We start from the raw sequence: 72,089 nt of genomic DNA on the forward strand, positions 1-72,089 counted from the left end.
TTAAGAGCAACGTTCTAACGCTGAAGTGTAGCTTGCTATAGATGAAGTGCTTCGAGCTATGCGGCGATAGGACTAAGTTGGGCTTAGATGAACTCTTTGAGGTCATCCATGTTAGAACTGGCGACAAACCGTATTGGAAGATTGGCGTAGGGCTCAAGCGTCTACTGCTAGTGTTCCCACATCTCACTAATAGACTTTGTGAATTTTGGGCATTATTGGTTCTAAGCCCAATTGGTTTATAGATGGTCGAAAGGGGTTAAATTTGGTTAGCAGAGAGTGGTTGGGTGAATGTGGCGAGCTTACAGTCTCACTAATCAAGTCTCAATTCCAAATTGGTTATCATATTTGGTTGGTAGAGAGTGGTTCATAGATGTTCAACTTCTTCAGGGAATGGTGGAAGACTTAAGTCCACAAACTCAGACTCTTCGTTCATCAATGTAAGCTCAATCCCAAATTCTTCGTTACGGGAGGCTTCATCACTTTGCTCTTCTTCAGATGTCTCAACGCGTCTTTTTTTCGTTTCACATTTTGAAGGCTGAGACTTGGAGGTTTTAGATTTTGGTGGAAGGTCTGGCTGACGTGGCGATCCTCTCATCAAACACCGAATTAGAACTGAGTTCATTTGGCCTTCCACTTCTTCAAATTCATCCTCCATGGGAATGCCAACTCGTTCACATAAAACGTAGATCAACTGTAGAAAATATAGTTGGCCACGTGGTTTTCCTTTGACGTTTTCTATTTGCTCAGCTATGATCTGTCCTACATCAAACGGGATGTGTTGCATGATGTAGTAAGTGGTTAACAACCTTCACCTCGATACTATCATGTCATTCAAGGTAGGCACGATTCTATTCTTGACAACATATAACCATAAGTGTACGTTGAGGAGAACGTCTCTGTTAGCCAAAGTTATTATGCCTGTTCTTGAGATTTGTCAACTATTTCCAGGCTTTTCTATGACTCAAATCGTATCCTCTAAGTGTTGTGGAATTGATTTCTCGATAATGTGATTACCTTTTACATCGGGGTTATTTGTTGCCTTGAAAACTTCATTAGTAACTCTTTGAGAGAAACAAACTATTGTATCTTCCACTAATGTCGCATCCTTTTGCTCGTTGAACTCACTATTGTAAAAGGTTCAGACAAGATTTTTCTAGATTCCCTTGAGATTAACACAGAGTTGACGCCAAGCCATTGCATCAACTATTTCAGATATAAACTCGAGCAGTAGATGACGTTCGACGAAGAACCCTTCTCCACTAAGATGTCTGAAAATTGTCGCTTCCTTCGTTGGTTTTCATTCCTACCTCGTAGGCAACGACTTCTTGGGTCAATCCCTTCAAATTAATAAGAGAGAATTTAATTATATATGATATAATTAAATTAATTCAATTATATATGAAACTAATATTTGAATATGATTCAAATATATTTTCTATAAATAAGATTCATAGTTATTAAATTTAATATAAATATGATTTATATTAAATGCCATAAAATAGAGAAAAAGAACTATTGTTTATATATTGTATGTGATGTAATATTAAAACTATAGGTTATAAATATAATATGATAAGTTAGTTATCATATTTATTTATATTTATTAATTATTTGATAATTAAATTCTTTTTCTAAATAACCACCCTTAGTGGATAGTTATTTAGTTTTTATGGCAAATTTGGGATAAAATGAAATTTGATTTCAAAATCTCAAACGACTGACGAATTTAGCAATTGAATAAGAGAGTCTTACAAAACGATCTTTTAAGAGCCTAAACAATCGAGTAGGAAGTCTATGCGATAGACTAGTTTTACTACACGATAATGTTATTGCCTATACAATCGTCTTCCTCCTAAACTCCAATCTTCCCCTCTAACCAAAATAAGCCAAAGCCCATTACTTCTGGATTCTCACACCGAGAATACCAAGATAATCTAGTGGCAGTGTTCGGTTAGTTCGAGGATCGAGTTGCTACTTGTTCGAGGGAGATCGAGTTGTTCGCTGTGTTCGTGAGTGAGTTTGATCGAGGGATATACTTGAAGAAAGATTCTTCAAAGGTATAGTCACTTAATCCTTTGTTTTTATTCGAAAGCATGCTGTAATTTAAGATTTGTGCATAATCTGTTCTATATGACTGTGAATGTATGAGTTCATTCATAATGGGATTTAGACGATCCGCTTTTGCTCAAAGGTCCTCTATAATCAGAGTTCCTTCAGTGGTCAATCAGAATTGGGGAAGATTGAATGAAGAAGAGAAGATAGGAGAGAGAAAAAGTGATAATGCATGTCATTCACACGTGCCCCCACGTCGGCGCATTAAATGTGTAGCTGAAGAGACTTACATGAGACAGTGCACCACTTGAGTGGTGTATTCCCTCAATGTAACAGTTAGTTCTACTTCAACGTATAGTTATGTGTTGGCTCTTAGAATTTAAGTGTTAGGCGTGTTTTATATTCTCTTTTTGTAAACAAACAAAGTAATTTAATCTTAAAAATCACAAGATCATTCTCCCAATCAAGTAAGTTAAAAAACTAAAGAAGTAAAGAAAGCAATATAAAGAAAGTAGAAATAAAGTAGAGTCAAAGAAATGTCCCTGAAATATAATTTTTCGTTTCTTATGCAGGGACGGCTCCGATGCGAGCATCAAGCATGTTCATGTAAATCGATGGAAGTTTTACTTTGCTCGCCTTCTCCTTTAAAGTAGGGTTTTACTCTTTGCCCATTGATTTTGAAGGGGTTTGATCCATCTTCTCTAGTCAGCTCGACTTCCCCATGAGGAAAGATTTCTTTTATGATGAAAGGAATAGACCAACAAGATTTCAATTTTCCTAGAAATAAGCATAGATGCGAACTAAATAGCAAGACTTTTTGTCCAACAAATAGAATTTTCTTATCGATGCGTTGATCATGCCAACACTTAGTCTTCTCTTTATAGATCTTCACGTTTTCATACGCGTTGAGTCTTCATTCATTTGACTTATTCAATTGCAGTTTCCTAGTGCCCCCCACTGCGTCCAAATCCAAGTTGAGCTTGAGTGCCCAAAAAGCTTTATGTTCTAGCTCTAGCGGTAGGTTACAGGCCTTCCCAAACATGAGGGCATATGAGGACATTCCAATAGGCATTTTATATGCAATACGATATGCCCACAGTGCTTTATCTAATCTCAATGCCCAATCTTTCCTTGACACATTGAAAACTTTCTCTAGGATGGGCTTTATGTCCGTGTTGGAGACTTCTGCTTGGCCATTTGTCTAGGGGTGATAAGTAGTGACTACTTTGTGCCTGACATTGTACTTAGCAAGCAATTTAGAAATGATGCGATTAATAAAGTGTATATCTTCATTGCTGATCAACACCCTATGTGTTTAAAATCATGTGAAAATATGCTTGGTTAAAAATTTTGAGACAATCGCCACATCATTCTTGGCACAGGCTACCACTTCAACCCATTTGGACACGTAATCAACTACTACTAAGACATATTGTTGCCCACAGGAAGGGAGAAATTGTCTCATAAAGTCAATCCCAAAACGTTAAAGGGTTCTACCTCTAGTATATTACTTAAGGCATTTCATTTCTGGTTGAGATATTACCAGTGTATTAGCACCAATCGCATTTAAGCACATAGTCTCTTGCATCTTTGAACAAGGTAGGTCAGAAGTACTCGCTTTGAAAAACTTTGGCAGCAATCTTTGGACCTCTAAAGTGGCCACCAAATGGAAATCGTGACACACTAAAAGTATGCATTGCACTTCTACCTCTGGAATACATCGACACATGATGAGATCAGGACCTTGTTTGTAGAGAAATGGCTGATCCAAGAAATAAAATTTGCTATCATGTATGAACCTTTTTCTTTTTTCGACAGTGAAATCTTCAGGAAATTCCTTAGTTGATAAGTAATTGACAATATCTGCGTACCAAAGCTCCTGATCCCAATTTTCAACAAACGTTCATCAGGTAATTTCTCTTCGAATTTTGTCACACCGAACTGAAAGTCTTTGTTCTTCAGGTAGGAGAGGTGATCAACCATCTGATTTTTTGTTCTCTTTGTATCCTTAATTTCTAAATCAAATTCTTGTAGCAACAACACCAATCAGATTAATCTTGGCTTTGCGTCCTTTTTTCCATCAAATATTTTATGGCAGAATGATCAGTGTAAATCATTGTAGATGAACCAAACAAGTAGGCTCAGAATTTGTCAATTGTAAACACTATTGCCAACATTTCTTGTTTGATTGTAGTATAATTCTCTTGAGACTCGTTCAGTGTTTTTTATGCATATGAGATAGAATGAATAATAGTTCCCTTCTTCTTTTTTCCCTAACATTGCAAGAACTGCCACATCGCTAGCGTCACACATCAGAATGAAAATCTGCATCCAGTCAAGAGCCGCCAATACTAGTGTTGTGGTTAATGCATGCCTCAAAATTTCAAATGCTAGTTGACAGTTAACGTCAAAATCATAGGTCATATTTTACTAAGGTACACACTCATAGGTCGCGCAATTTGGAAAAATCTTCTAACGAAACTCCTATAAAAGCCTGTGTGTCCTAAAAAACTTCTCAATGCCTTCACATTTGTAGGTGCTGGTAATTTGGCAATCACGTCTACTTTAGTATTGTCAATTTCTAGCCCTGCCTTGGAAACTTTGTGAACAAGAACTATCCCTTTGGTCACCATGAAGTTACATTTCTTCCAATTAAGCACTAAATTGGTCTCCTTGCATCGAGCGAGGAAAACTTCCAAGTTATTAAGACAAGTAGAGTAAGAATCACGAAAAATAGAGACATCATCCATAAAAACTTCAATATAATGTTTAAGAAAATCAAAGAAATGGCCATTCTATACCCTTGGAACGTTCCCGACACATTATAAAACCCAGAGGGCATGCATCAAAATGCAAATGTTCCAAAAGGACAAGTAAAAGTTATCTTGTCTTGGTCTTCTAGGCAAGAATTGGACTTTTTTCCAGTAAGCCTATCAAGCATTTGATGAATGAAAGGAAATGGGAAATGGTCATTCTTTTTCATCGTATTCAACTTCCTGTAGTCCATGTAAATGCATCGCCGAGTGACTATCCTAGATGGAATCAACTCGTTATTGATGTTCACAACTATAGTGGTGCCTTCTTTCTTTAGCACGCATTGCACTGGCCTTACCCAGCTGTTGTCAGAGATGGGAATAATCTATTTTTTCACTACTTTTTCCTTCCGATCCAGTTTTTCCTTCCTCCAATCTTATCTTATGCATATAGTAGAAATTCTCCCAGAGTCTCGTAGTTTGTAAACTGTACACATTGTTATGAATAAAATAAGAGTTATTTTATTTTGCATTTACTCATATCCCATAAACAAGACTCCATGATTATTGTATGTAAACTTAAGCATTCATATGAGATATACAATTGGATCATGTTTTAAGTGATAACCTAAAAAGGTCTGTAGTATAAGGATTAAGGAGGGATACTTAATCCTGGTGACACTACGGATACGACCTGCTTTGTAGAGGTTTACAAGTGCTGTAAACTACTACAGATGGTTGATCCTGACTATTCATCTGGAGACATGCGAGTGAGGTTGTCCTATATAAAGAGTTTGTATAACACTGGACCACGAGATGAATAGTCTTTTTATATAACGTCGTTGATACTTGAGACTTACATCTCACTTAAACGACCATAGGTGACATGACTTTAATCCTGAGTGTTTTAGGAACTCCTGCCTTTGAGGGCGATCCTTTGATTAGTATGGGTGAGAGTACCAGATTTTCAACTCAACAAGCCTACCTTTTTGGGAATTTGTCTAATTTGGGAGCTGGGAACTCAGTTACACAAGATGGAATTCACTCCTTCCCCAAAGCAGGGGTAAGTAGATAGATTGCTCGCTTAAGGGCTAATTATGGGTCTTGAACATAATGGCCACAGCTTCTCTTTGGAAGAGATGACCCAGTCATAGTAGGACTATGACTTATGTTCATCAGACAGATCAGTGGTGCTTAAGGAGTTAAATGTAACTACAGGAGCATAACGATAAATTGGCCTAGCTGTACTTACGAACGATCTGTGAAGGGTTATCACACTGTTGATTGGTTGATATGGACACAAAATATATCTAGAGCAAGGAGAGTGTAGTTGTCGGTCTTTAATAGAGTGTCCGAAAGTTAATGGATGGTGGATCCTGTGACTAAAGAGTTTAGTTAGTTATTCACGTACTTGGAGTTTCAAGCTACAGGTACATAAGGTCCCCTTGGTAGCTCAATGGATTCAAGTTGAGAATCAGTTCTTGGTATTTATTTGAAATGTTCAAATTGACAAGAGAATATTCGATTATATATGATATAATCGGTGTGATGTATGAGATACATCAAATGGAGGATTGATATAAATATGATTTACATTAAGTACAATAAAATAGAAAAAGAATTATGATTTATATGTTTCATGAGATGAAATATTAAAACTATAAGTTATTATGGTAGTGTCCTCACTCAACTTGATTTATATCGAGGTTCTGGAGGTCGTTCATTGGGTTCGTGTTATTCGTATGGTGTTTGTTGTGGATCATGTTGTTGCATCAGTCGTTGTGTTCGCGCGTTCGTGTATTGCTGTCTTGGACGCTTGGAGAGTGATGGAGGGAGATTGAAGAATGGTTCTTCAAAGGTACGTATACTCTTTCCCTTGATCTTATCTTAAAGTATGCTATAATTTCTAGTTGTTGTATGACCTGTTAGTTTCCGTTTTGTGACTGTAATTGTCTTCGTTCAATTTCAAATGGAATTTGGAACGATCTTTTCGTTGCTCATGAAAATTTTCATGTCTGATTTCCTTCAGATCCTCGATCACCAATGAGTGAAACTCGATCCTCGAACAGAACAAGACACCACCACAATGTTACCTTGGTATTGTCCGTGTGAGAATCCAGAAGTGGTGGACTCTGTATGATTTCGGATAGAGGGGAGGAGGAAGTAAACGATCGAGCATGCGATCAAACGATTATGTAGAAGAAGAAGCCTATTGTATAGACTTGATACTCGATCATGTAGTAACGAGTACTATCGTATAGTAAACTCGATGCTTGATTGCTTAGGCCCTAAGGCTATCATTTAGTAAAACTAGTTTTTACTCGATAGTGTTCCTGTGAGATGTATCCGATCAAATGAATTTGAAAATTATTTTTTCCTTTTATCTCATAGTTACCATAAAACCGTGAATAACCTCCCACTCAAGTCGATTATTGAGGAAAATAAATATTAATTATCATATAATTAATAAATTATAAATAAATATAATAACTAACTTATCATATTATATTTATAACATATAGTTTTAATATTGCATAATATGCAACATATAAATAATAGTTCTTTTTCTATTTTATGGCATTTAATATAAATCATATTTATTTAATCCTCCAATCTAATAATATATCAAATACATCAAATTAATTATATCGCATATAATTGAATTAATGGAATTATATTATATATATTCAAATTTTCTCCTGTTAATTTGCACACTTCAAACTAACCCAAAATCTGATTCTCAACTTGAACCCATTGAGCTACCAAGGGGACCTTATGGACCTGTAGCTTGAAGCTCCAACGGTACATGAATAACTGACTAAACTCTTCAATCACGATATCCACCATTCGTTAACTACTGAGCACTCCACTAAAAGATCGACAGTCGCACTCTTCGCACTACAGATATATTTCAGTGTCCATTGGATATAACCAATCAATAGTGTGATAACCCTTCACAAATTGCTTATAAGTACAGCTTGACCAATTTACCGTTTTTCCTTTGTAGTTACATCTAACTCCTTAGGTACCATTGATTCCTCTAATGAACAATAAGTCATAGTCCCACTATGACTGAGTCCACTCTTTTCGAGAGAGGGTGTGGCCACTATATTCAAGACCCGAAATCAGATCTTAAGGGAGCAATTTCTCTACTTACCCCTACTTCGAGGAAGGAGAGAATTCCAACTTGTGTAGCTGAGTTCTCACTCCTCAATCAGACGAATCCTCAAAATGGTAGGCTTGTTGAGTTGACAATCTAGCCACTCCCGCCCATACAAATCAAAAGATCGTCTTCATGAGCAGAAGTTCCCAACTCACTCAAGATTCAGGTCATGTCACCTATGGTTATCCTAGTGAAATGTAAGTATCTATTATCAACAGTGTTATATAAATAGACTAATTATTTCGTGGTCAAGTCTTATACAAACTCTTTGTGAGGATAAACAGAATAATCATGGAAAGAGTAAGGAGCTCCTTATCAGATGCTATCCAACCTGAGAAGTTTTAGGCTAAAGAAGCCGCCTATACAGTCTATACTTTCAACAGATGCCCTCATGCCTCACTAGATCTGTTTACTCCAGAAGAAAGGTGGACCAAACATCCTCTAACCTAACCAACCTAAGGGTGTTTGGATGCACAGGCTTTGTACATAAAAACAAGGGGAAGTTAGCTACCCGTGTAGTAAAATTATGTTTTTAGGATTTACTAAACAGGTAAAAGGCTTTAGATTGTGGCATCTTATTGAGAAGAAGTGTATACAAGCAGGCATTTCATTTTTAGAGAGACATAAATGTTTATGCAAAGGCCTAATTCAAATGATTCAGCACCACAAGGAAAGACTGATACAATTGAGATGGAGCACTCTCTAATTCCTACATTTGATCGCTCAAGCTCAAATTCTCATACTAATCAATTGCCTCATCATGAAGAAGATGTAGAAGAGGTAGCTTCTGATCCTGAGCAAGAGGAACCAGATCTAAGGGATTATAACATAGTAAGAGATAGGTAAAGGAGAACTATAGTGCCACCCTCAAGATATGATGATTGCATCAACCTAGCTCAAATGCTTCAGATCTGAATAATGAGCTAGAACCTTCAACTTTTGACGAGGCAGTGAGTTGTGCTAAAGCTAGAATATGGATAGAGGCTATGAATGAAGAGGTTGAGTCTCTATCAAAGAATGACACCTGGGAGTTGGTTCCCTTAACTAAAGGGTGCAAACCAATTGCATCTAGATGGGTTTATAAATTTAAAGAAGGTGTCCCTAATGGACAAAGACCTAGATATAAAGCTAGGCTGGTTGTAGGGATCCACTCAAAGATAAAGTGTTGACTACAATGAGATATTTTCCCCTATAGTTAAGCAAACATCTATCAGCTTCTGCTATGCATTGTGGCTCAACAAGAACTAGAGCTAAAGCAACTTGATGTTAAAACAGCATTCTTACATGGCTTTCTAGATGGAACCATTTATATGTGCCAACCTAAGGGCTATGAAGTCGATGGGAAAGAAGACCATTATTGTCTACTTCAAAGGTCTATTTATGGCCTTAAACAATCACCTAGGTGTTGGAACAGAAGATTCAATGATTTTATTCAGAAGAATGGGTTTGTTAAGAGTTCTTATGATAGTTTTGTTTATATAAACACTAAAACCTATGCTCATCCTATCTATCTACTTCTATATGTAGATGATACGTTACTATCAGGAACTATTATGAAGGACTTAAAACAAGTCAAATACCTACTAAAATCGAAATTTGAACTAAAGGATATGACAGTGCAAACAGAATATTAGGCATTGATATCAAAAGAGACAGAAAATCATGTAAATTATGTATTGATCAGACTCACTATTGTGAAAAACTAATCAAAAGATATCGCATGACAGAAGCTAAAGCAGTCAGTACTCCAATTGCACATCATTTCAATCTTTCAGCAGAGAACTCACCCGAAGAGACAGATATTGAACACCTAAAGCTAATGTCAACCATTCCATATTCCCTAGTCATGGGAAGTCTCATGTACCTAATGATTTCTACAAGGCCATATATTGCCTATGCTACAAGTTTGGTGAGTAGGTACATGGCTAATCCGGGTAAGAGACATTGGGAGGCAACAAAGTGGATCACGAGGTACTTAAAAGGCATTACAAGTGCCAGACTACTGTATCAACAAACACTTAACCAGAATTGATAGGCTATATGGACTCTAACTACACAGGGACTTAGATAAAAGGAGGTCTTTATCTGGTTATATCTTCCTATATGAAAGTTGTGTATTAAGTTGGAAGGCAACATTACAATCATAGGTAGCCCTTTTTACCACTGAGGCTGAATTTATAGCATTATCAGAGGCTATTAAGGAAGGATTATGGCTAAAAGGGCTCCTATTTGATTTCCGTATTAAACATAATATAGTAAAGCTATTTTGTGACAATCAAAGTACCATATATTTATCAAAGCATCCATAATATCATAACCGAACTAAACACATTGATGATAAGTATCATTTCATACGAGAACAGATAAAGAACAAGAAGATTGAAGTTCTTAAAGTTCATACCTCTGAGAATGCCTTCGACATGTTAACCAATGCAGTCACCCAACTCAAACTTCAAAAGTGACTCGACATCGTTGGTTTTGAGCTAAGAGACAAAGGTTGAAGAAGAAAGGGTTAGCAAAAGAGGAGCAAGAAGAAACTTGTTGAAGTTAATTTCAAGGTGAAATTTTTTTAAAATAAATATGATGAAATAAACTTAAACCATGTTTGTTGTAACTGTTTTTACTTGAACAAATTTCTGTATAAATACATATGTAGCTAGATCTTAGATGATGTACGGAAAAAGGAAAAATGAAAACTAGCTAAGACTCATCTGTAAAGTTCTCCAAGAACATTTCAAGACTTGAATTCAACTCTTCCGTAGATGTAGGCAGTTTTGAGACCGAACAACATTAAAACTTGTGTCTTCCTTCTTCCCTTTTCTCTTTATTCTTCATGTATAGCCTTTGATCTCCATCTTCATCAACTCTTTCAAGCAAATCCGAAAAAATTTCCCCATCGTTTCTCTTCTTCTCTCTCGAGCACTCTAAAACAGAAAGAGTAAGAAAATCGAGTAGTCATCCAAGTCTTCAGATTAGTGAGTGCAAGACTCTAATCTTGGCCATCAACATGTAGGGCATGAGATTGTCTTCACACGGATTGTGCTTTCAGCACATAGTTTTTTGAATCAACTGGTAATTCAAAAGGATTAGATTGGTTTTCTTTTCACTTGGGCCTCGAGTATCCTCTAAAGCCCATACTGATTAAAGAACAGCCCAATATAGGTGAATTGGCTAGTCTTAGACAAGAAATCAAAATTGATCTCTCATGTTCAATGATCAAATAGACTAATTAGGAAAAACTCCAAAACAAACCCAAGTTAGACCTTTCATGTCCAAAACAAACCCAAGTTAGACTTTCATGCATATTATTTTTCTCTTATTTTTTTACTTTTGTGCATATTTACTTTTATGCAAATTTACCTTTCTTGCATTCAAACCAAACCAAACTTCCCCTCGGTTACCATGGGCTGTGAACATTTTGATAGAGAAACACGATGGTTCCCTATGGATTCAACCCATACTATCACTATTGTTGTATTAAGGTAAGAACAAAATTTTATTTGAACAAGAGTGCGCGACAAACTCTTCTGATCAGCAATAGAGTCTTTCACCGATAGATTTTGCTACTTTAAAATTTTCGTTGTACACTTAACTATTAGCCCTAAAAGTGTTATCAATTATCTAATTTTTTTATTATATTAGTAATAGTACCTTAAATTTCATATTTGGTCAGTCGCATAAATTAACCAAACTTATTTTTTAATTTGTGTATAGTTTAACTAATTAACGCATATTTCTATTATCAAGAGATAAAAAAGTTTAGGACATTCAAACTTATATAATTAATAAAATTGGACTCGAAACTTGCAAATTTATAGACTTTTTTCCCTTAAAATTTTAATTAGCTAGTTAAATAATTGTTAAAACGTGTCGTATTTTATTAAAATTTTATTTGCATCAAAATTTATTTTCTTCTTCCCAAAAGCCACGTTAAAAAAATGTGAAAAATAATAATTTCTCTACATTATTTATTTATTATCTTCTACAATCCATACACTAATTTTGAGACTCGGTTCTAATAATTATCGTCTATAAGTTTGAGGATTTATTTAATTTCAATAATTTTGTTTTTTAAAGAACAAACTAGAAAAAATTGAAAAATAGTATGCAAACAATGAAAAAATATCTTTTTGTCCATAAGTTTTGGGCTTAATTTCTATTTGGTCTCTATATTTTAAAATATTAAACAAGTTGGTCTTAAAAGTATTTTTTATACACAAATTTGTTAGATTTTCTATTTTTATTAATGTTAAATTACTATAAAAGAAGATTATTAAACACTATGAATTGGTCGTCGAAGGTGATCGTTAGAGCTGACTGTTGAAAGGAGTCGTCAAAACTAGTCGCCCAAGGTAGTTCTCACCAAAATTGGGGGGAGGGGGAGGAGGGGTCTGAGGTGGTCTTCACTGGAGTTGGCCATGGATTTGGTCATATAGGTGGTCGCCAGAGGTGGTCGTTGGAATAGGCCATTGAAGGTAGTTGTCAGAGCTAGTCGCCAAATGTGGCGGTCGTCAAAATTGGACGTTCGAGGTGGTCTTCGTTGGATTTGGCCATTAGAGTGATCATTGGAGTTGGTCGTATTGGTGGTCACCAAACGTGATCGTTAGAGTTGGCTGCTAGATGTGGTCTTCGCCAAAATTGGGCGTCAAATGTTGTCTTTGTTAGAGTGATTGTTGGAGTTAGTCGTACATGAGTGAGCTATTATAATCCCCACTTAAGCCATTTCAAGTTGGATTCCCAAATATCCACTATATATTTACGTAACTACTGGAAACATTAACTAAATTAGGATTTTAAGAAGTAAAACAAGTTTTTTTTGGGTCTCTTCTCTCTTTAGATTAAAAACAAAAAAAGAAAAAAGAAAAAAAAAAAGGGTTTTCTAAGAACTCAAAACAAATTAAGGGGAAGTTAAATGACATCATTTAATTTTAATTCATTCATGTTCTTTTAAACTTTCGTTTACTATATTGATTGTATTGTGTAACAATATTTTGTTATTGTGTTAAATTTTAGGGAATTTAACAAATATCTTATTTGGAGCATCAAATTATATATTCAAACTACATTAAGTATTGGGTTGAGTTTGGAAACATATGATTATGTTTGTGAAGCTTCTATAGCTTAACTACTTTATCTTAATGTTCCTTGACCCTTATGAATAGAAATACTAAAGAAATAGATTTGAAGATTAGAAAATGTAAGTATAAGAGAACAGTCGATATAATCATTGTAATATTTTTCAAACATGGATTGAGAAGATATAATTAATAACAAAGATAGTGTTAGGAAAGAAGAGTAATAATTGCCATTACCCAACATGTCATGGGTGCATGAATAGTAATCAAGTACTTAAGGATACAAGTCTTATTTAATTGATAATTTGACATCGAGTGTCTCTAAAATTTTCCAACATCCTTGACTTTGGAGTTTATATGATTGAGCCAACAAAAGCGAATGTACACCTTATTGGTATAGGTAGTACTTTTCAATTCTTTTAAGTCTTTTAAAATTCCTCTCATTTGCATATGACCTCAGTTCATTCATGTATTCATCCTAAATTATGGTACTACCATAAGAATAATAAGATAAAATCTTTTGCACACATTTTCATTGAATTGTAATATCTTTCTTACATATTCTATTCTAGGCGTTCTAGTGACATCTTTAATGAATCTTGTAATATTTTAGTTTGATTAAAAAAACAAAATTTTATAGCATATTAAATATGTCACATAGTTCAAATATTGAATGACATAAAATTTAGAATTTTTTGAATGATGTACATAGGGGCAAGTCTCAAAATTGAACTCTAGGCCTCATCCTCACCAACAATTTCAACAAAAATATTGATTGATGTATGAAAAATGAAAAGAGTTTAAAACAAATCCCTCGCTTTGAGGGTATGAGAAAAGATGGAAATTACAAATTTTTTAATTGGGAAAGTATTTATTTAAAAAAGAGAAAAACTAAATAACACAACCCAAAAAACAAGGAAAAAGCAAGTACTTGGGATGGGAAGTTCGACAAGTCGTTTAATTTAGACAATTCAAAGGCAGCTTTTTTTATATATATATATATATATTTTTCTTTTTCTTTTCAAGTTGAGTTGATGACTGTTGGAGACAAACATGTGGCCAATTAATTAATGTAAATGGAGGAAAACAAGTAGAGTTTATAATTAATTATAAGTCAAAAAGTTTTTGGGGCATACTCCCCTAGATTAGTACTTAGAGCCACAAAAATGCAGAATATATATTAATTAATTAACATATCTAAGTCAAATAAGCACATTGCCCTAGATCCATTACTTGGACCCTTACCATATTGTTGTTTAAATTTAATTTTACTATCATATTATATAGTGTATTGCTAATAGCATGGTTAGGATTAAGTTTTTAAGTGTTTAAAAAAAAATAGTGTCATGCATTTAAAGTCAATCCAAACAAGTCTTAAATCATTGTATTACGATTCTAATGTTTATTATATTTATAGACTATCATTAAATATTGATGTTGAAATGTGATCAAAGTTCAATATTGATTAGATAAGTGAAAGATTCATGGAATATAAGTAAGGACATCTAACTCTATTGACATGAGGTTTATTTGGTGGTTTCAAAAACAAAGTCATTAGGGTTAAATGTCAAAAGTAAACAATATCAAACTATTGTGGAAGGTTGTTCCCAAACCTCCTTATTTAGTTTTGTTAATGTGCTTTGATGAAATAGTCCTTGTGATTCGGTGTTGGAACTTCAAATAGGAAATGGAACTTCAGTGAAGAGGAGTTGACATTGTTAGTAGTGATTACTCAAAAATAAATATGGATGAACAATTATTTGAATGGAGGCTTTTGTGGTTCTTTATTTAAGAGGGATAATAGTTGGGGTGTGACCAAATTAGTCCCACATTGCATAGATAAGGGAAAGATTAATGGTATACGAGTAAATAACAAATATCTTTGTTGATATGAGAACTCTTAGATAGTTCCAAAAGCAAAACTATGAGGATTTTTTTTTTTTGAAGTGAGCTATCAGAATTTATCAATATTATATTACTGTGGAGATATACAAAGAGAGTTGTATCTAAATTTTAAATTTGTTTACTAACAATTTTAATTCTTTTATTTGGTATTTAATTATTAAAAAAAACTCTAAATTTCAGTCCAACTTGAAAAAGGAAAGATTAAAGGTTAAAACTACCTTTTGTCAATTTTAAAAAGTGCTTAAAACTTATTTACAAGACAAGGAATATCAATACTAGAGATATCCACGGAGCGGGTTGGGGTTGGGGATGCCATTTTCTGTCCCCATCCCATTCTCTATCCCCGTGAAATTTTCCACAAGGATCAAGACAGGATTCTCTTTAGGAAATTCACAGGGATCAGATTTCCTTGAGGGGAATTTTTTCCTGTTAATTTGTTTTTTTTAAAAAAAATCAATTAATTTAAATCACTAATGTGAGAAAATTTTAAATAAATAATTGACTTTATCACTAAATTATTTATTATGGTTAGTTTTACGTTTCAATTTGAATTTAATGATAAATTACTCAAATTTTGACCTAAAAAACTAATCAACTTTTTTTTAGTAAAAAGAAATAAATATAAATTAAATTATTCACATATATAATCTAAATATAAATATTCAATTTAAACATGTTTATTATCTTGACCAATAAATAATCAAACTTGACATTTGAATGTAATATTTATATAATAATAATAACAACATAACATTAAATAATTATACTAAATTAATAAATAGAGGCTAAATAGAGCAGGGGCAGGGACGGGGAATGCATGCCCCGTCCTTGTCCCCTTTTAGTTCACATGGAATTTTTTTCCCATTTTCTTCCCATTCTCGGCCTAATCGGGAAATCCTCATCCCCACAGAAAAATTGGACATCCCAAATCAATATTAGTGAATATACTATAAATAGGGTGAGCGTTAATAAAATTAGACTACAATGTTAACTTGGCAATGAGGTGTTCTCATATCATTTGAGAAGTTTTTTTTTTTTTTTTTTTTTTTTTGTCATATCTAAAGTTGGAAAGTCGAACTACTTTGAGAAGGTTGATAGTACAAACACTAGACCAACTGAACTATGTTCATTTTAATTTTATCATTTGAGTTATAAAATATAAATTTAATGTAGATAGAGTCGCGAGAAAGCAAGTTAAATTAATGTTTAACATTTTGTTCAACTTGAGAAAAACAAGATTTACAAAACTACTAAACTAAGACACTCTAATGTTTACCAAAACTTAAAACCCTATGTTTAGGTTAAATGCTATAGCAAATCACTAACTTGAATGTGTTAGATATAAAATGAGTAATGTTCATATTGGTTTTGGATTTGAACCTATTTTAATTGACAAGATGCATATCATTGTTGAATATTTATTATAATAATAAATTTTAACAGGATTTTAAAAAAATATATTAAAATTTTCGATTTTAACTATGAAAAATTAAAGAAAAGAAGGAAGAAAGTAAATAAATAACTATTTTAATTGATGAATTATGAAAAAAAAATTAAAAGAACTAAAATAGTATAATTAAAGAAAAGAAGGAAGAAAGTAAATTAAAAAAGGTAAGTATGTAAGTAAAAGTAAAAAAAGGGTAAAAAAAGTGTAAAATGTAGAATAAAATAATGAGAAGTGTACGGAGTTAATCTCGAAATACGGTGAGAGTAATAAATGATGAGAGAGAATAAGTGGGTCCAGAAGGCACGCTTTTCCACTACGACAACAATATAATGTCACGTGATCTCAGTTGCTGATGCACATGACTTTTCCTTTCTTTTTCTTTTTCTTTTTCTAATTCAAGATTAAAAACCATTTTTATTCTTACATTTTTCATGAAAATAATGATTTAAAACTTTCTTTACGAAATCATTTGTGAAAAAATATTATTGAGATTTATTAAAATAAATTATACAGATACGCTGATAACTAGTTGGGAATCCATTTTTTTTATAATAAACTTTAAAGATTAAAATGTTATGTTATAAAAGTTATACTTACACTACATTTAGCATTCATCTAAAATATATAGTCGTAATTGTTTTTTGCGTTTGATAAAATATATTTAAATTAAATTTGTTAAATTCATTTTTAAAAATGCTTCAATTTCATGTTTATTTTAAAAGCATTATCATACTAGCTTTTAGATTCTCCAAAAATAAGGTAGAATTTTTAAGTAATATTTAATTGGCATTTTTATACTTTAAAAGAAAATTTATTTTATATATATCTATTTCTCACCTAATCAAATCTATTTTCTATTTTTCATGAGTTAAATACATGAATTTTTTTAAAAATATACCATATTGATGTTTTTAAATAGAGTTAATTTCCTTCATATTTAAAAATTAATCTATAACAAAACAAAATCTATCATATTAACTAATTATTTAAAAATTTAAATTAAAAAAATTGATTATAAGTCTATTTAGTTAATATATCTAAAATAAGATGTTTTTGTATTTATTTATCAAACACTCTAACCAATTTTTTCAAATTTAAGCTGAAATTTACTGAACACTATTTTATTTTTCTTCACATCTTATTTTACTAAAAGCACAGCTGCCAGCAATTATTTTAAAAGCTACAACTATCCCAAATAAAATCTTAATCTAATAAGATTCTTTTATGATAGAGACTAAATTTCATAAAATTAAGAGTCTCTATATATTTTTTCAATATTGTTTTCTAAAGAAAACTGAGCTTAAAAAATTAATTTAAGGAGAGTTATTTTAAATGACAAACCTACTAGAAATATTTTTACATATAATAAAATGTCATTGTCTATTACTGATAGACACTAGTAGACACTAATAGACATCTATCAGTAACATTGCTAGATGTCTATTAGTATATATCACGAATAGAAAATGATATTTTGCTGTATTTGTAAATAAGTTATCTCTTTTTTAGATATTTGAAATAAACCCTTAATTTTACCTATTGATTTATTTGATTTTTTTTTACCCAAATTTCAAGAGTTTTTAAAAAACTAAACTAAAAATTGAAAGTTAAAAGTTTTTTTTATTCGTATTTTGAAATTTGGTTAGCAATTAGAAAAACAAGCATAAATTTTGAAAATTAAATACTAAAATTGAGATAGTTATCAACGGGACTCAAATAATAATCCAACATAACCAAATGATCAACAAAATAGAGTGGTAAAGATTAACACAATTTGTTGATTAACTAATAAATAATAATATTAATATGTATGGTAATAAATGGTATGATTAGAAAAAAGGAAGTAGGGCTAAATTATAGTGGGAACTAGGAGGAGACATTTTATATACTAAATTCTCCCTAATCATAAAATAGGTCAAGGACGAATTAATAATTTCCTCCCTAAGGTGAAAGAATGATATTTTGCTCGAAATTATTTATTACCCCTATAAAAAGGAAATTCTTTTATATTTTGCTCGAAATTATTTATTACCTTTATAAAAAGGGAAATTTTGTTTTTTCTAAAGTAGGCTCTAAAAGAAATTTTTTACTTTCTGCTGTAAACTTATTTAAAAGCCAAAGAAAAAGAAATACTTTTTTTTTTTTTTTTTTTTTTTTTTTTTTTTTTTTTTTTTTTTTTTTTTTAAGGAAATCAACCCTACAAACTTCAACTTCTTACTTAAGTGAAAATAAAAGGAAAAAGATCATAAAAATATTTGAATAAATAAAAACAAAATCAACAATGTTATAAGTAGTATTTATATCAAAATTACAAGGGCCACTTGAAAATATATCAAACTAGACCTAAAATATAAGTAAATATAGCATAATATAAAATAAATTGCAAAGATAGTAAAATTTAGATCAACTCTCGTAGTCTATCAATGCTAAATCATATCGCTGAGAGGAGTTTATCAATGATAGATCAAATTGCTAATAGAAGTCTATCAAAGTGATAGAATCTATCATTGATAGATTTTGCTATATTTACAATTTTTAAACATATTGCTATATGTTTAATTATTAACCCTAAAAGAATTACCTATTATAATTACCTAAATTACAAATATTAATCAAGAGTACGAGAAACACTTGAATATGTGTGTATTTACAAATCTAATTACTAACCATCTATGAAAATGTGAATCAACTAAAATTGGAGATAATCATATTGATCAATATAATTGGAGCTTATTTAAAGATGCAACCCACAATTAATTGAAGGTTGTATAAACCTTTAGTAAACTAATTAATTAGTTAATGGATTTTTTTTTTTTTTTTTGAAAAAACAATGAAACATTGTGTTAAATGCAATAAAAATATATATATATTTGGAATATATTTGAAAATCTAATGGAAAAAAAAAAAAATTTGGAAGTTAAAGAATGAAATAAAACAAATGGGATTTTAAATGCTACAAATAATAAATATAACAAATAAATCTCACCTTGAACTACATATTTTTATTACGTTAAACTTTTGTCATAAAATAACAAAATAATATTGAGTGGAAAACTAAATTAAAATTTGAGATTGTAGTTGAAAGGTGGAGCTTGGACCCTTAAACCAAGGGCTTAGGCAGTCCATCTTTTGTAGACAAAACAATAAATAAAAATAATTAATGTTTTTGTTACAACTCACACAATCTCAAAATAATTAACATTAAGTTGACATTTATTGTATTTTCCCCATTTATATTTATGATTTCCAACAACAAATTTTGTTCTTGTTTTCACTATTTTCCATTTAAGTCTTTAAAAGAAAATAAAAAAGGAAAACAAAGCAATAATTGTATGGCCATATTAAAAAACTATGACCTATATATTTTTACAATTTACAACCATTATAAAAGAATTGCATTAATTGCTCACATAATTAATTATGAGGAAAATTTTCTTCTCACCCAAGTGATGAGTTGAAGCCTATTTCATTATTCACAGTAATATTGGCTTTTGCAATTAATTATAAGGATCATAATTATTTAAAGCTAATACTAATTTAGGAAATGAAACACTAATCACCATTACCAACTATTGATAATTTAATTCTCCAATCCTATGATTATTGAACTAAAAAATGTCATAATTTCTAAATTATTTAGCACTAGTCATATTACCAAACTATCCTCATAGACCAATATAAATCATTTCAACATATTTTGTCACCCATCCACATGTTGCCTAAAAAAATTCACACGATCGAGATCACCTAAACAAATGATTATTTAATTTCAAACCAAAAACGCATTTAACGGCTTTAGAATTTTTATGATTGAGCCACCGAACATGATGCACTTAATTAATATGTTTAATGGTTATCAATTCTCATGTTACATATGCTTGAAATAACTTTTTAAACAATTTAATAATTAAAAATAATAATATTACTATATTTGTTGCATACAATTAGTACTATATAATTTCTCCCACTCTAATTTAAATTATCCAAATCAATAATTAAAACATCCCTATATCCTTTTTACTAAGAGCTGCTTGTATATGTTCATTTTTACTAATATGTATTTGTGATATGATATTCTAAAAAGGGAATCCAAATCAATAAATGAGGCAAACACAAAGATTATAAATTCTGTTTTGAGGTTCTTAGTTTTTTTCTTATTTATTTAATATATATATAATTTTTAAATGGAAGAGTTATTAATGGCTTAGTTTGGGAGAGAGAAAATAAAAAATATTGTTGAGGCAAAACCATTAATTATAAATTGAATAAAATTAAATGTGTAAGGACAGAAGAAAAGAAAAAGGACCATAACTCCCACTTCCTCAGCAATGACTTATTAATTATGCAGCTGCAAATCATAAAGGAATCATTACAGCATTAATAGTTAATTAAACTTATTCCAAATATATATCTAATTTATTAATTCAAGTCATTCTTAGATTATACCAATCCCATGTGCCATAATCATCCACAAATAAATACTTTTATTGTTAAATTACCAATTACAAGTTTTATTGGATTATTTTTTTAGTACAATAATGATAAGATGGGAGATTGAACCACTGACCTTTTGAATCGGAGTGCTTGTTACCACTGAGCTAACCTCACTTTGGCAGATTTATTGCATTAATCACTTTGAAAATTTACCAAAAGTTAGTTTATTTTAATGATAATTGACATGTAATTTCTTTTTAAAAGTCAGATATTTGATTTCTCGTCATTGCGATTAGCTTACTAAAATTGAAAGACATACAATATTCATATAAATTGGGGTGGCCAATTGATATAAAAATAAATAAAAATAAAAAATAAAACTTTGTGGATAATGTTAACCCACTCTTTCAATTGAACCCAACGATCTTAATCTTCAAAATAGTTTAAACTTAAGCTACGTTTATCTTAGGTAAAACGTAATAAATCAATAATAATTTGAAAAATGGACTCCATTTGATAATGTTTGGTTGTTGTTTACTTGTGTTCCATACATGTACTGATATTCGGAGCTCACTTCCAAATCTCTAATTAAAAAAAAATGCAATTTGTTTGAGAAGTGGGGTGTTCTAATTGCATTTGAAAATTACATTATATTGTTACAATATGAGAACTTTGAATAAGTCACATTTATTGTTGTCATCATTGTTGTCTTTTGACCCTAAAAGATAATGGTAACAAAAAGAGTAAATGTAATAGATTCATAATTCTAGTAAACATGATTAAAAAAAATGATTCAATTACGTTTGCGATTGTGATCTATTACGAAAAATCTATCGATAGAATTACACAGATTTTTTTTATGAATGGTAAAGATGAGCTTAATTATAAACGATGTAAAGTGTGTATGTTTTTACATCACATTATAATATCCTTTAGTTTAGCAAGAAAAATTGATCATGTAAATTTTCATATATATTTAACTTTTTGGAGTCTATATAAATAGACATTAAATTTGTGTATCTAATTGAGTGGAGGGTGAGGTTGTAAATAGTAAGTGGGTGTTTGAGAAGACCTGATTTTATGGAAAGTGAAAAGTGATTTGTTTCCAACTCCCTCCCACCATTTTTAATTTTTAATTTTAATTCTCCAATGCACCAAAATAAATGTTTCCCATTGCTTTTCAAATTGAAAACTAATGAAAGTAATTAACTTTTAAGATTTTTTACACATTTGTGGAATAACTTTTTTAACTATAAAATATATATATATATATATCTAGTAATTCTTACTTTCATCGGTGTTATATCTAATAGAATAGATCTATAACATACATTTAACATTTTTTTAAAATTGATAAATCTAACTAATTAGATATCTTACTATTTTAAAAGGTGACTAAGAGTGAGAATCATTTTTGGACCATTCTACCCTTTACCAAATCTCAAATTTACAATCTTATCATTGATTTACCATCTTAAGTTCTTGTTAGGTTATTTATATTGATAATTATAAAACAAAACCCCACACTCACGTTTTTTCTTTTTTCTCTTTTACATTATAAAAGTTAAAATAATCTATTATTTATTATTATTTAATGAATATAAAAATAAAATAAAATAAACATCAACTATTTAATATCTCTTCACATTCTAATATCCATAAATAACTTGTAAGTATTTAAGAGATGGAGATGTTATAATATAAAAATTCTACCTCTTTATATTAATGATTAAACTTCTAAAATTTAGGAGTTTATTTTTAGTGATAAGATTTTAAAAGTTTGGTAACTTCTATCTTTTACAACTATATAAAGAACTCTCTTCAACTTTGGTTTGTTTTTTCTTCGTTTTACTCACTTTTTACCTTATAGCTGCTATTAGATTGTTTAATTTTGTCTAAGGGAGCAAGAAAATAATACAATATCAGTTTTATGAAGTCAAGCCCAAAAATTCTTTGAATTCATTTTTTTTTTTTTTTTTAATTTGTAGTTGTTTGATATGTTTAGTGAAAGAAAGTGAAAGTTTGGTGAAGGATTTAAAACATAAAATGATTTTAATTGTGTAGATTAAATTCATTATTTAGAAACTTTGAATTGAAACTTCAAATTAAAATGCTGTTTCATGTACAAATTTAATATATATGGAAGTTAAATTTGTAGTTTTTTTTTATTTATTTGAATGAGTTCTGTTTGATTTTTGTCAAGTAACAACTCAATTCAGTTAAATTTGATAAATGTTTCAATTTTTATTTATTTGGTTTTATTTTGTAATTTGGAGAGTACCAAGTTGCTAGCCAAAGATAGCAACTTGATTCTTCATTTGTAGCATCTCATTCCAAATTGAAGAGTTCTCTCCTTTCTTTCTTTCTTTCTTTCTTTCTTTTGTTCTTGAATTGAGTTGAGAGCAAGTATCCAAGAATTCTGCCAAATCCGAGTAGTTCAAGGTTGCAGTTCTACTGAAGTTAATCATTATATCCTGCTGAGACGACCGTTGTAATCTGCTTGCAGGCCATGCAGAGCGAATAATTGTCTTTAGGACAATGCTTACAAGAAACGTGTCTCCACTACATTTTGAGTCTCCAAAGGTTTTGAAGTTCAAGTCTTTGGTTATTTTCATATCTAACCCTTGTTACACCATCTAGATTTCGTTTGAGTTCGAATATTACACATTGAGTGTATTGTTAATAGTAATTGAGATGAAATCAATTTGTTAGTATATTCAGTTCTATATATACCATTTTTTCCCAACAATCTAAAGTCGTTTACTATATTTGAACTGATGGTTGCAAACTCCTCCGCCAATGTCACTACTTCTACCATCATTGGATTGCCTATTGTCAACCCTCATGATTAAAAACCCAGAGAAGTTCAATGGAGATAGTTTCAAGAGATGGCAAAGAAGATGATCTTCTATCTCACCACATTGCATCTTGCTCATATTTTGAAGGAAGATTGCCCAATTACCCCACCAAAAGTTGTAATTCTTGAAAAAAAAAGTTGCAAAGCAAGCATGGATGCATTCAGACTTCCTTTGTCATAATTATATACTTATTGGTCTTGAGGACACTTTGTATGATGTCTATTATAATGCCTACAATATATCAAAACTATTGTGGGAAGTATTAGACAAGAAATACAAGCTAGAAGATGTTGATATTAAGAAATTCCTTATAGGAAAATTTTTAGATTATAAGATGGTTGATACCAAGTGATAATCAATCGGATGGAAGAAATGCAAATTATTATCAGTGATTTGCAAAGTGAATGATTGGATATCAGTGAGCCATTCCAAGTTGTTGTTATGATTGAGAAGTTGTCTTCTTCCTGGAAGGACTTCAAATATTATCTCAAACACAAGAGAAAGGAGTTATCCATGGAGAACCTCGCAATAAAACTCCATAGAGAAGAGGATAACGGAAAAGAAGATAAAACTCTGCTAGAAGTTGAAGTCAAGGCTCACATTGATGAAGCTTCAAAACATAAACCTAAAATGCAGAATTTCAAGAAGAAAAATGTGAATCATGGGTCAAGGCAAGGAATGATGCTAGCAAGCACATTTGAGGCAATTATTGGGTTTATGGTAAGAATGGCCATACTAATGCAATGTGTAAGCACAAGAAGGGACAAAGTTCCAACAATCAAGCCAATGTCATGGAAAATGATAATTTGATTGCCGTCATTTCTAAGGTAAATATGGCATCAGACACCAAAGGTTGGTGAATTGATACTGTTGGGAATGGTGTCCTAATTCTCCCAGAGTCTCGTAGTTTGTAAACTGTACACATTGTTATGAATAAAATAAGAGTTATTTTATTTAGCATTTACTCGTATCCAATAAACAAAGTTCCATGGTTATTGTATGAAAACTAAAGCATGTATATGAGATATATAAGTGGATCATGCCTTAAGTGATAACCTAAATAGGTCTGTTGTATAAGAATTAAGGAGGGATATCTGATCCTAGTGACACTACGGATACGACTCGCTTTGTAGAGGTTTGCAAGTGTTGTGAACTACTACAGATGGTAGATCTTGACCATTCATATGGAGATATACGAGCGGGGGTGTCCTATACAAAAAGTTTGTATAAGACCGGACCACGAGATGACTAGTCTCTTTATATAACATCGTTGATACTTGAGACTTACATCCCACCTAAATGACCATAGGTGACATGACCTCAATCCTGAGTGTTTTTGGAACTTCTGTCTTTCAGGGCGGTCATTTAATTAGTATAGGTGAGAGTGGCCAAATTGCTAACTCAACATGCATACCTTTTTGGGGACTTGTCTGATTTGGGAGCTGGAAAATCAGTTATACAAGATGAAATTCACTCCTTCCCTAAAGCAGGGGTAAGTAGATAGATTACTCCTTTAGGGGTTGATTCCGGGTCTTGAACATAGTAGTCACGACTTCTCTTTGGAAGAGAGGACTCAGTCATAGTAGAACTATGACTTATGTTCATTAGAGGGATCAGTGGTACTTAAAGAGTGAGATGTAACTATAGAGGCATAACGGTTATTGGCCTAGTTATACTTACGAACGATCTGTAAAGGGTTATCGCAATGTTGATTGGTTGATATGGACACAAAATATATCTTCAGTAAGGAGAGTGCAACTGTCGATCTTTAGTGGAGTGCCTAGTAGTTAACGGATGATGGATCCCGTGACTACAGAGTTTAGTCAGTTATTCACGTATCATTGGAGCTTCAAGCTATAGGTCCATAAGGTCTCCTTGGTAGCTCAATGGATTCAAGTTGAGAATCAGTTCTTGGTGTTGATTTGAAATGTTCAAATTGACAAGAGGTAATTCAATTATATATGATATGATCGGTGTGATATATGAGATAGATCGAATAGAGGATTAATGTAAATGAGATTTATATTAAGTACCATGAAATAGAAAAAGAACTATGGTTTATATATTTCATGAGATGAAAAAGAACTATGATTTATATATTTCATGAGATGAAAAAGAACTATGATTTATATGTTTCACGAGATGAAATATTAAAACTATTTGTTATAAATATATTATGGTAAGTTGGTTATCATATATATTTATAATAATATTAATTATTGGATAATTATATTTTCACTAGAAGAATTTTGGGCTTTAAACCGACATTAAAGATAGTGTTATTAAAGCTTTAATGTCGGTTGCCTTTAATATCGGTTTTAAACCGACATTAAAGGGCTTTAATAACACTGTCTTTAATGTCGGTTGCAACCGACATTAAAGTTCTTTAATAAAATTTACAACTGACATTAAAGCCCAGAATCTGTTCGTTTTATCAATTATTGTTGTTTTATTAAATTCCGTTGCCAAATCCATTTTTTTTGGTCAAAAAGTATAACATGACACATCATCATCAAACACTGTGGCTATGGCATATTATTTATGTATGGATTGCAAATATATTACATTTAATACACAAATTCTACTATAAAATTATAATTTAAAAAGTCGTATAATAATTCAGCCCTTGAAAACACAAATTACATGTAATACAAACATTATGAGTTTACTGTCCCTTCATAATTCTTCTTGAACAGACACCCCCAGCTTTAGCAGTGTCTGGTTATAGGCATCTTTGTCTGACCACTGTGTTTATTTGGAATGTGTATAAATGGTACATTCAAGACAAGATTCTTTACTAGAGTCCCCAAGAAAAAGCATAAAGAGGTTGTGATACCAAAATTTTACTCCTTTGTTGCACCTGCAAAACAAGAAAACTCAATAGTTGAATAAATGAGAGAATCTTCAACTGTGAGTCATCAACTAAAACTTATTAAAATTGTGAGTCAAACATTCTTTTAGTGTATTTAATTAGCATAATGCACATGTTCTCAAGCGAATCAATCGTTTAGTTCCTGCATCTATCGCTTAGCTCTAGCGGCCCATAGACTATCGTTTACCTTCATCGTTTAGCTCTGACACCTTATCGTCTAACGCATTCGCCTATCGCTTAACGTCATCTCCTATCGCTTAGTATTCTACCTATCGTGTAGCGCGTCTGCTCATCGTCTAGTGCAGCACGACTATCATCTAGCGCTCATGCCCATCGCGTAGCGCCATCGTGTAGTCTATCGCTTAGCGCCCGCGCATCTGCTATACGATCCTTTAGTGTCCACCTACACGATCGACGATCGTCCAGCGCCCGCGCATATCTACACGATCATCTAGCGCATCGCTTAGCTTCGCGCATCTGAAATACGATCGTCGACTTCATCGTTTAGCTCCCCGCATTGCTACACGATCGCCTATCTCATCGTATAGCACTACCCATTTGCTACACAATCGTCTACCCAGTGCCTTGTGCTCAACATTTCGCTTTCATTGCTCTTGCTTACACATACCCAACACAAGGGCAACTCTTGGCAATGCCTCTTGCCAATACTTCAACAAATGTATCATATACAACAAAACTATTAATCAAATCGAATTTCAAAGGCCGTAAACACATAAAAAGGCCCAAATCTAGGAGTAGAGGGACATATTGAAGTGAAACTGCAGCTAGCTTTCATTGAGACATTTACACAAACAGTTGAGAGGCGTAACATAAGAACAAAAATTTTTATGAGTTTAAGAGAGAAAAGAGAAGAAGAACATATTAATCTGGACGAAGACGAACGGTGAACTTCAGATCTTCAGATCTGGACTTCAGATCGAACGAAGAGAGTGCGGGTTGCATGACAACTGGGTGCGGCGGCTGGGTGTAGCGGCGTGAGTTGCACGATGAATAAACCTGCAGGAAGCCAGATCTACACCACAACAGATTCTTCACCCACGATCAATGGCAAATGGCAAGGGTTTGGAAGTGAGAAGTGAGAAAGAAGAGGGTCTGAAATGGGAAGTGTGAGAATGAAAGGAAAAATAAAATACAGGGAGAGTGAAGATGGAAAAATGAAAAAAATAGGGGGGGAAATAGAAAATTCAAAATAAAGAGAGAGTGAGGAGGGAAAAATTAAACGAGTCTTTAATGTCAGTTTAAAACCGACATTAAAGGTACCCCTAAAACCAAAACCGACATTATACATCTGATTTCACTTTTTTCAACCGATATTGAAGCCCAAAATTCTTGTAGTACTTTTTCTCTAATAACCAATTGAGTAGAAGATTATTGGTAGTTTCATAGAAACTGTGAGATAAAAGGAAAAATGTTTTCCTAATTTTAGTAGTTGTTGTGAGAGTTTCCATTCTCGAATAGACTCACGTTTGCTGTCAAGTGGATAGGATTCACTAAACGATAGCTGAAGAGAGACCAAACAATCGTGGAATGACACTACACGATAGTTCAGTCAGTTAGTCGTAGCTAGACAATCGTGGGGCTTTTGCTATACGATAGTTTTCCTTCTTCTAAACGATTGGGTACTCGTCTATATGATAGACTTTTGTTATTTTCCACTTGCTCAATCATTTACATGATTTTTACTCATTCGGTCACTTCCTCTAACTAAGTCCACAAAGAGCCCACACTTCTAGATTCTCACACCGAGAATACCAAGGTAGCCATTATGGTGGTGTCTGACTCAACTCGACTGAGTCGAGGTTTTGGAGGTTGTTCATTGAGTTCGAGTTTGCTGTTGATCGTGCTGTATTGTGGTCGCTGTATTCGAGTATTCGTGTGTTGCAGTCTTAGAGATTGAACGAGTGTTCATGATCGAATGAGTAGTAAGATGAGTCTTCAAAGGTATGTTTAATCTTTCCCTTGATTATCTAGTAAAACATGCTGTAATTTCGTATGTTGCATGATCGATTAGTTTCAGTTTCTTGACTGTAATTGTGTTTGTTCAATTTCAATGGAATTTGGAACGATCATTTCGTTGCTCATGGAAATCCTCATGTCTGGTTTCCTTTAGATACTGGTACTACTAGACACATTTATAAGGACAAGTCATTGTTCATTACATATGCAAAGCTGGATAGTGATAAGTTGTACTATGGATACGACCCACTTTGTATTTGATACAAACATAATGATCCAACGTGTTCGTGTAAGTGACACATGGGTGGGGGTATTCTATACAATGTATTTTTATAAGACTGGATCGCACAATAGTAACCACTAGATGTATCACCATTGACTAGTTAGGTTTCTATTTTAATAGGATGACCTAGCCGATTTAGTCTTAATCTTGAGTATATTATGAACTCTTGTTCACGAGGGATTGACCTTTGATTTGTATGGGTGAGGGTGGTCAGATTGCCAATCCAATATGTCTAACATTTTGGAGACGAAACCAAGTGAGGAGTTGGGAATATAATAATACATGATAGAATTCACTCATTCCCTCATTGAGGATAAGTAGATGAGTGTTTCCTTAAGTAGTGTCTTTAGGACTTGAACAAAGGGCCTTACCCTCTCATTGACCCGAGAGAGGTTTCTATTTATTGGTTGGACTATATATAGGTTGTTCATTAGATGAGCATTGGTACTTCAAGACCATATAAAACGATAATTTGACCCAGTTGAAGTTACGAACATACATGAAGGACTAACTTACTAGTATTGGTCTATATCCGTGGACACAGAAATATATATGTAGTGAGAAGAGTGCAGTTGTGGATCTTTAGTAGAGTGTACCCACGGTTAACAAATATTAATTAACTTGGTTAATGAGTTTAAGCAATTAATCTCATATCATTGGAGCTTCTGATCTACAAGTCTACCAGGTCCACTCGTTAGCTCACTAGAGGATACTTAAGAGGGATAATTTGAATTGTTCAAATTAATTTGAGGAAACTATATATTAATGAGATTAATATATAATTAATCATGGATATGATCTATAACTAAATTGGAGAGCAATATTTGAATAAGATTCAAATTAATTCAAGTGAATTAATAAAGAGGTTTTGCACATATTCATGGAATGTATATGATAATTAAATTTATACATTAAATTGGGTTTAATATATAAGTAGTTATTTAATTATTGTGCAAATAAAAAATTAAATAAGTGTTATTTAATTAGGCTAATTGATTAAATAAGTGTTATTTAATTTGGTCAATTAATTAAATAAATGTTATTTAACTAATTCTAGAAAAGGAAAATATATTGAGAAAGATGTTTGATTCTTCTCTATCTAAAGACCCCCCATGGCCCTTTAGGAATGCACTATACACACTTTGATTGCATAGAAACTCTGACAATACACAGCTTCTTTGTGTTATTATACAGATTTTTCTCTAAGCCATAAATCCTCTCAACCCTCCAAAACACTCTTCTTCTCTTCCTCTCCCAATAGTTGGATACCACCTATCCCTCTATTGAAATCCCTAAGAATAACTAGGTAACTCTCGTGGTAGTGTTCGAGATCGCTCAAGGAGTTGTTCGTGATCAAGACCATTTGGAGATCCGTTCGTTGGAACCTTAGAGAGGATTGTTCATGTCACTTGGGGAATCTACAAAGGTAAGAATCGTTCTAAACTTTTTCCAAAAAAAAAAACATACTAATTTACGTGTTTATCTATTCTGTAGAGTATAACGATTTTATTTATTGTAAAAATCGAATTGCGGGATGCAAGACAATCTCTAACGAGAACACTTCCATTGCAACGGGATTCGATCCCAGTCCTTACAACGAGATGGTAAGAGATACTTTATCACATTCATTGATGATTGTAGTAAATATTGTCATGTGAATTTATTAGATAGTAAAGATGAAAATTTTAAAATTAAGATAGTTTCTTCACAATTTCTTTACAATAATTTTTATCCTCTTCAAGTAAATATTGAATCATTAGTCAATTTATAAAAACAAAAACAAATTTTAAAAAATTACTTTCGTTTTTCAAAACTTAAGTAGAATTTTGAAAATATTAGCAAGTAGATTACAAATTGAGGAAACTCATAGGTGGGAGTAGTGCCTAAAAGTGTAGTCTCCATTACATAATTATTTAATTCTTTCTATTTTTTTTTTCTTCTCATTTCTTTACAATGGTTTACATCCTTCTTAATAAAACATTGAACTCAACCAAATTCAAAAAACAAAAATATGATTTAAAAAAACTACATTAAATAATAAATTTAGTCACTGAACATTTTGAATTTTTAAAAATCTATGGATGTACTATACACAATAATAAAGTTTAGAGTTCCATCAGACATAAATTTTAAATTTATATTTAATATATCAATTAATATTTCAAATTTCAAAATTTTCAAAAACTAATTAGATGCAAAAATAAAAATTCAAAGACAAAATAACTTAAAAGTTTATGAACAAAACTTGTAGTTTAACAAAAGAAAATTACTTTTTATTTATTATTATTATTTTAGTTTACAAAACTTGAGTGGATCCTTTATTTTAATATTATATTTTGAAAAAATTATTAGGAAAATAGAATGATTTTAAAAGTATTTAGAAAAATGTGATAATGTAGCGGACATTCAAAAGATCGAGAGCAAGAGAAAAACGAAATAAAATTAAAAAAGGAAGTAGGTCAAAAGTTGAACTCTCGACCATGATGTTGTATAATATATATAATTTTTGCCTCTTGGAAATCAAAGTAGGCCTTTAACCGGTTGGTTGGGAACTTGGATCTTCAATTCAGAATGGAGTTCCCATTCCTTCAATTTTAAAACTTTAAAAAAACATTTTGTTTATAGAGATTTAATTTTTAAGAATAAAAATATATATGAAATAGAATAGATCTTAATTCAATATTAGCCTAAATTATGTACTAAGATTTTATAACATGTGATTTGAATCCCCACCATTATTATACTTTAAAAAAACTAAAAAAGCCTAGGTTCAAAATTGATTTATATGTTTCTATTTAAAATTGTTATGTTGATTACTTTACTTATTATTAAATAAGATTTTCATTTCTTTAATAAAATTTAACTTATCTATAAAGATTTTTATAAAAAAAAAAAAAAATAGTAATTTAATCTTTGTAGTTGTTGAATGAGAAATTTTTTATCAATCACAATGTGTCACATCATTTACCAAATTAATGACAAAATTACAAATAATTAAATTTTGGACTGAATAAAAGTTGACACGTGTCCCATTATTGAAGTTGACATAAATGGATAAATTCCGACGATGCCACATATTTTCATCACGATCGTTGAATTGAGTCAAATTAATTTGGTCCAATTTTATATTAATATTTAGGTTAAAGTCCTATTGAGCCTAAAAATAGGCTTAATTTGACCCAATGGCCAATTAAAAGAATAAAACAGAGCTGTATGAGTTTTTTTTTTTACAACATTGGTATTGAGCAAGATTAAGTTTAACATAGATACAATTTTCAGGACTTGAGGATAATGTAGACAAGGAAGTTGTCATGAGATATACGCGAACATTCATACTACAAATGATAGATTGAAATTTGTTTTTTGAAAAATCAAAACACACTTGATGTTAGTGTCATTGTTAGCCAATCTCCATGAAGCAGGACGATATTCTTGGTGTGGAGCGTGTTTGGTATGGTTGTATTGTTACTTTCATGAAAGTTTAGGGACTAAAAGCGTTTTCTAACCTTTTATTAGTTGATTTAATTATGTAATATTAATTTATCCATTAATTTTATTTTGAGCATTTGACCAAGCTATAATTATAAACAACTAGTGAATGATCGATTTGCTTATATTGATTATATTCATGGACATAACTTGTCCTACAATGCATAAGAGTACATTTTAATTAACATCAGATTTTTTTTCTAATTCTATAACAAATAATAATAATAATTTATTTTATCTATCTATACTATTTAAAAGGAACTATGGGGATAAACATTTGATTTTCCTTTTTGCCCCTTTGAGTGACGGATTATAGAATTATCATTCATTTGATTTCCCCTCTTAGCCCTTTTAGTTGATAGATATAAGAAGATCCTGATAATTTCACATATAAACTATTAAATAATTTTTTTTAAAAAATCTCATATTAAATACTTTACTTTTATCATTCACATAGATTTGGTTTCAAATTAGGTTTTTATTTGATTTTTTTTTTTAATCAAAACTCTATCAAATTTTGTTAAAAACCATTTTCATGAAATTTAATCAAAATTTATTTCAAAAGATATATTGGTTACCAAAAGAAAAAAAAAATCCTATTATCTAAAAATTAAAAATAAAAAGATCTCAAAATCTATCCTTTTTCACATTTAATTCATATAGGTTCAAGAGATAGATTAGTTTAGAGACAAAAAAATAGAAGATTGAGTCGCTTGTAAAGGATCAAGATTTAGACCTTAATTCAATATTAACATAAATTATATGTTAAGGGACCATTGTATCAAATCATTCACTCTTCTTATATATTAAAAAAAATAAATGATTTAGACTCATTATAGCAAAAAGTAGATTCTTATGTTTATGCTTAAACTTTTTATCCTAATTACCTCACTTAATAAATAAGATTTATATTCATTTATTTCAAATATTGTCTATTTATTTTAAAATTCATCGAGCAACAGTAGCCTTTGTAATATCGTAGATGACCACAACAGGTCCTTACCGTAAACCATAATAATGAGAGATTTATTAGATAAAATTTAAAAATTGTGTCTAATAAATCTCTAAAATTTTAGTTTGTATCTAATAAAATATAACTATCTAACATATCCATGAACTTTCTATTTTGTATATGATAGGATATTACCACTAGAGATTCGATCTCTTCAACTGTTATTATTACTCAATTTTCAAATATTTATAATTAAAATTATTATTGGTTCTTAATCAAATCATCCAGCAAAGATTGTGTAGGTAAAAAAATTGTGTTTCTTTTTAAATTCATAGAGGAGATTATCATGAATTTTTTTTTAAAAAAAAAAAGTAAATAATGATATTTTCGTTAAAATTAAAGCTTGAAACTAACCAGATTAATAAACTCATTGAAATCAAAACAAATAAATAAGTCCGTAGGTTTCAAAATGTTACCATTTTATCCTTGACATTTAAGTTTTCTTTCAATTTGATCTCTAGATTTCAAATTTTATATTTTAAACATTGATTTTTTTATTAAATACTCATTTTTCATCTTTAGTGTTAATGTATATCACTAAATTTAAATTAATTAAACGAATTATAATTAATTAAGTTTCACTATTTTTCATCACTTTTAAAATTGAATCTAAAATTTCACTTCATAATTATTTTAGATTAATTGTGATTAAAAATGTAAATTGTTTAATCTAGGGACTAAATTGAAACAGAACTCAAATCTTAAGTGTAAAAATGTAATATTACTTATTTGAGATTTTATGTTTATAAGTATTGTCAATTTAATTTAGTAATTAGTAACTATTCAATTTTATACTTGTACCAAGCCATAAAGTTTTTATTTATAATATTTGCTTAATTTTAGACTTTGCCATAATTTTTTAACGTGTTTACATTATGTTTAAGGGTATATAATATCTTTCTCAAAAATATATATATAAAATGATTCAATTTGAATTTTCTAAATTAACTATTGATTTAAGAATATTAAAATTTTGACACCAAAATCTTTTCACTTTTTTCTCTCTAACGAACTATCATTTCCCATCATAAAATCAAATTGAAATTAGAACTTCCAAAAAAAATAATCAAAAGTTGACAAAATAAATTCAAAACCAATTGACCCATAATATATGGGATTTATAGTTAATTAAATTGATTTGATAAAAAGTGAGAGAAATGAAGAAGAGAAATAGTAAAATAAAGACGAAGAAAGATTGAGAGAGGATAGAAAAAGAAAGGAGAAGAAGAAAGAGAGAAAAATGTAAGTCATTCCCCCTTTTTTTAGCCAACACCATCAACCCCATTCATTTTTCACCTTGAATGAGTCAAAGCCCCCATCAAGGAGGAAAGAATCAGTCCCATCATTTCTTCAGCTATGAATCATTTGAAAAATAAACGGATTCGTGGGGAATTAGAAATCCACTACTACGGATTACTTTTAGGAGAGATTGCCCCTGATTAATGTCACGCAAGGAGCGGGCAGCTGTGGCAGAGACAACAGCAAAAGCACTAGTCTCCGTTGAGGGGACGAAACCTGTCTAAGATCCTGTGTGCCGGCCCCGGAGACACGGTCGAAGCACGCCCAGTGTGCTTCTTTCACGACATGCTCTGGTCCCGAGTGAGGTGCACCTACCCACTCATCAATCACGGTTGGAGCTGTAGTAGAGGGAACAGGAGGGCGGGCCTACTTTCCACTTTGTTACTATGGAGCCGGGCCTTGGGTAAGCAAGTAGTACGTCTTTCCACCAAGAAGATATTGTACAAGTTCGTGAAGAGGGCTGGACAAGTGGAATGAGGCTCTTTATGCTCTTAACCTGTATCAGCCAGTTTAATACTTAGTGGGACTAGTATAATAAACTTTCACTTGAACTGCCACGCCCCTCCCCATGCTCCCCCGGTCTGCTTACCGAGGAATAGAAAGGTCGAGCTCAATTACATCGAGCCTCATTCCACTTTTAAAGCCTGGTACAAGCCAAGCCCCTTCGATTCGGCAACAAGAGAGGCGATCTATATAGAGATCGGTGAAGCGAGCCCATTAGGGGTGTTCTCACCTGTGCTATCAATCGAAATCCCAATCAAAGACAAGTTCTACCAAGGCCAGGATCTAAAGTTCCCTATTTCTATTTAAAATAATCCTTAGGACCATGCTGGTCGAGCCCTTATTAGTCAAGCTTTGGCAAGTAGTTACATCAAATAAAGGAGTTCCCACTCATTGCCAATTTGCTCTAAATAGTACCATTCGCTGATGGTTAAGGTTAAATACAGTGGACTCCGGACAAACATCGTGAGAAGTTGTCCAAGTTGCCTCTTCGAATAGGAATCCATTTTCTGAAAGATTCTGGCTTTCGTGAAACGAGGAAGAGATGCTGGTGATTCAACTGCCCGAGGCCAAGAACCAATGCTACCCAGCACCTACCACTGAAGTTAGCCTTCGCGCTGTCTCCTTCTGGTAATGCATGAGAGGTTGTCTTCCTTCCACCTCTCTCTATCGCCCGTCTAGAACAACCCTGTGCAGGGAGTGGGGTGGTTTCTTTTAAAGAAAACTATTGCACACGCCCCTCTCCCTATCGGTCGAGCCGCTTCGCCCCTCCGTGTTGCAACCAGACGACTCCATCTCTCTCTTGTATTGTGTCCTGAATCCTCAGTGGGTTTTCCTTCCAGGACCGGAGAAGGTCAAACTCTGGGCGGGCTACCGGGTTTGTGAATCAATAAAAAAAGAGGTTAGGGAGATTATTAAAAATTGGGAGATAAGAGAGAGAATATAAGTATTAGAAAACTATAATATTTTTCGAGTACCACGTTTTCATATATATATATTTTTAAAAACAATATAATTTCAATTTTACATTTTGAAAACATCACCAGAAAATGAATAATAAAATAAAAGAAAATCCATGAGTAGAAATAATATCTATAAAGTTAATTTCAAATACCAATACCCCATTCCATAACAATTTCATTTTTAGTTTTTTATTCTTAAAACTTATGTTTGTATCTTTCCAATTTTTTAATCATGGTTTCATTTTCTGTTAAATAAACACTTAAAGTTAAAATTCTAAAAAGAAAAAAACGTGTTAGTCAAAACTATACTTTTTTTTCTCTTTCAAGACTATTTTCTAAAACATTAGTAGAAAATTGGATAAAAAACATAAAAACTTATAAGTGAAAATAATATTTATAAGTTTAATGACATGTTTGAAAGTGATTCTAAAATAATTAAGATCACTTTTGTCATTTTCAAAATCTCTGAAAAATATTGTCATTCAAAATAAATTTTAATAGTATAAAAATACAACTAAAAGTGAAATCAAACGTGGAATTAATTTTGAGTGAATGTGTGTGCAAAGTGATTTTAATATGGAGAAAACTGATTTTAACCATTTCAACGTCACTTCCAAATATAACTTCATGCCCAATCGGAGCCTAAGTTTTCAAAAATTACATTTAGTTTTGAAATTTCAGTTCAGTTTTCTTTACTGGATACCTATTTAGGCATCATGGTATACTAAATTTTAGTTTGATTTTTATAGGTAATGAAATTAAGACTACATGTTGAAGTAGCAATTGTAAGCTTGATTTTCCAAAGTAAAAAATCAAAAATAAAATAATTGCCAACCGAAACAAATAGTTATCAAACAAAAACTTAAGACCTATTTGATAATCATTTGATTTTTTTTAATTTTTAAACATTAAGTCTATTAATACTACTTCCACCTCTAAATTTCTTCTTTGTTATTTATTTTTTTACCAATAGTTTAAAAAATCAATTCAAGTTTTGAAACTAAAAGAATAATAATAATAAAAAAAACTTGTTTTTTAAAATTTGGCAAAGAATTCAACTATTGTACTTAAAGAAAGATACAAATTATTGTAGGATATGTAGAAGAAATAGACATACTTTAAATTTTTTTAAAAAAAAAAAAAAATCAAGTGGTTACCAAACGAGAACTTAGAAAATCAAACCATCTAAAAATTCCCTCTATGACGTTCTCATATGATTTGGTAAGACAAATCATGAGAACAAGGAAAACAAAAAAAAACAAAAAACAAAAAACAAAATCAAAACACATCCCACACAAACATCAAGAAGACATTGCTTGTATGTTTAGAAAAGCTTTCCAATCCAAATGGCTCACTTGAGACATTATTTCGTTTAACCCATTGTACTAATTGACCATAGATTTTTCCATCAACGGCATTGGGTAGGTTCAGGTTCAAGATAGGGTTTTATTGGAATAAACTCTCAAGATTAAAGATAAATTTGTTTATCCATACAAACAAGTTTAGAACAGGCAGCGTTTTCAGGAGGGAAACATACCTAAACCCCATTGGATAAAAGAGACAGGTTCAAAGATATAATTCAAAGTAAAAGCCATTTGGGAAAGAAGCCCTCCTCTAACACTAAGCAAAGCAGCGCACTAACCCATAGCATACTTCTGGGTCCAGCTTCTGGCGGTTGCCTCGTACTTGCTTCTGTCAGTCTTGTACATGTGCGCAATCTCTGGCACCAAAGGATCATCAGGATTCGGGTCCGTTAGCAGCGAGCAGATCGAAAGTAACACCTGGGGCACAAAACATAACCATATGCTTCAAATATATAGCCAGTTATATCAATGTATAATCAATGTGTTGTATTGAATGGATGAAAACAAGATGTCTCAGTTTAGAGAACCAAGCCAAACCATTCTCAGATCAATTCTGAGCAAAATGTTGTACACTAAAACTAACCAATGCCATGGAAAGTAGTAATAGAAGGCCATAATGCATGAAATAAAGAGGTAATTAGAATTAGATTCCCTAAAGATACCAGCATGTTCCCATCAGAGATAATATAGGCAGGAAAATGATTATCAGAGATAATATAGGCAGGAAAATGATTAACATGATTCAGGGATTACAGAAACGAACATCGATAGCATCCACTTGATATTTTTTGTCTAATTAATTTCATTGGATAATCTGTGCATGCCAAAATGTTCCTCATCAAAGGTATTGTTATTGAAGAACATCCTAATCAATGTTACAAGTTAGATTCATGTCTAGAGTATACCATAGTGTGGAATAAAACTAATCTCACCAATCTTCAGAAATATAACTAAGACAGACTAAGAGTGGTATACTAATAAGTAATATTTTCAGATGCCAATCCTGTCTCTGGATGATCCCTAACCTAAAGCAAATAAGAGACTATTTGGAATGACGTTCCACCAAATGCTTAAAAATGTGATTTTATGAGTAAAAACTAATGTTTTTATGCACTTTGAAAGTAATTCCAAATGGAGCTAACTCCACCAAGTGGTAAGGATTTTTCCTATACTACCCACTAGTTGATCCAGAAAAATTGGCCCAAAAGTTCTGTTCAGCAGTAACAGGGCTATATCCTAACAACCCATCCAAAATGACAGGCTGGACGAGATGAGACAGCAGGTCGAAAGTCAGAAATAGACAATGCATGTCAATCTTAATTAAGTTATCAATGTATGAATCAAAATTGCAATAAGTATTTTCCCCCCCTTATGAATCCCCTTTATGCAAAGAGTGACAACCTTGGAAATGGTTAGTGCAGGACTCCACTGTTCCTTAAGTATGTCAAGGCATATGCTACCGTTGCTGTTGATATTGGGATGAAAGACCTTTGTTCTGAATGCAACCTGTATGAGTTAAATGGATTCAACTTTAGCTTCCAATTACATATTATGAGGAATTGAGTGAATAAACTTAAGTAATAAACCTAGGGATAAACATTTATAAGTGAATATGCAAGTTCTCAAATCAGCAACAAGTAACATGGTATAACATAACACAAAAAAGTATGTGAGTGAGATCTGTAATTAACATGACGAAGATCAGTATCGATTGGAAAAACAAACATACAAAATTGAAACTTTACTTTCAAATTCCAATGGGTTAAATATCGAAACTTAACATGAATTATCTTGGGCATTGAATCAATGAATGAATCCACCGTATGACTCATCTATGACCAACCCAAAACAAAACGATTGGGTGTGGAGGGGAGTCAGTTTTCGGTCATAATACTCATTATAATTTGATAATTCTCCATCAGCCTAATAGAATGATAAAGCTAGTAACATAAAGTTCTGTAATGTATGAGGGGGAAATTGAATTATTCATCGCCAAAAATGAGAAAATGACAATGGTGATGCATACTTAAAACAGTGTAGATGAGTTGATGGTTTTGCATTTAGTTTGGTAATTTTAGCTCCAAACTATGTCCTTTTTTACAAGAAAACTATTCATTTTGAAAGATTGATTATAACGGGCATTAGTTAGGAAGACAAGGTACCAACCAAGGGCAAAGCCAAAGCGTTTATGGAATCCTAGTTATCTAATCAGTAACCTAAGGTTATAATTAAAAGAGAACTTAAGTAGCCCAAAAATCTTATAAGATCCCAATGGCTTCAAAATGTCTACCTCTGTTCTTCGAGATGCAAGGATTCCTCTACATCCAGCTTTGGAAAGAATAGCTATAAGCATGGCCATAGAACCCCTAGGACAACTTGGGCCTTTTTTTTTTTTTTTTTTTTTGGGTTTAAAAGGGTAGCCAAACCTAAACTCTAAATCGACTGCACATGGAAGTCCTTGGGTGTTCCGGAGACCACCCTAACCAAACACCCAAAACGGTTCATTCCAAAATCAAGAGGCAAAGGTGCAGAGGATCAAAAGGTGATCTTGCATTGCTGTGTTTTACCTACAAAGGATAAGAGTTTTACTTCTCTGGTTCATGTCTATTTACAGGAAATTAACCCTGAACTCAGCTCACTTCACTCTATCTTCTTCAGAGTTTGGTCAGACATTGGAAAGCCTATTTCTTCAACATCAACTTTCATAAGTTCCAGGAAAGATTCCAATGGCCACAGGGTACTCCCTAAATTTAACATCCATCCACCACCACTGGAAAGAACATTCATTCATCCGCCAAACCAAGTCCTTGCATAAGCTATAGAGAAAGAGGGACTTTCGACACTTTTTAGGTACTTAGAGCGGTTGAATTACCGCAAATGATCATTACCAAGTTCGCTGGCAATTAGGTGATGCCAAAGAGTACAAATTTCAAAGAGAAATCCCAAATGCCACTTTGCCAAGTTTGCTGGCAATTCAAAGAGAAATCCCAAATGCCACTTTGCCATTTTGTTAGGTCGCCAACCCTTGCAATCCTCCACTAATTACTTGGAGCATTTCCATGGTTAGTTGCAATTGGCCTTATGTTCCTGGGACAAATACTGAGGGGAAAGCCAAGGTAATTCAGAGGCCAAGTTTCAGCCAACGAATTCAAACTTGTGGAAGATTCCATGTTACACTTAAGCCAAAAACCACCTTAAAAAAAGGAAGGATCTTGATAAATTTTCCCGATTTCCAACATTTCAAAGCAAAAGCAACTCTGTCATCTTCAAAATGACTGACCAAAACTTGATGTCTCTGGCTCCCCCTGCTTGGGACTACTTCAAACAGGAAAATTATGGACTCCTTTGTTAATTAGTCTCCCATCCCAAGAATATTAGTCACTGAGACAGGGAGGGGGCGTAGGTATGTCTGTTATCCAAAATTGCAAGAAATTCTACTCTAGGAGTGCCATTAATGAGAAGTAGAACCGAAAACACTTTGAAAGCAACATACCACTGCAAATGCAATTAATCTATGCAATATTAGTTTTAGCTCATTCGCATCTATTTAGTAAATGAGATTCCATGTTGAACAATAGGTTCTAACCATTTAATATAATTTCATTCTGCATAATTTTTATTTTTCAGTATTTCTCCAAATTTCTTGCCCACCCCCACCCCACAATGTGTGGTGGTGGTGGTGGTGGTGTGTGTATGTGCACGTGGCGGAAAGATGCGGAGGGGACTCATAGCAATAGTTCAATTTTGAACGATGACTCAAAGCATTTACAGTAAAAAAGTGAAAGATTGCTCAGATAAATCAATGTTTGATCTCAAGGCAAAATTGTTAAATAGTTTACATGTTTGCCGGCTTACCAGGCTCATTGAATGGAAAACTCTCTTTTCTCTTTCTTCTTGATTTTAAATACATGGTGAAACTATATTATATAAACAGCAAAAAAAATCAAAATGGCACTATTAAAAATTTATCCGAAACATCTAACGATGTAAATGGTTCGCATTTTGTCTCTAAAAGATCAAACAAAAATAGTTTGAATACATTGAAGCATACAGATAAGTACTAGGGAGTTCTTAAGTTGAGGACGAAATTTCTACAGAGACAGAAGAGGAAAAGAATGAGGAGGTTCTAGCATTAATGAAAGGCTCGGATTTTTATTCCAAAGAGAAGACTTGGAAAAGGAGAACTTGGCAATTCCTCACGCAGAAGAAGCTGCTGGTTTTGGGGATACTGCAAAGCAAAGCGTGAGGAAAGCATGGATTTTTCTCCCTTTGGAACTTGGGGAAGTTAGATTTCAATCAGCAGTCAAAAGGATTCTTCGTGGGATGGTCTTTTAGATTATTTTGAAGAAACCAGAGGTTATTTTAACACCATTTCTAAGTGAAAAGAAAAAGGAAGCCTCTACAATTCTTTGTGGTTTAGTCTTCTAGATTATTTAAAGAAACAAGAGGCTATTTTATCACCAATTCCAAGTGAAAAGCAGAACAAAGCCAAAGGGAAACCACACTAAAGGATGCATTAGTAGGGACAGAACAACTGTCCATTAGCTCACTTGATATAATTTAAAAAAAAAAATGCTAAAGGATGCAGATAATTAGAAATTTTATTTCTTAGGGGAAAACTCTAAAAAGTTCTTCAAGGAGGTTTCTTTAAGAGTCGTGTAAGGGAAACATTTTAGCAAGTTCCTTGTGTGAGGTTAGGTTTATAATTTCCCTTAACGAGATGTTATGTCAAGTTTTTTGGTTTTCTTGTAATTTCAGTTGGGTAGAGATCTTCGTATTCTTCATAAAGAGAGATGTCATGTAAATGGAGCATATCAATTGTAAGTACCTTGGGTGGTTTAAACGGATAATCTGGAGGGAAATGAATGTTGACAAGAAACACTCCTCCTGCATAAGGACTGTCAGGAGGGCCCATAATTGTTGCTTGCCAATGGAACATGTCTTCAGCTACTGGGCCTAGAGATTTTCATTGAACAGACTATTAAATCAAGTGAACACAATTCTATAACCATTAGTGATTAGTTATGCCAACTGAAGTACAAAATAATCAACATAAATTCTTCAATTAAAAAAGATGAAAAAGCACAAAACTTACTCGACAGTTCCACTAATGAAGAAGGTCATGGTGCATAGAATTGCACTATAGATTTATCAGTAAGATCAAAGTTGGTTCTTATTCCCCAGTAAGAATTTTTATTTTTTATTTTGGATAAGATCCCCAATAAGAAATTTGGAGGGTGATAAAAGCTTTTTTGGATAAGACCAACATATACTTTCATATATTATTTTATTCCTAGCATTCATTTTTATATCTATTATTTAACCTATAACGACATCAATGGTGTATTTTTTTCATTCACTTGAAGTGTTAGCGGATCAAGTGTTGGTCTATTAGATTTCAAATATATTTACGTTAAATTAAATAATAAATGAAATTTTAACTTAAATTTACTTGTTCTTAATATTCTACTTTTGAAATTCTGTTTGATGCGTCCATATTAGTTAGAGAAAGATTATGCATTAGTCATATCAGTTGGAGAGTTATCTTGTCCATAAATACTCTTGGAAACTGCTGCGATTATATTTGGCAATGAAATACAGAAAGATTTCCCTCTGACTCATTCTTTCTTCTATCTGTTTGGTATTATTCTTGAAATCAATGAGTAAGAATAGAAAGAGGTTTAATTTTAAACCTACAAGAATATACACGGAAACTGGCAACAAGCTCAACAATAGTATTCATACAAATACGATACCCGAGCCAAACTTATAGATTTATCATCTGCACAATCGCAAACATGCATAAGGATCATATGCTAGTACTAATTAGCGTATTACTATGATCCCGTAGCAAATACAGCACTGTTTAAGGACAAATCAAAGATCAGAACTCTCAATTAATGTCCAAAGCTAAAGACGTAGAATAACACGATCTATCCTCGCTCACTCGCGCTAAAAAAAACACTAAAACAAGAACTAGAAGGAAGATCATAAACACCGAACAGAACTCGTTCCAGTTTTCCAGAAAACATAAATCAAACAAATAGATATTGAATTGTTCTAATACCAGCAGTGGAAATCAGGCAGGAAATAGTTGATGAGAAGGAGAAAGAGAAGAAACCTGCACTGCAAGACGTAGGAGGATCCTTCTGGAGATCCTTGAGCTCTTTCAAGATCCGCTTCGAAGCCATCACCAAAATCCAAAAGTGTTGAACCTCTACAGATCGTTTGGAGTTGAGAATCACAGAGAAAGAATAGAAGAAAACAAAGGAATGAATGAATGAATACAGCAGAAAATACAAGCAGCGAAGCGAAGAGAAGAAAGAAATAGAAAAAAAGAAAGCTCACCTTGAGATCCTCCTGCGTGTTTGTTGTTTTGCCTGAGAGAAAAAAAAAAAGAGGATTTACATTTTTTACAAAAACCACTTTATATATTCCCAAAAAACTATAAAATAAAATAACAATACAGTGGGGGCAGTGTACTGTGTACTCCGTAGACTCCTTTAGCTGATTGGTCTAATTCATGTGGACCCCACCACCAATATATTATTTACTAATTTTATTTCGCTAAATATTTGTTTTAAACCCTCATCTTCCTCGTTATTATATTTGTCTAAGAAGTACAAACATAAATACAGATACAGAATATGAATACAATAGAATAAGTCAATCCTAAAATATTAAAATATCAATACGTTAAAAATATGTTATTATATATAATCGTGTGTATATATAATGATACTCAATTAATTGTTATAATACTTATTTTAAATTATATTAAAATAAATTCAAGAAAAGAGTGAAAACTTGAAAAAAATTCAATAATGTTGAGCGGTGGTTGAGCGACTATCTAAGAAAGAAGCGGAGAATATGAACATTGAAGAATGAAGTTAAGAATGAAGATGAGTGTGAATCATGATTTAAATAGTGAGAGAAGAACAGAATGAAAATTTAATTACGTTTCAGGTTTTTTCTTTTAACTTTTTATGTTTTATCATTTTTAATTTATTTTGTTTGGATTGCTCGATTTAAGTACACTTTTATGTTTGGGAGTGATTTTAAAAAGGTTAAAATTACTTTTGTCATTTTCAAAATCACCGTGAAATATGTTTAATTCTTTAAAACTAAAATTACTTTTGTCATTTTCAAAATCACCGTGAAATATGTTTAATTCTTTAAAACTAACTTTGATGATATGAAAATTGCATTTAAAAGTGTAAAATTGAAAACTAAATTAATTTTGAGTAATTAAAAGTGTGTTTCCGAGTGATTTTAAGAAGGTAAAAAAATGATTTTGATGATTTTAAAATTATTTCAAAACACGCAATTAAATAAAATGGATTGTGGGTTGGATTTTTTAAGTGGTTGGGTTTAAATTTGAAAAAAAAAAGACCCAGCGTATCTCCCATGCATATTTGCTACACGTATCTGAAAAACATGTACGCATATTTGAATTTTTTTTAAAAAAATCATATGCTTCAAATCATGTATTTGTATATCTGTATCTGATATCGATTCTTTGCACAATCAGAAGTATCTCGGCTTCATAGATATTTGTATAGTTTTCATTTAGTCTCTTATGTTTTTAAAAAGGGTAAACAAACCTTAGGGACTAAAAAAATATTTTATACATATTTATTTGGTCTTGAAATCATGTTTAAGTGATAATTTGAAAACTTGTGGTAACAAAATAGTACGAATGTAGGTGAATCAAGAAAATTTGGTCTAATCTTTATTTCATTTGTTTGTCCCATCATTCATTATCTAGCTAGCAACGAATTTGGATCGTGTTGTGTCAAATCATCACTTATTATCCTAATTATTATAAGGGTCATGTTAAATATAATGTATATATAAATGACATGGACTTACATTCCAAATTCTTTAGAAGTGTCAGTGCAAGAAGTAGAGTTGTTTAATTTGGAGTGTTATCTAGTCATAAGATCCACAATGCAAGAAGTTATTTTTGGTCGTGAGACTCACAAACTTTTTGGATTAAACAAGAAGTGGAATTAGCAATTTCACTACCTGAACTCGTATTCTTCAAGCCAACTATGTCCCGAAATTTAGAAACTAAAAAGATCGATCGGACTCAACTAACTAAAGCATTATGTCTTCGACGAATGATAGCACATATTCTATTTATAGGGCTTAATTGTTGCTCTTTTTTATGCTTCATTAGTTAACTTTACATACATAATTATTTCTTTGGTAGAAATCAAGCAATGTGTGAGAAATAAAATAATCAAAGACACACTCACGTGCAATATTTCTATCGCTCTCGTATGTAGTATCAAGATGGTACTTACAAAGTCTCAACGTCGTGAGTTTTTTTTATTTATAATCATACATCTCTTAGAAAAGAATTAAGACATTTGTCTTGAGCATCCTAGTATTGCCATTTTTTACAAAAATATAGTTTTGGAGCGTACAAAAGAAAATATTTTCTTAAAAACTTTTACCTACAAACAAGATTAAAATTGAGAAAAGATTGAACAGGCTTTGGAGCTTAGAAAATGATCAATTTCCGAAGCTCAAGATCATGGAGATATTGGAGATGCAACTGATTTGTCTTCTCACAAATTTTTTTGTTGTTTTGCTGTACATTTTAGCCTAGGATTTTATGTTTATTTCACCAATATATGTGGTTAAATTCATAGTTCTTAGGGATTGACGTAGTCATAGGTATTTATGATTTAATTAATTGAATACTTTGTTAAAATTTAAATGCTCGTTTTTCATTTATGCAAATTATTTGCTATTGGTTGTAGATTAATTGTTATTGTATCTCAATCTTACATCTATAAGAAACGATTTAGATTAAAACTTAAATCCAGGATTTAAAGTAGTAGTTTTCTCATCCAAAATCAAATGTCGTATTCTTAAATTTCATCCAACATATTATTAAACTAAAAAAACACAAACAATCTAGAGTGATCCAACTCTTTTAATGTGAATAAATTCTGTAATTTAACATTCTTTTTGTTTTTGTTTTTATTGTTTTTTAGATAACAGATGCTTTTGATTATATTAAATTGATATTGTTCTTAATTCTCAAGGTTGAACGTTCACCTTTCAATAGGGATGGCAAAAATCTACGTAGGGTCGGGTCTATGCTTCGATCGGGATAGAAAATCCCCAGTTTAATCGGGGATCTAAAATGAGTCTCCGAACCAAGAACAATGCGAAGATGGAAAGGGTATCCCCGCCCTGAATAATTTTTAAAATTTTTTAATATATATATCGAGCTACTTTTTTGTTTTTGTTTTTTTACTTTTTTTTAATTTCATTTCATAATATAATTAACTTTTAACTTTTTATTAAATTTTAAATTAAAGAAATATTAAAATATTTTAATAATATCAACTTGTTAACTAAAAAGTGTATCATTTCAATATAAATATAAAAATTTTGTTAATTTCAAATTAAAAATAATAAACGAGAATTTTTTTTCCATGGGACTCGATCCCCGAACTGGAATTCTCCAACTCCTTGAAATGGAGAATGGGGCGGAGACGGGATTAAAAATCCGCACGAAGAAGGGATGGGAAGTGCATCACCACCTCTACCCTACTCCACTACCAACCCTACCTTTCACTAGTACTTCATCGCTTAGTTGACAAATGAAAACGAAATGATTTCTTTTGTTTCCATAATAAGTAAAAAAAGAAAAAGATTTCATCATAATTATTAATTACTCTCTCTTTTCATTTTCAAACCCCTAATTATTCACCCTAAACTTTACTCTGAAACAATGATTAATAACAGCTGCCACATGGAACTCATAATTACAAAGTCTCCAAAAAAAAAAAAGCTTATAATTACAAAAAGATTTTCTTTATCTTTGGCTCATAATTAACTTTTTTTTTCCTGAAAAAAAAAATATTTTGATTATTTACTTAATGGTTATACAAATAATTGTTGCATTATGACAACCAAATAGAAAAAAAAATAATCTACAGAGTTACAAAATTAATTATTTTAATGTAGAAATTATCTCTTCTCCAAACCCAAGTTTATGGTTGACTCTCTAGACTGACTTTGAAGTTCAAAACACTCTCTCTAGGATTTGAATTTTCTAAATTGGAATATTCTTTTATGTTTCTTTCTTTCCTATAAAAAAAAAATTGAATAAATGTTATGGCTTGAGTTGAGTCAAAGATGCATTCTCTATTTTTCCATCTTTAAAAGTTACAAATCCTTGTCTCTATCTAATATATATTCTCTTTTTTAAAAAATTAAAAATTAAAAAACCAATTTCACTTTAGGTATCTTCTTTAAAACGTTGTCCTTTTTTAAATGGCAATTTTTGTCTTATATTTTTAAGAGTAAGACCTTCGAACTCTTTAAGTCAAATAAGGATGAGAGTTAATACTCTTAAGCCAACTAAACTATACTCCTCCAAAGTCTAATGAAATATGAATTAAATTCTAAAGAAAATTAATATTTTATAAATTTAGAGACAGTGACAAAGTTAGGATTTAGTGGGAGTGAAAGTGGGGAAGGCATTTTACATGTACTTAAAAGAAAACTTTTTTTTCCCCCTCTGAGAAGGACAAAGCTGATTCAAAGAAAGGAAAAGAAAAATCTTATCTTTACTTTATCTCCAACCATTGAATAGACTGAAATTTTGTTGTCCCCTTCTGATTGGGTCCTCACAAAACCCATTCCCTCATTAAGATGAATATAAATATATTGTTTTCTATTTTTATTTACTTTTTTATTGATAAGAAAAAAAAAAACATGAATATAACTAGATTAAAGCCTTTATATGTTTATAAATTTGGTTTGAATAATCTTATTAAACATGTTTTATTAACCCATTTCAAAGGGTGAAACCTATAGGAAGTCCATGTATATAATCTCAATTTTCTTTTCTTGTGAACAATTGGAAAATCTTGCCATTTGTTGGCCTCTGATTGCAGCTACATAACAAGCTCATATGATTTGAATTTCTTCAGCCAACTCAAATCAAGTTGAAGAAAAATAAATTTAACAGTTGAGTTCATAAACTGTTGCAAAACTAGAATCTGAAGACGAGATTCAAATCTAAAAGAAAAAAAAACGTAAAGCTTGGCAAAATACTAAATATGAGAGGTAAGAACTAAAAGAACAAATTGGCTACAACTTACTAAGAGGTTGAATTTTCTGTCTCAACAGCTTGTGGCAGCATTGAACTTTCAGATCGGTTCGTGGAAGAAGGTCGATTCTCGGCTTCCATCGGTCGAACGTTTTCAATCATCTTCACAATTTCCGCCATTTTGGGTCTCTGATCTGGTATCCTGGCCACACATGATAAGGCTATTTGTAACATCTCAACCATTTCTTCCTCTATGTTGGGATACCTCATCAGCTCTACATCAAATACCTCAGCTGTCCACTCCTCTCGGACAACTGAATGAACCCATCTAACCAGATGGACAATCTCTTCACCACCTGTCGCATGAATTGGTGACTTTCCGGTTAGAAGCTCGAGGAGCACCACACCGAAGCTGAAAACGTCTGAAGCTTGTGTTGCCTTGCGAGTGTCTGTCACTTCTGGGGCTCGGTAACCAGCAGCACGGGATATAGGTGGAGAGAGTGAGCTTGTTATAGTTGCTAGTCCAAGATCAGACACACATCCATACTGTTGAGAGTTCAGAAAGATGTTTGAGGATTTCACATTTCCATGGACAAGCCTCCCGCCGTTTTCAGCATGGACACGGGCTATTCCTCGTGCTGCACCAACTGCAATTCTCAGTCTAGTGTCCCAATCTAATGGGGGTTTTTCCTCTCCACGTTTACCTGAAGAAAACAGCATTCATCACTCAGAGAAGAAACAAGCAAAGACATTCGGAACATATTGAAAACTACTGTTGGGAGAATAGACCTCCAACTTTGTTCATAAATTTGTGTTCATAGCAACAGATTTTAGGACATTATATTGCCCCAAGACCAAGAGTACAATCTTTGGCAGCTGATCATAGAGTAAGGCTAAACCTTCTCTGCAATCCAAGAAACCATTCCAGTAAAAGAATGCCAAATTAATGAACTAACACTGAATGTTCACAACTTGCTAGGCGAACTCTCAACTTAGAATATTATCTCTGTAACAAAGTAGAGTATGTTATGAAGGATTGTAATTTTTAGTACTAATCTTGAGTAGAGTAAAGAACATGGTCATGGCAAGCGTGAAAAATGATAACTACAATCATCAGCAGTTGACACAAGCTACATAGTTGAGAATTGTGATGGTAACATACCGTGTAACATGGCCGAGACACTTCCCTGACCAAAGAAATCATAAACCATCAGCTTCTCATCTTTGGAATAATAGTAAGCCTTCAATTCAACCACATTCTCATGCCTGATACTGCCAACAATCTCCATTTGCTGCTCAAAATCGCGTTTCCCAGCACTTACATCCTTCAACCTCTTAACAACAACTGTGGTGGCATCCTCTAGGATTGCTTTATATGCAGTACCAAAAGTTCCCTTCCCCAAGACCTCAGCAGAAGCCCTCAACAAATCCTCCAAGTCAAAAGCATAATGACACCCTTCAAAGAAAACCAATCTGTTGTTTGCATCTTGAGTCCTTGATATCACTTTTTCCGGCGACATTCCGCCTTTCTGAAGATCCCCAGAATATTCATCTTCTCTCTTCCTTCTTGAAAAGCAAACAAGGAATAGAAAGCCAAATGCCAGAAGCCCCAAAATACCACCAGCAATTATAATTCCTAACAATGCTGCTTCTCCAAGCCCCCCAGCATTCTTCGGCTTTTCATTAAACACGGGCAATGGCGCGGGTACGGGAGGATTGTTTGATAAAGAACTTGCAAAGGATATGTCATTACCTACAAATACAGAGCTTGGAAATCTCTGTAAAGATTGAGGCACACTCCCACTCAGATTGTTGTTAGACAAATCCAGAACCTGCAATCTGGGAATTTGGAGGTCAGGTATTTCTCCTGAGAGAGAGTTGTTTGCCAGATTCAAACCCGTAAGTGCTGTCAAATTAGAAAGCGAATAAGGAATACGGCCATTGAAGCCATTATTAGAGAGATTCACGAAGGTGAGATTCTTCCAGACAGAGAAATTAGAAGGCAATGGCCCAGAGAAGTTGTTGAACTGAAGATAAAGATAAGACAAGTTACTAAGATTCGAGAAATCCAAAGGGAAATCCCCCGTTATACGATTGGATCTGAGACTCAATATTTGCAGCGCTGACAGCCGGCTGAGAGTGTTCGCCGGAATCGGGCCATGAAAGCCAACTCCGGGCAATCGAACGGCTATAACACGAGATTCATCTTGACTGCAAGTTATACCAGTCCAGTAATGACAAACCGGGGAAGCCGCATTCCAATTAAGAGAGCGAGAGTGAGGGAGATTCTTAACAAAATCAAGCAGAGCTTGCTTGTCTTCAACTGGGTCGCCATTAATTGGCGAAAAAACCAACCCCAGAACCAAAACGAAGCTGAAAATCCACAGAGCTTCCATTAGAGGTCTGTAGAGCACAGAACGAGATGTTGCTGCAACTGCAAGAGCTTCTTTCGCTCTCAGCGCGTCTATGGTTTAAACTATATTGAACCCAGAAGATGGAAAAAGGAAAAAGAAAAGCGAAATAGTTTAGATAGACAAATTTGAAATCAATATAAAAAGGGAGAAGAGAATGTGAAGGAAAAGAGAAATGGAAAAACCAGATTCCAAAGACATTGTCGAGAAAAGTCGATAAAACTCACAGGGTTTGAATTTTTGAAGTTTAGTCAAAAAAGGGTTTTATTATATTTCAGAAATCATATAGAGTCCTTCTCACTCCAAACCAAGCTTCTTTTTGTTCTTTACTCAGTCATTCGCTTTGCTGGAATTTGAAGGAATCCCAGAACTACAATAAACGAGAAAGGGGGAAAGAAAAACAAAATAAAATACATTTTTCCTAGAAAACAGAGCAAAAGCCAAATTATTAGCTTAAGATCTAAAACAAACACCATAAGAGAGACCCTCACAAATGCAAGCAACAACAAACAACTACCCCATCGCTCAAAAGAAAAGAAGGTGAAAAAAAAAAGGCAAAAGTAGTTCACAAATCTGAACAAGAAATTTCAAAATGCAGGACGATAGGTACTGGGTGAGTGCAATGATTTCTCTGGAACAAATTGCACGATGGGTATCAAATTCAAATGAACTCAGACAAAGTAAAGGGTAGCTAAAAAAGCATCTAAAAAAGCAGGAGCAGAAAAGTTATGATTGCCTAAATAGACTTGTAAAAAGGAAAAGGGTAAAAGCGCTTTCAAACCAGTGCTGCCATTGAAGCTCTGAAGAAGAAGAAGAAGAAGGTGGTTGTTGGTGAAGCTATGGCGCTTGTGACTGTTATACGCAGAGGGAAAATGGGGATTGAAGGGAAAGAGTGATTAATGAATAAACATAACTGAAGAGAGTGAGAAAAACGGTAAACTAATAATGGAGAGGAAAGGGGAAAAACCCACAGGGCACAGCTACAGAGTGTGATGATTGTGAAGCATTTTTTGGATTGGTTAAATTAAATGGAGACGAAGAAAGTTTTACGAATTGTGGGGCCGATTATTAATTACACAAAACATTTGGACTTAACCATTTGATTTTTTATTATTTTTAAAAAAATTACATTTACATATTATTAGTAATTCTATATTTTTTACTTTATTATCTACTCTTGGTGGTGTAAAAAATAAACCAAAATAATAATAATAATAAAGAAAAATTATTTCAAATGGTAAAATTGTTGAAAATATTTACAAAATATAGTAAATTTTTCGAATTATCAATGATAGACATTGATAGACTTCTATTTTATAAATATTTTAGTTTATTTTTCTATATTTAAAAACAACCATTTTCAAAACTTGTTTTTGTTTTTTTTTTGTAATTTGGTTAAGAATTTAATTATTGTATTACTATAAGACATAGAAAAGAAATAGATTTAATTTTCAAAAATCAAATACAAAAAACGAAATAGTTACCAAATGGGGTTTGGAATTTCATTATTTCATTATTTATTTATTTTTAGTTATTTGAGCAACGTATAAATATAAAATTATAACAATTTAGTCTCTAGCATTAAAAAAAAATATTAAAGTTACATGTCAATTTGTAATATTTTGTCATATAAGGTTTTGTATTTTATAAACTTATTGAGTCTCTAATTAGTTTAACGGTTTATTTATGAAATCTCATTACCTTATTATTAACTTCTACTATACTGACCTTATATATATATATATATTATTTTCATAAATTTATTATATTATGAACTTCTACAAATTTTGAAGTATAAAAAAAATTATTATATAATAAATTTATGAACTAAATTATTATAAAATTGTTGATATAAAAATTAAATTGTTAGAAATCAAAATTCAGATATCAAATTGTTACTTCTATCGACAAAAAAAATTAGGGACTAAAAATGATTTTTAACCTTATTATTTATCCGATAATCGTACAGTTTTGTTGTTGAAGGTTTTGCACCGACGAAGTTATAATAAATAAATAACGTGGTTTTTTAATGTTGTTATTTGTATGCATATTATTTATTTCTTCCCACTGCGAAATAACTATGGAGCCTTATTCATTAATTTTACATTTTAGTCATTATTCAAATTTATTCGGAAATATTGAATAGCCAATAAGTGAATGAGCAAATTTCTTACCTAAAATACTCAAGCCTAGCTTAGCAGTACTTCAACTAACATTTTAAAGTCGATGATTTCATTCCAAATATCCAATTGTACTAATAAAAATGTAACCAAAATAAGTAAAAGTCATTTGATACTAAGCTATTATTGTTAGTCTTATTTAATAGTGACAATAGTATAGTAATTGTGGATGGCAAATTCTAGCTAAGGGAAATTCACTCAACCATCATGTGTCACTATAAAATACAATGATTTATAATTTGGATAAAATATGACGTGCAAAAGAGATAATTACACATTGATGTGACACACTTTAATGTTAAAGCAGTCAAAAGGGTAGAAGATAGTAAATTTTTAGGGAAAAAAATGAAGTCATAATAATGTATTTCCAGAGGACAAAACCTTATCAATATTTTTACATGTACATTTGTTTTACATCGACTGAAGGGGAAATCAAATTTTCATTAAAACTTAAAAAATCAATGATATATAAGATAAAATAAGCAAAACAAGTGTAGTTAAAATGAGCCTAATATTAATAATAACTATTTAAAGTTATTTGAAGAGTGTACCAAGTTTGTTTTATAAAATTTAAATATTTTTATAATTAAAAAAAATTTAAAAATATGTATCAACATTGACATTTTTTTTTTATTTAATCAACATTTCTATAAAATTGAGACCTTGACATTTTGATCGACGTCGATATCGACATTTTGAACATTGTTTGAAACATATAAGTTAATCTAAAAACTAATATGTTGATGACAATAGGTTGGCTAAATGTGTTACTTTATTGTATTTAGATTTATGGTTGATTTTTTATTTTTTATTTTTAAGAAAAATCAAATCTCAAAAAGGTAGTACATGTCTTGTGTTTACTTTGACCACAACTCTTTTTTTTTAAAACTAACAAAAATAGCTTGAAGATAATTTATGATGTTTAATTCAATTTTAAGTTTGGAACTAAAACTATTAAAAATTTGAGAATAAATTAAGACTAACTTTCTAAGAATAAATTTCAAAGGGATCTTTTTTTTGACTATTTTTAAATATAGTAAAATGAGTTGATTTATTTACCAATATAATCTTACTATTTTTTAAAATATCAATAACAATTGTGTCATTTAAAGTAATTATTTTTTTTCAGCCATCATTGAAATTAAACTTAAATTGAGACCAAAATTCTTGAAAAAATGTAAAAAATGACCCTATTTAGTTTTCACATTACAAAAATAACATACTTTTGGAAAACTTGTTTAAAGAGTTCTTTCTTGGGCCATCTCGTCCGAGCTCGGCTTCGAGATTTAAGTGTAACGTTACAATTTCAAATAGAGTAGTGGCGTGAAAGGACAAAAATACCTTTGATGCATTAACTTCTTCATGCACCGATTTAGTATACCTTTTGCATGCACCGATTTCCACTAATTTCTCACGTTTCTTCTTGAAAATTTGTCAAAAATAACCATATTTAATTTTCACACTATAAAAATAGCACACCTTTGGAAAACTCGTTTAAAGAGTTTTGGCCCGAGCTCGACCTTGAGATTTAAGTGTAACATTACCACTTTAAATAGAGTAGTGGCATGAAAGGACGAAAAAACCCTTGATGCATTAGCTTCTTCATGCACCAATTTAGTACACCTTTTGCACGCATCGATTCCCACTAATGTCTCGTGTTTGTTCTTCTTTACAGTTTTTTTATTCTCAAAGTGATTTTGTACCGATTCGTTGTTGGTTCCATTCATTACAGGAAAGGTATTTCACTAATCTCTTCGTTTTAGTTAAATATTTTATTTTGACATTAGGGTTTAGAAGCAACGTGAAAATTTGAAAAATCTGTTGTGTTTTTATATTTACATGAACATTAATTTATTAGTTAGTTGTACATTGTCTGTGTAATCTGGATTTCAGGTCATTTAAGCGTAATCTCGTCCGATTTCACTTTGAATCTCGGTCGAGATTGGATGAAGATGTCCCGATTCATCTAATATCTCCCGAGATTGAAAGTGATCGACCGGTGATAGGAGCTCGAGATATTCAATCTTAGGGCCTATTCTCGCCGAATATGGCCCGAGATTTAAGGCAATTTGCATGTTTTTTGGTCTAATTTTGTGGTTGTTTCATTTGCTTTTTTGTCCCCTAAGTTTAGCTTTTTGTGTCTCTATGGTTATATATGACATTGGTACCCAAATTGCACACTTCTAACTATTTCTCGACGAATTTGATATGTTGTTCCCATCTAGGGAGAAACATGTTGTTCCCATCTGAGGAGAAACACTCAACGGTCCGTCGTCAATCTGTTATTCTAGGTTGAACGTTAACTCAACTTCTATTGCCATCGGATGTTGGTCCTTGGGTGATTCTACATGAACAATGCCAGCATCGATCTCAGATATGTCTACATCCTCTATGGTAATATTCACATTCGAATCTATGAAAATACACATCATATACAAATTCCGTATTGAACATCCCATCTTATACCATAATTTGTCCCACTTATTTTATATATTTGCCACAATAAATCTTCATGCGTTATTCCGACGTCTACAACTAAACCTTTCAATTGTTCCTAAATATTCTTTCTCAATTCTCCTTCCATTCGCCCCCTAAGCAAACTAATATTCAAGGTTTCCTGAAGAAAAAAAAAAACCAAACAGATGTACCAAAAAGTTACTAAAAATCATTAAAATCTCAGGTAAAACCATCCATCTCATTGGAAGCTGATATTATTTCACCCAAGATGTATCCATTCATTCTTAACGTCGGGGCTAATAGTACCAATCTCAGACGAAATATTTAAATTTAGACGACTTTTCCTAAGCAAACAACATTTATTTTACAAACCAACATAACTACAAAGGTAAGGATTGACATATATACCTTCTATTTCTAGTTTTTGGTCTCCGAAAAAATTGGTGCAAAACTTGTAAAGCAAAGCCAATTAATTGGTTTATAAAAAATTATATAACAACCATATTTTAATATAATATGAGGGCATAGTGGTAATTGTGTTCAAAATCAATCAGCACATTGAGCAAACTTATTTTTCCAGTTTTTTTTTTTTTATTAAATCTCGAGGCCGAGCTCGAGCAAGATGAATTGAGAAAAACTCTTTAAACGAGTTTTACAAAAGTGTACTATTTTTATGATGTAGAAACTATAGAGTGTTGTTTTTGACAATTTTTCAAAATTCTTAACTAAACTTTTTCTTCAAAGAAAATTTAACCAAAGTTTTATTACTTAACGATTATGATAATGGGTAAATAAATATGAAGATATATAATTTTAATCAAATTACAAAGTTTGAATTGATATTGATACATGATTACGACTGTCACACTTGATCTTTAATTTTGCTATTAAATTAAAATAAATAATTAATTATTTTTTATTGAGTTATAAAATATAGGTAAGATGTTAATTTTCTGGTCATTCATTCAGTGTATTTGATTTAATTTTTCAAATATTTAATTTAAATGTTGTCAAAATACAAATATTTCAGTCATTTGTTTCCATCCATTCAAATTTCTAATCTAATTACTTTGAAAATTATATTTACAAATTGCCAATTTTCTTCATCGTCAAGTTCTACTTGAGTAAAAAAAAAAAAAAAAAAAAAAATCAGTTTGAGTAACCATTTCACCAACTCATCTAAATTACATAGTAACATATCTAAATTACAATATATCTTTGGGTTTTTTTTTTTTTTTTCCTGCTAATTGCTACCATCCCCTAACCAACTTTGGGCATCTCAAACAATTACGGCAAAAAAATTAATAATAACGATAATAATAAATAATGTACTAAATAATAACAATAACAATAAAACTAATTTTGGAAGACAGATTAATGAACTGGGTTCTTTTCTTGTCAAAATCTACATTAAATATATATATATATATATATATATATATATATAAATCCTAAAACTTTGAACTATTATAATAATATAACAACAACAATAATAATCTAAAACTAAAATTATGAATCGAAACATGTAGGTTAATAGGTAAGATTATAAACAGATATTGCATCATCTACGACATCTTCAACGTATATTTTATTTACAAAAGATATGATTTTGTGAATAATGTTTTAAATAATGAAAATATTGTTAGTACTACCATAAGTCAATATTATTGTCAAAATGATGTGAGGTCTACCAATATTACAAATTAATTTATGAAGGTAAAATCATAGTGTGAACGAAGAGTATATGTATCTCCATCTTTTAATATCAGAAAAATCTTCTTAAATAATGCCAAGATATCTTTTGAATTGAAATAAGATAGTATCAGATATTACTTATTATATACAAATTGAATATGTGGAAGTAGAGATTTAAATATTCGATCTTTTTGGTTGATGATATATGCAATAACTAGGAGAGAAACGTTCATATTAATTAGTTAAAGATTGAGTTATACTTGATATTTTGTACGATTTCTAATTTTTACAATAAATTATTGTGTTAATTTTTGTTGTTCATTTTAACGAGAAAAACTATTAGAGGATATTTACTTCAAAATAAATTCAAAGCTAAAGAGTTCAAATATATATATTTTTATTCTAGAAAGTATAATTGAAAAATATTCTCGAACTTAACAATATTTTGCATAATTTAATCGGAAATTTTGAGGTTTGTTTATCTATATCATCCTTCCAATTTACTGTCGTTGAAGTTGCTTTTCGATGCTTCACCCTTAATACAATTTCTTATCAAACTTCACAAATTTGAAAAAAATACTAAAGTGTTAAGTGTTAAAGTTTATGAGTTAAATTGTTAAAAATTTAAAGGGGTATTTTTTTTTTTTTTTTTTTGGTTTATGTTATCGAGATAGTGCATATTCGAAAAAGAACAATTTTATATTTAATTGTATCCAAATCTTAAACTTGAAAATTTAAAATGTAGATTTATGTTTAGAAAAATAAGAACTTCTACAAATAAAGTATTTAGGTTATGAACTCGATTTATTTTTGGAATAAAAATATGTATAATATTATAAATTATAAATTATATGGTATAAGAAAATAATAATTATACAATTATTTTATTTATAAATAAATTAATAATAATTTGTATCGGAACCATTATTTAAATTGATATCAATTTCTGAATATGTCATCAAATATATTTTTGAAAATATGAAATATAATCTTGTTTTGGTTGAATCTCATTTTTTTAGATTACTTACTCAATCAATCATTTTATTTTTAATAATTACGCTTTTAAATTAATTTTTATAAAAATTTAAAGATTAAATTTATTTTTTAAATATTTTTTTAAGCAAAAATGTACGTATCGACATCAAAACATTCGTCCAATTTTATTTACTCATTTATTATTATTTTTTAAAGCAAAACATTCATTAATTAGAGTTGGACAAATTAAAAAAATAAAAAGTAAATTGTTTACAAGGATTAAAAAAAAATAATAATGATTTGTCGTGATTGTACGTTGTATATTTGAGTAAAACATAATTAGGAGGGCTCCATCTTTCACCTTCTCTGGAGGAGAAATGATCTATTATCCTATTATTAGTAAATCTCTCTCCTCTCTATCTTTTCTTTTCTAGGTCATTTTTTACAATGTACTTTGAATTAAAAGTATTCATATGATTCAACAATCCAAATCATCCAAACTATTCAATTTGAATTATAATGGTTGTATTGAATTAATTTAAAATTTCTGTTGGTTTTTTATTTTGTATTTTTTAGATTGGATTGGGTCTCGAGTTGAGATTTTAACAAAAATTTAGATTAATTCAACCTAATCCGAATTATTAATATTAATATTTAAAAAATAAAATATATATATTATATAACTATTTTCGTTTTAGGGTTTGTAATTTTGAACTCCATCCGTCAATCAAGCCCAAGTGTGTCTCACTTCTCATCTCTCTCAACTCTCACACTTTCAGCCTCTCTTTGTCGAGTGTTGCATTTTAGGGTTCTCATCTGTTCATCGTCGTTTACTGTCACCGTTCGTCTTCTGTTCATTGCGATTCGTCTCGTTGTCGCTGTTCATTGTTTTTCGTTTTTCTTTTTTTAATTTAAACCACTTAAGTTTAATTTCAAATCTTTTTTTTTTTTTTTTTAGTAAAATACATGTTTTCTACTATTTTCTGCCTTCCTCTTTTATATATATTTTATTAATTTCAGATCCACGAGTTTTTTCAGACTTCCAGTTCCAGTGGTTGATTTTGAGGTTAGAAAAAATGTTAATTCGTTTATGGTGTTATGTTTGTTTTTCTATTGAACTTATGAATTTGATTGTGATTTCTGAAAAGGGGGAATGGTGTTTTGTGTTGATTTATGGTGTTCTATTTGTTTTTCTATTGAATTTATGGAACTTATGATATTCTAAGGTTGTTTTTCTACTTTAAATGGTAAATGTAGCGAAGTGGATATTTGTCTCAATGAGATGTACATGTTAACTGTTAAAGGGGAGTAAAACTCAGTGCTCTCTTCAAAACATTTTGGTCTCTTTTGTTGTTAAGTCTTAGAATTATGAATGAAAGATTCTTATTGATCATATCTATGTGAACTTTCTCAAGTGTGTGTAAAACACTTCAAATCATGTGAATTTTTATGTTGATTTATTTTATTTAAACTACTCACTTCAATTTTTTTTTTTTTTTAATTTTCAAGACAAAGCTAAATGTTCGGGATGCTCGAAATGTTTTTTTAAGTTTAGAAGTTTGGTTCATAGTTGACTCCCGTTACGTAATTCTAGATGTTTAAGAACTTTGTTGTTATGTATTGTATTAATATTGTACCTTATGGATGTGTAGATTCACGGACATGGATATGTTGTATTTTATGTTTTTGAAGTTTGATTCATATTTAAGAACTATTTTATGTTGTACTTTATGTTTTTTAAGTTTGATTAATGTTTAAGGACTAGAAGGAGAAGAAGGAGAGGAGAAGGAGGAGGAGGAGGAGGAGCCAACCCGACCAACCCGAGTTACCCGTTTAGAACCCTACTTTGAATTTTGTACATTTTGATAAATGTATTTTTAAATATTTAATTTTAATCCCTATACTTACAATAAATTATGTTAAAAAGTTTATCATAATTCACTCTAAAAAGAGAAATTGTTTTAAATGACAAAACTGTTTAAAATATTTTTAAACATAGCTAAATGTCATAGTTTATCGATAATATATCAATATCTATCGTTGTCTATCACTGATAAATAGTAATATTTTATTTTATTTGTAAATATTTTGGTTCATTTTACTACATTTGAAAACAACTCCATTATAAATTATGAAAATATATTCACTTGATGTTTTTTTTTGCATAAAATTTTTATTTAACAAATCAATATAAAAATGAATTCTGAAAGAATAAATTTAATATTTTTATAGTTTAGAATTAAAATTTAATATTTATAAAAATTAAAAAAACTAAATTTAAAATTTATTAAAAGTACACAATATTAAAATGGAATGAAATTCGAAGGAGAGGAGCTTAAAGTTAAACTTTTTTTCCTAGTGGACCATATCCATCCACATTCCACGTTGCTCTACCTTACAAATTCTCATTTTTTTTCTCCTAATTTTTCTTTTATATATAAATAGAACAATTTTTTTTTGATATGTTTAATGTAAAAAGTTCTCTTATATGATTTAATGATGTTTAATATTAATATAAGTAGACATAGCTATTGCTTTAATTGTACTTATTTTATTGTAATTAATAGAAGGTTGCTTAATACTTTACCATTTGTCGAGAGTTTATAAGCTTAGTTTATAAAATACGTTTAGCTGGGTTACTAAATACTTGAACTATGATTAATTTATCAACATGAGATTAGTCCAATTTACACATAAAATTTGTGTTATAGACTTTGAGATTGAAAGTTCAATTTCTCATCCAATAAATCCGTCTAAGGAAAAATGAATTATGATTAATCTATTTAAATTAATAATATTTTGTGCCCTAATATAGCAATTGACATAATTATTCATTAAAGCTACAATGCGATTTTTAATTTTTGTTTGTAATTGTGTTCTAAGTTTTTTTTTTTTTTTTTTTTTCTGACAAAGAGAACTTAATTAAAGTTAAATAACTATACAAGCATAATTTAATCCTCATCGAGAGTAGAGGACACCCAACTAGGTAAGTTAAAAGCCAACAAGCCTCTTAATCTTCCAAATAAGAAGAGGAAGACTAAGCAGCAAAATTACTTACATAGCACGCGTCGGAGTGTGAGTAACAAAATTATACAAACAATTACACTTAACAAAGAAGTGAACACCAACCTAATGCACAACAATCATGTTTTTTATTTTTGAGATATTGACAGACGATGCATTAAATGCACAAATGATATCCATAATCGAATTCTACAATTAAGGTTTGCAACGATTCTCCTCTAAGTTGGAGGAGAGAAGATAAACTAACTCTAATAGCCTCATCTTCCAAAACTTTGATGGGTCAACCGTAATCAAATCACTTTGTACCTAATGCAAAATAGGAGATCGTTGAGAATCATGAACAATTCACCTAAACCATCGATTATTTTTTCGTCGCACCAAAAGGCATCAAAACTAAGCTTTTAGAATCTACTCGAAGGAGGAGACCACCTTTTCTGACTCACACAGTTCTCGAACCTCCTTAGACCAAGAGTTCTCAAAATATATACCAAGCCAAACTTTCCTTCCTGTATTATATCAGTAAGAATTATTTAAATCCCTTAAAAAACTTTTAAGATTTAAATATTATTGTTCTTTCATAGGGAAAAGAAGATTAAACCTTATTTTTTAAATATAAATTTTAACATTTTTTCCTATCTTTTAGACCTTAAATTTTTTTAGCATTTTACTTTTTTCATAAATTTTACATGAAATACAAATTTGAACTGGTCCTTAGAAAACCATTTTTTTTAATCTAATTATTTAACATAAATTTAACTTAGAAATTTTTACGAAGTATGAGGTCCCAATTTTCAGATGAGACTAAATTATTGTTAAAACAATATGATGGACATAAAACCAAGAACATGATATGAAAAATGAAAAGATTTGGACCAAAAATAATATCATAAGACTAAAATAGATCTAGGAGAGATGGTTGTACCCAAACCAATATCTTCGATCTCGACTTTGGCCTCGGTTGAATCTAATAAAACGTCTAATGGAACATGTTTATGCATGCTCTAGTGCAAGAACAATGTCTTAAGACGAAAATTGGCTTAGAAGAGATGACTCTACTTCGATAAATTACCTTTTAAGAATTAACACCTAATTAAATAAACATAGCTCAACTAACGTAATTCTGTATTATTTCTCTATTTCATATATTCTATTGAGTAAAACTTAGATAACCACGTGGCTAGTTCACTAAAGCAAGGCGGTGGCTCCATCATGAAATTCAGTACGGCGGTTGCTGTCTGCCACTCGAAGCGCGGCCCATTAACCAACCTTTTAGAAATTTAATTTTCCAAATTTTTTACTATATAAATTTTCATTTTTGGACTTTCATAAAATATAGAGGATTTTAAACTTAAAAGCAATTAAGCTTTTAGTTAATCGTTGCAATTTCTATAATCCATATTTAGTTTTTGCTACTTCAACGATTAATTTTCCCAAAAATAAATGAAGAAGATTTGTGTCTACATTATCAAGTTTTGCAAGAACTTAATTTTGATTAATAAACAAGTTAACATTGAAAATCTTTGTCATAACACACAAAATCTAACGAAAATTTAGTTCTATGATCGTTTTTTAAATGTCGTCAATTTTATACAATATATAGGTTTTATAATTAACTGAAAGCAACATATTAAGAGTAAAGACGTGTTTGTATGTGATTTTTTTTTTTTTAAAAAAAATCACTTTCTTTATATTCAAAATCACTCTCAAACATGTATTTATTAATTAAAAATCAGTTTTGATAATATGAATATCATGTTTAAACTTATAAATCTAAACATAAAATGATCATATAAAAATTACTTTTAATTAGTTACTTTATAAACAAATACTTTTCACTAAAATCACTTCCTAACATGCTCTAAATTCGCATTTCAACTCGAGAAAAATGATTTTAGCTCTTGCAATAGAAAGAGACTAACTAACTTATTTTATATCAAAGTTTAAAATGTCGATATCTACAATGTTAAGATCTCAAATTTTCAAATATTTTGGTGAAAATATTGATAAAAGGTTGATGTCAATAGATATTTGTAAAAAAATCATAAAAGCAAAAATTCAAAATATAACATATATATTATGCTTTTTAAATAAGTTAAAAATGTGAATTTTTTGAAAATAATATATATATATATTAAGTTGTTTCAAAGAAAACACGTTGATTGAAAGGAACAAATATTTTAAAAAGAAATATGGTTTTTTTTAATCAATTTTCAATATTTATTGACTACGTTTATCTTTATTAATTCATTCTTCGTTTTAGGTTTGCACATACTTAATTTGATTGAGTAATATTTAAAAAGTTAACATAGTGATTATCTTAAACAAGAAACATATGGGACATATGATGATCATTCAATACTTCCTTTAAAAATTGCACTAATTGTGCATTTTATAAGCTTGAGTTGATTGATTAATTTTCAACTTCCTCAAATTAGTTTCTTAAGTAACATTATTTTTCTTTGAAATTATGTAACAAATTCATTTTATAAGATGGTCGAGAAAGCATTGATCATTGTCACAAAGCAAAGACATGAATTATCTACGTTCAAATATAAGACTTTTTAAAATGGTTAAAACGAAGAAAAAAAGAACATGTCATCATAAGTATTTATTATTATTATTATTTTTCAACCACACATCTCAATATACCATACACAAGAAAGAAACAAACCCTAAAAAGTAGGTCTTTCAAATAAAGAAATATTCAAATTGTACTTTTGAGAAACAAAATAAAATTACAATAAAGTAAGAGAGACCTTTTGGGCAATATGGAATTTGGGTGCTTTGTTAGAAATTAGGAAAAGGCCAAGAAGTAGGCCAAAAAAGGAGATAAAAAAAACAGAGCACATGAAAATGCATCTATGTTTGAGATAAGCATAAATAAAGATGGGCAATTCTAATTCAGCCACATATATCTCTAATTAATTTCAAGCATTGAATCATGAAATTGAAAGCAAATAATAATAATAATAATAATAATAATAATAATATAAATTTAAAAAAATTAAAGAAAAAAAGAGTGGTCTATTTATTGTGTTGTTTGGAGGCAAAGTTTGACATGTTTTTGGTCATTGTTCTTTGTCCCATGGAATTGCTTGGTTAGGTTCTAATGTTTGTCTTCCAACAAAAACAATTTCAAAACAACAAAACACAAAGTCAATATGTGGTAAATGATGTGCTTTACAAAGTGTTTTTTTCAAGTCTAGTCTACTCTTATTTGTCCCATTGCTAGTGCTTCCAACAACCTTTTTGGTGCTTCTAAATGGATCTTTAATCTGCATAGTTGATGAAATAGTGTGACCTCCTTTGATAACGACTTCATTTTTTATTTTTCGTTTATTAAATTTATGCTACCTTTCTCTCTATTTTATTAATGGGAATTTCATCTTTCTCCAATAAATAATTTAATTTAACTTAGGGCATGTTTGTGAAAACAAAAGATTGGATTCTACTTTTGTGTTTTCAGATATATGTTTGGTAGTGCACAAATAAATTGAAACAATTATTTAAAATTTGTTCGATACAACAATATATATATACCATAAAGTTAGGTGTAGGTACTATCCACTAAATATTAGATTGACTATAAACTATCAATAATTAATTTATGGATATGTTTTATGTTAATTTTTTTTGTACAATTTTTTTTTTATAATACTATATAATTTATAATACATTATACGATACATGATTTATTTTAAAAAATGAAATGAGTTTATAACATGACATACTATATTTCTAACCGTTTTTTTTTATCCTCGTTTAATATAAATGTGTATTTTAAATTTTAAGAATTTAACATTCTTCTGGTTTGGATAACATAATCCAAAAGTAATTTCGAGAAATGGAATCCAAATTATCCAAACACATATTGAAAGATTTAGGAAATTGCCCTACTACATAATTAATATGTCACAATTGTCTTAAAATTTAGTAATACTTTATGATTAGATTAGACCATACGTGTAGAAAATCAATGCGTATTTTTCGAGCCTAATAAATCTTAAAACATAAAATAGTTGTCAATCAAATATAACCATAATTTTTAAAAATCAAATGGTATTAACAAACGGGACATATCACAAGGAATTTCTTCACGTTGAAATAATAATACACTAAAGTGATAATTTAATCAATTTGAATTTGATTATGTGAATTTGGTTCACCTTGATTCAATCTCCCTTGATTATGTTTTTGATTGATTTGAGTCGGGTGGTGTGCTCGGCTTTTTTTAGATGGTTGTTTTATGGTTTTCATGATTGTTGATTTAATTTTTCTTAAATTTGGTATGGTTGATTTGACCCTTAAATTATTATAGGGGTAAGGACAAATTTCAAAAAGAAAAAAAAAAAAAAGCTTATTTAACCATAAAATAACAGGATTATAAGGTTGATTGGAACTTAATTTTATTTACCTATAATAAAATTGATAGGAAAAGAGATCCATTTTCATGGATCGAAATATGGATGGTAATCAATCTATAGAGAGCTCAATAAATAAGACATTCTTTAATATTTTAAAAATCGATGATTCAATATTTTATTTTACAATTGTTGAATTGAAAATTTATTATAAAGAATAATGATTAGATTAAGTTTAAATTACCATTTTGGTTAATATGCTTTGGAGTATATTCAATTATAATTCATCTCCTCTCAAATATCCAATTTTAGTTCTTTTATTTTTTTCAATAATCTTAAATGTAGTCCTCTAAAATTAAACTGTGTTGAAATTAGTTAAATAATAATAATTTTCGTATAAAAAAAATATGATATGTAAATTTATTTTAAAATTTATAGAAAAAAAACTTATAGATATTAAAATAATGGAGACCAAATTTAAAATTTTTTAGAAGTACAACAAAATAAAATTGAATATTTAAAAATATATAGATTAAAATTAAACAAATTTTTAACCTATTTCATATAATTTGAACTGAAAAAAATAAAGGAAATGAAGATAGTTCTCAATTCTACTCAACTGAAGTTAATTAAAATATTATAACATTAACTAAATAAAAAGTGAATGCAATTTCTATATATCATTGACCTACAAAACATCACCTCATGTACCTGGCTTAATGCTTTGAATTCAAGATTGCAACAATGTCTTTTTTTTTTTTGGTTGAAAACTAAATACAAAAATAAATAAATAAATAAATACTAAAGTTTGTTATATTAGGGGAAAAAATTTATTTTCTTTACTCTAACTATGCTATTTATGCATTCAACTTCAAATGTGCCCAAGTCTCCAACATTGTATTATTTTTGGATATAATATTCTTATACTTTAAAATGTTATAATAAAATATTAAAATAATCCTCACGGTTAGAGTAAGTTAATTTCTATTCAAGTGTCACACATAAGAGATAAAATTTGTATACAAAAAACAACAAGAAACTGAATAATTATCGTTGAATTATAATCTCTTTAACCATGATTTATATTTTACAAGCTTAGTAGTGTGTTTTCTAATGGAGCACCAAGAAAAATAGAGGCATTTATATGTCTATATATATACTTAGTACAACAGATATATACGTAAATCTCATTTTAAGATTGACACTTTTTTCAGATAAGGGCTTTTTCTTTTTTCAATACACATTCACTCAACTATTATAACCCCCACCAACTATAATAACCATGAACTATAATAACCAACTCGACGCCTCAAACGGCCATTTACATATTTACATACATCTTCAATATAATTATCGAGAAGTCTATTATAGATACTTCAAGAAACTTTTAGAATGCTTAAAGTTGCTTCTACTTGAACATCTTTGACTTTTTGTTTAATTAAAAATTTGAAAAATGGAATTAAAAAAAAAAAAAAAGTAAGAAAGAGAGAGATGCGTCGAGGAAAGGTGGGATCGCATACGATATTAAAGTGAAATTTTAAACAGAAGCAAGGGAATATAAGGAAAGGAAAGAAGGAGAAAAAAAAAACAAAAACAAAAACCAATAAAGAAAAGGAAAGAATGGAATATATATATATATATATAATGCATATTTTGGAGGGATAATTTAAAGAATTCAAAATGAATTTGGATTCAAATTGGCAATCAAATAAAGGATAAAGGGAAAAAACTAATAAAAAGAAAACATTGTATAATTGTATATATTGGGTTGTATATCTTTTTTTTTCAAAACCACCTAAGATAAGGGGATCCATGTACATTCTCCACGTAAATACAAGGTCTAATCGCAAAAAATATTAATAAAATTAAAATAGTAATAATAATAATAATCAAGGTCTTTGAGAAGTAAAAGAATTAAGGAGAATTTGGAGTGTATAGCGGAATTTGAGGTTTCATTCTGAAAAATGGCAAAATCGTCCAAAAATAAGAATTATGGCAACTCGTGTGACATGCACATGACCACAAATTTCTAAATGCCTGATTTGCCTTTGCCTTGTTCTTGTTGATGAAACTATTGATGAAACTACCAATAAATTTATAAATGCCTAATTTGCCCTTACCTTGTTCTTGTTGTGAAACTATTGATGAAACTACCAATACCAGTAATTCTAAAATAGAAAATAGGGTCTAAGTATATATACAGGTAATTATTGATATTTGTCAAAGACAATTATCCTCCTAATTTTGTCAATGTAGTTAACATAATCTCTATATTTTATTATTATTTGAGATTCTATTTAACCACTTTTCGAATTTATATCACCCTAATAAAATATCCAAATTTTTCTACCAAATTTATATTTGAAATATCCATATATTATTAAAACTTCGTTTATCCATATATTTTATTCAAATCTCTATATTGTTTTTCATAATTGTATACATACATTTTTAGTAAATTAACGGTATATTTCTCACATTTTTAATAAATTAGTTGTATATGCTATTTTTTATATGTTTTAACATTTTGGGAAAAGAAATATCACTTCCTAAAAAATGGTCATGCGTTGATTCCACAATAATCCATTGGATTGTTGCTCTATATATTGTCATAACTTTTTACTGACACAAAGGTTTCAGTTTCAAGCTACCGTTTTTGCTATAACTTTACCATTAAAATTTGATTTAAAATAAACCAATCTCTTTCTCATTTTTCTCTCTTTTGAAATTTAATTTTATTTTTAATATAAAAATTAGATTTTGATAACTACTTCATGAATTCATTTAAAATAAACCAATATCTTCCTTATTTTTCTCCCTAGTGATTCAAATTAGCTATTTGTTTTGATTTGATTTAACCATTTTTAAAAGATATTTAGAATTAATCAATATTTAATTTATTTATCACCATTTGGATTTTAATTTATGATATATGTTTAGATTTTATATTATTTTATTCATTTTTTATAATTCTAAATTTGGATTAAATGTTTTATTTTAATTAGGATTTTACGGAATATTTTATACATATTATCATCTTATTATATTATTATATCATTAATTTGTCTTTTTGAAAAACAAATAAGTATTCACTTTTGCAATTCTTATGTTTTTGCTATGCCTCCTCTACAAAGAGTTAGCCTTTTTTATAGGTTTTTGTGGTTGATGAAGTTATAAATACAGTGTAATTATTGAAACTTATGAAAACGAAATTATGAATAATCGTAAATAAACGAACTCCCTTCTTGATTTTTCTCTCCGAATTATATTTGAATTTATATTTTATTATCAAATTAGATTTTATCTGACTACTTATCAATTCTTTTTAATCAGAATAAACAAAAACTTACTGTTGTTTCTCTCCAATTTATATTTTAATTTATTTTATTTGATTATATCCAACTAACTTTTGATTTGTTTATATGTTTGTTACAAATTCACTTGTATCTAAATTTTTTTTTTAATTATTTTATACATCAAATTAATCTGATCTTTTTTTTCTTTATATTTTCAATGTTTTCAATTTTTCCTATACAAACATGTAAAAATGGCTTGTTGAACCTAGAAACATATAAATATGAATTAAATTTTGAATGTTTGAAACATGTGGTGTATATATATATTTTATTATTATTATTATCAATAGTATTATTATTAGTATTCTTATTATTCTTATTATTATTATTATCATCATAATTATTATTATTTATTAAAAGAAGATAACAAAAAAACCTTAAATCTCATATTCTTCATCTTCTTCATTTAGCCGCAAAAAATCTCATTTTCTCCTTTACAATCTCAAATCTCATGTCTTTGATTGTTGGTTCAGCAACTCTTTCTTGAATTTCATCATCTTGGTTAGCTTCTAACGACCACTCTCACCAGGTTGCTGACCATTTTCGCTTGCACATATGTTTTTTTGCTTTTGTTTCTACTTTGAACATCATTTTCAACAATAACATTCTTGGATTGATAGTGTTTAAAGTTAGTTTCAAGATCTAATGAGCAAAATGGTCACATGGAAAGAAGATGATCATACTCCATATAACTGGTTTTGTGTCAAACGCAATCATACTTCCAATGGTCACATTGCAATTCCTTAACATATTCACTCGCCAACAACGTAAAATTAACTCTGTTCTTTCTCTCACATTGGAGGAAGTCCATTGTTGTATACATCCATAAGTTTCTAATGACCCCATCGCTCCCAATTCTCGTCATCTCCCTTTGCATAAAGGTCATATTGGGTGATTTTTAATTTTGCTTGTTGGATGTTTAGATACTATATATGTGTGGTCCTAGAATGTCTAGGTAGAGTGTATTTGTGGTGTTCCCAATGTATCTATGCATTTCATTTGTATTTAATTGGGTTGTTTTAGGGTAGTTTTGTCATTTACTAATTAGTATTTTTTATTATATAAATTCGTTTTACTATTTTTATAATTTTGAAATTTTTTTGCCATTTTTTCAAATAGAACTTTAAAATTTGTTGTTTCTCTTGTTAACCCAAATGAATGAAGGGTGGCTCTTCCCTAAAAAGTGCCTATATTTCAATAAATTAGAAAATAGTCGTATTTCAAAATTACACCCACAATTCGGCCATCTACTACAATTTCTCGATGGACTTTTTGCTTATAGGCCCAAAAATAGATGGGACATTTAACATTTCAAATAAAGAGGCCCACGAGACCTACATTTTGTGGGCTTCTTTAGTCATGAGGTCAAGAGAAATGATTTATAAGTAATTTTAATGGATTTAATCGTAATCTCTTTTACAATGGCAGACCAAATATATTAAATCTCAACATTTTTTTTACTCAACTCTTGGGTTTGTTGCCCCCTTTTACTAATTTCTTGTGTAATTTGTCTCATTCTTATCATGTTTGAAGTTGTTGATTATGATTTACAATCCTTTTTTAGGGTTGATTTTGATTTTTTTTTTTTTAGCATTTCTTTAATCTTTATGGACTAGTTTTCTTTTAGAGTCAAATGGACCCATTCTTTTTTTCCTTTTTAATCACATTTGAAACATTATACCTCTTAAAAAGAAGTGGATGAGTTTAAAAATATTTCTCTATCACTACAATATTTCAATAATAAATTTCAAATTCAAATGAAAAGAAAAAGTTTCAAGTTCTTGGAAGGAAAACTTTTCCCTCACCAAGATTTTGTCAAGAAGTCATCCAAGTCCTTGCTTTGCACCAGCTATATTCTCTATCAATAAAATTTGAAAACGTTAGGGAGTGATTTTATAATAGTCGAGATCATTTTGTCATACGCAAAATCATTTTAGTTTAAAATGATGATATTTGTCGAATAATAAATACGTGACTTTAGTGATTATGGATAAGTCATTTAAGAGGTGATATCAAGTAATTTTTTTATAAGTGATTGTGAAATTTTTGTTTTTAAAATGACTATTTTTTTTAAAAAAAATATCCTCTATTTCACATTATTTTTTCTTAAAATGAGGTGAAAGAAGTCACATTTTTCAACTTCTAAATTAAATTTTGTTCTCTCTCCATCTTTAGTTATTTCTACTTTTTTTTCCTGCTGTTATCTTTTATTTTTCTCAATCAAGTTTTTATAATCTATATTTCTAACTTTATTGTCACTATCTATTTTCTCACTTTTTTTGGTTTCTATAATTTTAAATTCCCTCTAAAACTTTTTCATCCCTGCAACTTTTGTTTGACTCTATTTTTTCATTCTAACTTTTTTTTTTTCCTTCTGATTTTTTTATAATTTGTTTGCCAACTTTTTTTTTCCTCTCTCAAAATTGTCCCTTGTGCTGACTCTTTTTCCTACTAATTACTTTATTTTTCTATTTTTGAATTTTTGTTCTCTTAATTTTAAAATCTCTCTTTTAATCACTATTTGTGATAAGAAAATTTATTTTAAGTAATAAAACTGTTGAAAATATTTATAAATAATAACAAAATATCACAGTCTATCACAGTTTATCACAGATAACTAGTAAAATTTTGTTATATTTGTAAATATTTTTGTTCATTTTTCTATATTTGAAACAATTCGTGGACAAAATTTATTCCCCTATCTCTAACATTTTTTCCCTCTTAAACTTTTCTTTAGTTCATTTTTTTTTCTTTCTTAAATTTTTATTTCCCTCATATTTTTTTCCTCACCAAAACTTTTGTTTACCACTTTCTTTTTTTTTTTTTTCCTTCTTAAATGTAATGTTTTTTCCCTCCTAAAAGTTATTTTGAAAATAAACATTAATCATAACAAATATTTTTAATGAAATCAAAATTTCTTTACAATTATAAATTCAAGTATTGAAAAAATTTATAACTAAGTTTTATTAAAAATAAGTATAATTTTTTTCTATTTAAATTCACTTTCCAAAATGCACGGTGACATTTTAAATCAGTCTCTTTATATGTTGATCACTTTTTTCTTTTTCCTTTTCTTTTATAATATATGGGATGAAAAACATTGA

The 72,089-nt window shown here is 30.4% G+C and overlaps 2 protein-coding genes across 2 annotated transcripts; both read right to left on the reverse strand.

The window, feature by feature from the left end:
* Nucleotides 1-37,508: 37,508 nt before the first annotated feature.
* Nucleotides 37,509-43,874, reverse strand: LOC120067344 (ubiquitin-conjugating enzyme E2-17 kDa-like). The gene is made up of 5 exons (XM_039018912.2): nucleotides 43,795-43,874; nucleotides 43,568-43,663; nucleotides 42,275-42,402; nucleotides 38,848-38,952; nucleotides 37,509-37,863 (listed from the first exon to the last, which is right to left on the reverse strand). The coding sequence occupies exons 2-5, from the start codon at nucleotides 43,635-43,637 to the stop codon at nucleotides 37,720-37,722; spliced, it is 447 nt and encodes a 148-aa protein (XP_038874840.1). The 5' UTR covers nucleotides 43,638-43,663; nucleotides 43,795-43,874; the 3' UTR covers nucleotides 37,509-37,719.
* Nucleotides 43,875-48,365: 4,491 nt separating this feature from the next.
* On the reverse strand, nucleotides 48,366-51,937 carry LOC120067866 (putative inactive receptor kinase At4g23740). Its single transcript, XM_039019472.2, has 3 exons — nucleotides 51,719-51,937; nucleotides 49,689-51,002; nucleotides 48,366-49,230 (listed from the first exon to the last, which is right to left on the reverse strand). Exons 2-3 carry the CDS (start codon nucleotides 50,920-50,922, stop codon nucleotides 48,578-48,580), a joined length of 1,887 nt encoding a protein of 628 aa, XP_038875400.1. The 5' UTR covers nucleotides 50,923-51,002; nucleotides 51,719-51,937; the 3' UTR covers nucleotides 48,366-48,577.
* Between the last annotated feature and the right edge of the window lie 20,152 nt (nucleotides 51,938-72,089).

Source organism: Benincasa hispida, chromosome 12 (genome assembly GCF_027475165.1).
Source record: "Benincasa hispida cultivar pf3 chromosome 12, pf3_genome.v1.1, whole genome shotgun sequence".
Taxonomy (NCBI): domain Eukaryota; kingdom Viridiplantae; phylum Streptophyta; class Magnoliopsida; order Cucurbitales; family Cucurbitaceae; genus Benincasa; species Benincasa hispida.

Excerpts from the sequence above, each read along its gene's own strand:
- LOC120067344 (XM_039018912.2), bottom strand. The coding sequence starts at position 43,637 with ATGGCTTCGAAGCGGATCTTGAAAGAGCTCAAGGATCTCCAGAAGGAT. Across the intron at positions 38,953-42,274 it reads ATCCGTTTAAACCACCCAAG|GTTGCATTCAGAACAAAGGT; the intron begins GTACTTACAATT and ends TAACTCATACAG. Across the intron at positions 37,864-38,847 it reads CTGCACTAACCATTTCCAAG|GTGTTACTTTCGATCTGCTC; the intron begins GTTGTCACTCTT and ends TTTGTGCCCCAG.
- LOC120067866 (XM_039019472.2), bottom strand. The coding sequence starts at position 50,922 with ATGGAAGCTCTGTGGATTTTCAGCTTCGTTTTGGTTCTGGGGTTGGTT. Across the intron at positions 49,231-49,688 it reads TGTCTCGGCCATGTTACACG|GTAAACGTGGAGAGGAAAAA; the intron begins GTATGTTACCAT and ends TGTTTTCTTCAG.